The sequence below is a fragment of the Oryza sativa genome, chromosome 4 (genome assembly GCF_034140825.1).
Source record: "Oryza sativa Japonica Group chromosome 4, ASM3414082v1".
NCBI classification, from domain to species: domain Eukaryota; kingdom Viridiplantae; phylum Streptophyta; class Magnoliopsida; order Poales; family Poaceae; genus Oryza; species Oryza sativa.
In genome coordinates, this window is record NC_089038.1 from 9,846,435 (window position 1) to 9,918,060 (window position 71,626).

At 43.1% G+C, this 71,626-nt stretch overlaps 3 protein-coding genes, 3 long non-coding RNA genes and 1 pseudogene across 7 annotated transcripts; 2 read left to right on the forward strand and 5 right to left on the reverse strand.

Annotated features, from left to right (window-relative positions):
• Positions 1-14,503: 14,503 nt before the first annotated feature.
• LOC4335303 (sucrose synthase 7-like) lies at positions 14,504-19,728 on the reverse strand. Its single transcript, NM_001402346.1, has 17 exons — positions 19,528-19,728; positions 18,842-18,974; positions 18,595-18,749; positions 18,273-18,465; positions 18,067-18,185; positions 17,765-17,981; positions 17,548-17,643; positions 17,229-17,405; positions 17,022-17,138; positions 16,749-16,915; positions 16,409-16,633; positions 15,940-16,261; positions 15,445-15,689; positions 15,188-15,326; positions 14,997-15,088; positions 14,878-14,901; positions 14,504-14,754 (listed from the first exon to the last, which is right to left on the reverse strand). The coding sequence occupies exons 1-17, from the start codon at positions 19,626-19,628 to the stop codon at positions 14,709-14,711; spliced, it is 2,568 nt and encodes an 855-aa protein (NP_001389275.1). The 5' UTR covers positions 19,629-19,728; the 3' UTR covers positions 14,504-14,708.
• Positions 19,729-23,889: 4,161 nt separating this feature from the next.
• LOC4335304 (thiosulfate sulfurtransferase 16, chloroplastic) lies at positions 23,890-26,591 on the reverse strand. The gene is made up of 6 exons (XM_015778421.3): positions 26,471-26,591; positions 26,179-26,362; positions 25,635-25,708; positions 25,385-25,455; positions 25,215-25,268; positions 23,890-24,142 (listed from the first exon to the last, which is right to left on the reverse strand). Exons 2-6 carry the CDS (start codon positions 26,343-26,345, stop codon positions 24,047-24,049), a joined length of 462 nt encoding a protein of 153 aa, XP_015633907.1. The 5' UTR covers positions 26,346-26,362; positions 26,471-26,591; the 3' UTR covers positions 23,890-24,046.
• Positions 26,592-28,805: 2,214 nt separating this feature from the next.
• LOC136356019 (uncharacterized) lies at positions 28,806-31,411 on the reverse strand. The gene is made up of 2 exons (XR_010740668.1): positions 30,797-31,411; positions 28,806-29,342 (listed from the first exon to the last, which is right to left on the reverse strand). It is a non-coding gene; the product is annotated as an uncharacterized lncRNA (long non-coding RNA).
• A 5,331-nt stretch (positions 31,412-36,742) lies between these two features.
• On the forward strand, positions 36,743-37,903 carry LOC112938685 (uncharacterized). The gene is made up of 2 exons (XR_003241875.2): positions 36,743-37,218; positions 37,309-37,903. It is a non-coding gene; the product is annotated as an uncharacterized lncRNA (long non-coding RNA).
• Positions 37,904-39,730: 1,827 nt separating this feature from the next.
• On the reverse strand, positions 39,731-42,693 carry LOC107278059 (uncharacterized; annotated as a pseudogene). Its single transcript, XR_001545169.3, has one exon. The product of XR_001545169.3 is annotated as an uncharacterized protein (transcript).
• A 5,217-nt stretch (positions 42,694-47,910) lies between these two features.
• LOC4335309 (uncharacterized) lies at positions 47,911-56,378 on the forward strand. The gene is made up of 6 exons (XM_015781163.3): positions 47,911-48,251; positions 48,337-48,385; positions 48,488-48,539; positions 53,664-53,818; positions 55,139-55,252; positions 56,026-56,378. The coding sequence occupies exons 1-6, from the start codon at positions 47,944-47,946 to the stop codon at positions 56,176-56,178; spliced, it is 831 nt and encodes a 276-aa protein (XP_015636649.1). The 5' UTR covers positions 47,911-47,943; the 3' UTR covers positions 56,179-56,378.
• Positions 56,379-62,664: 6,286 nt separating this feature from the next.
• On the reverse strand, positions 62,665-63,706 carry LOC136356333 (uncharacterized). The gene is made up of 2 exons (XR_010741065.1): positions 63,386-63,706; positions 62,665-63,186 (listed from the first exon to the last, which is right to left on the reverse strand). It is a non-coding gene; the product is annotated as an uncharacterized lncRNA (long non-coding RNA).
• Between the last annotated feature and the right edge of the window lie 7,920 nt (positions 63,707-71,626).

Genomic DNA, 71,626 nt, shown 5'->3' on the forward strand with positions numbered 1-71,626 from the left:
TTCTAAATTCCAAACAAGCCGAGCCAATGTTTTAGCTCGTTAGTCATAACGAGCCAGCTCGAGCTGGCTCGCGAGCAGCTCACGAGCTAAACGAGCTCAAGTCAAAAGGCAGCCAAACAAAAAATATTTGGAGGCCCGGCCCAACTAGGCACTAGGTATATATGCATACAAACCCTAAATCCCCATCTCAGGTCCTAGCGCCGCATTCTTGCTTTCCCCATCTCGCTTCGAGCCTCCGAAGCACCCAGCGCCGTCTCGCGCTTCCCCATCTCGCCAATCTCGCGCCGCCGCCGACAGGGTCGTGGCCGGCCATGGGCTGCCTTCCGCATCTCGCTGTCACCCGTCGCCTGTCACCATCTTTCCGTCTCATCCGTAGCAGCGCCAACCACCCTAGCATAACGAATGATGTTGGCCGGTCAAACACGAGTGCAAGCTGTCCGCCAGTGCCATCAAGTTTTTAATCAAGTTGCAGTAGCGAATGGTTGAAGACCCTGTGCCTCCTATATCATCGCTGTCGTTGGCGTCAGTATTGAGATTGTCAACATGGAGTGAGCCTGTTTTTCTGGCGTTCTGTTCCTTCTTCCATTGTCTTCAATACTGAGGACTTGATTTTTTTTTTGCTTTATTGGCTTGTTACATTTTCAATTTTGCATAGTTGCTAATTGATGTTTTGGTACTTCTTTGGGTGAATCGCTGATAGGCTATGGATTGGAACATCATATGGATATGAATTTGCTTTATATGTTTCTGCCATCTTGCTCGCTGGCTTGATATGTGCTAGCTGCCTACTGAAATGCAGTGTTGCAATTTTATCGCTCTGGCTCGCGAGCTTAACGAGCCGACTCGAGCTTTCTAACGAGCCGAGCCAAGCCAGCATTTTAGCTCGTTAGGATAATGAGCCGAGCCGAGCCAGCTCGTTATCCTAACAATCTAGACCGAGCCGAGCCGAGCCGAGCTGGCTCGGTATCCAGCCCTACGTGCCGTACAGCGAGTGGGTTAGCCCAGTACTAGTAGTACCCAAGAAAGGAAGAATGACGGTAGTTGCAAACGTCAATAATGAGCTAATTCCTCAACGAACCGTCACAGGATGGAGAATGTGTATAGATTATCAGAAACTTAACAAGGCCACAAAGAAGGACAATTTTCCGTTACCCGTCATTGATGAAATGTTGGAACGGCTGGCAAATCACTCATTGTTCTGTTTCCTTGATGGGTACTCCGGGTATCATCAAATTCCCATCCATCCCAAAGACCAATGCAAAACCACATTCACATGCCCATACGGAACCTATGCGTACCGTAGAATGTCTTTTGGACTGTGCAACGCTCCCGCCTCTTTTCAGAGGTGCATGATGTCTATCTTCTCGGATATGATCGAAGCAATTATGGAAGTCTTCATGGATGACTTCTCACTCTATGGAAAGACCTTTGATCACTGCCTCCAGAATTTGGACAAGGTCTTCCAACGATGCCAAGAAAAGGACCTGGTGCTTAATTGGGAAAAGTGCCATTTCATGGTCCACGAAGGGATTGTTCTTGGTCATCGAGTTTCTGAGAGAGGTATCGAAGTTGATCGTGCAAAAATTGAAGTCATAGATCAACTTCCACCTCCCGTTAATATCAAGGGGATCCGTAACTTCCTTGGTCATGCTGGCTTTCATAGAAGGTTCATTAAGGAATTTTCTACAATCGCCAGACCACTGACTAACTTGCTAGCTAAGGATGCACCCTTTGAATTTGACGATGTGTGCCTCAAATCCTTTAAAACTCTCAAGAAGGCACTCGTTTCAGCTCTAATCATCCAACCTCCTGATGGGATGCTTCCCTTCGAAATTATGTGTGATGCCAGCGATTTCATTGTTGGTGCGGTCTTGGGCCAAACCAAAGATAAAAAGCTTCATGCAATTTGTTATGCTAGCGAAACTCTAGCCGGAGCTCAGTCGAATTATGCAACTACTGAAAAAGAGCTTCTTGCGGTTGTTTTTGCTATCGACAAATTCAGAAGATCTGACTTAGTGGGGGCCAAAGTGATTGTTTATACGGAACACGCTGCTCTGAAATATCTCCTCACTAAGAAAGATGCCAAGCCCCGTCTCTTGAGATGGATTCCCCTACTCCAAGAGTTTGACTTAGAAATTAAGGACAAGAAGGGAGTAGAGAATTCAGTAGCAGATCATTTGTCACGGTTGCAGCTCACTAACATGCAGGAACCCCCGATAAATTATTTCCTACAAGACGACATGCTGATGGCAGTACGCAACTCCGACCCATGGTATGCCAACATCGTCAATTACATGGTCTCCAAATACGTACCACAAGGAGAAAACCAAAGGAAACTGAAGTACGAGAGTCATTGCCACATCTGGGATGAGCCATATCTATACCGGGTATGCTCAAATGGACTCTTGAGGAGATGCGTACCAAAAGAGGAAGGATTTAAGATAATAGAGAGATGCCACGCAGCGCCTTATCGTGGGCACTATGGTGCATTCCGCACACAGGCCAAGATTTGGCAAAGCAGATTCTTCTGGCCAACAATGTATGAAGATTCAAAGGGATTCATCAGACATTGCCAGAGCTGCTAGAGGCAAGGAGGGATCACTGCTCGAGATGCGATGCCCCTTAAATACAACTTGCAAGTAGAGATCTTTGATGTATGCGGGATTGACTTCACGGGACCTTTCCCTAAGTCTCAAAAATGTGAGTATATCCTAGTGGTAGTCGACTACGTGTCTAAATGGGTGGAAGCAATGACATGCAGAGCTGCAGACGCCAAGCATGCGAAAAGGATGTTCACGGAAATCATATTTCCGCGATTCAGCACCCCAATGATGATTATAAGTGATGGGGGATCGCACTTTATTGACAGGACCTTCCGAGAACTCCTACGCAAGATGAACGCCAAGCACAACATCGCTACACCCTACCACCCTCAGACCAATGGCCAAGCAGAAATGTCGAATAAGCAAATCAAGAACATTCTGCAGAAAACGGTCCACGAGATGGGAACAGGATGGAAGGACAAGTTACCCGACGCTCTCTGGCATACCGAACGGCCCACAAAACACTATTGGAATGTCACCATACCAAATAGTCTACGGGAAGACATGTCGTCTTCCTGTAGAACTTGAACACCGGGCGTACTGGGCAATCCAGAATTGAAATATGGACTTTGAAGAGGCTGGAGAATGGAGAAGGATGCAACTGGCATAGCTAGAGGAGTGGAGAGATAAAGCATATCACAACTCCAAGATCTACAAGGAGAGAACTAAATGCTGGCACGACAAACGGATCAAAGTGAATAAATTCAAGCCAGGGGATAAAGTGTTGATGTTCAACTCAAGAGTAAAGCTGTTCGGGCACGGAAAATTGAAAAGCAAATGGGAAGGACCGTTCAACGTCATCGACACCTCGTCACACGGAGCAATCACACTCCGTGATGACTCAGGTAACATTTTCAAGGTAAACGGTCAACGGTTAAAAATTTTCCTTGAGCCTGATGAAATTTTAGATGAAGAGGTAGATGTTATTGAGCTAATTGACTATGAACCAAGATAACCTCACCTAAAATTTGCTTAGCCTTAGTTTTAATCGCATTTTATTTCCCTGTATAGCATATCTGAAATTTGGAGGTGACCTAGGCCCACATGGGTTCGACCAAACCGGTGCGAAGCCCGATCGCCCCCAAATTCAATCTCTCACTCTCCCCGCTTAGTAGAATGTTAAAGTCCGTTCAGCTCGAGCGTTAGCTGCACCAGATTGCATCAAGAGCCTGAAGATCATCTCCTGTCACACTGGAGTTTTCCCTTCCCTTAGGTTTCAAATCATTAATAAATGACTTCAAGAATTTGCTTTGGTTAACCAGGAGAAAACCCCAGTTAACAATGTATTTAATAATCGAAATTGTCAGGGAGAATTTTTTTACAAATTCTCTTTGCTCTAGAAAATCACTAACAGGACTTAAAGAGTAAATATCAGATCACTGGAGGCAATGTTGCTAAGTTAAAAGTGTCAGGTTAATCTCCTTCCTTCGCCTTTGGTCGTGATGCCCAATTCACTCCCCTCTCAGTCCGCGGTTTTGTTTTGCATGACGAACCGTACCCGTGTCAGTTTGCGGGACCGTTTTCTTTCCATTCCTAAAGCGGCACCGCATTGTTTTCCTTTTTGGGAAGTCCTAGTTCCCTAGTTTTCCTTTTCCCTCCCTCTCTCCCTAGCCGGCCGCGCCCTCCCCCTCCCCTCGCGCGCGCGCCCCTCTTCCCCCTGGAGTCCGACTCCCTCCCCTCCCTCCTAGTTCTACTCCTTCTAGGACTCCTCCTTTCCTAATCCTGTCCACCCCTTTAGAAGTGTTCCTCCCCTAGTTTTTTACGTTTTCCCCGAGTCCTAGCCGCGCCAGCCGCCCTAACTGCCGCCCCGTAGCTATCATCGTCCCCGCCGTCGTCACCGTCACGTCACCGGTAATCTGTTTTCCCTCTTAAATGAATTGGTTAATCCAATGTCAACTATCTCCCGTCTAACCTGGCCGTTGTGTCCTCTCTAGTACTGCCGTCGTTGTCGATCTTGCCGGACCGCCGCTGCCGTCGTTGTGTTCCCTCGCCGGTTATGCTTCCCGGTGAGAACCTCCCTCCTGTTTTAGGGTTTTGTTTCCGTTGTTAGCCGTGTCGTCGTCGTAGCCCGCGCCGCCCTAGAAGCTGCTATGCTGCCGCGTGGCCGCCGTCGTTGCCGCGCCGCTGCTCGCCGCCACGCCATTGCTGCCGCTGCTTGCTGCCGAGCCGTGCCGCCGCTTGCCGATCCGCTGTCGTGCGCGCCGCTGCTTGCCAAGCAGCTGTCGTGTGCCGCCACCGCTTACCGAGCCGATGCCGTGTGCCGCTGCTTGCTGCCGAGCCTAGCCGCCGCTTTGTGTCGCCGTGTCGCAGCCGTGTGCCACTTAAACCTACTCGAGTTGTCTAGCCGTAGGTGCAACCCTAGGTTCCTACCGGCCTATCGTTTGTCGTACCGGGGCTTTACAATGAACCGTGTCAAGCCTGCCGGTTTAGTAGCAGTCGTTGTTGAGTCGTTCGAACAAGGTGCTCCCCTGTGGTTCGTTCGTTCGTCCGTCCCGAGTCGTCCTTTGGTTTAGAGCCGTTCAGAGCCGCTAGTTCCGTTCGCCGGTTTCGGTTGATCATTTGGGTGATCCCATGTCACGTTAAATTGACTCATTGAGTCGGTATCTTGTGAGGCTTGCTTGCCAGTCAATCCGTCCTTTGATCCTATGTTCCTTTTGGGCTTAAATCCCTGTCAATTGATTAAGGTTTTTTCCGTCAATAGTAATTAACACAGAGCACCTTGTAAAATTCATAACTAAATAATCTGAGCTCCGTTTTAACCCATTCAAATTGCAGTAAATTTGTTAGAATGCCAAGAATCCATTAAAATTGGTTTCTTTTGCTGCTTCAGTAGCTTTTTAGCTTGTATTTATTGTGTGCCTTGTCTGTCGTTAGACTCCAGCAGTTCTGTCACTCCAGTTTATTTTGAAGTGGTTGCCGAGGTCCCGTCAGCCGAAGAGCAAGGCAAGTCATACAAATATCATTGATCATATTGAGCCTATTTGCAAAACCCTTGCTTTTTCTCTCAAAATTGCATTATTTGTTAATGTCATGTGAGATGGAATTTACCTGTACTCAGCCTTTGTTTACCCTGCTTCATTGATAGCCTGAGTTAATAATTTGACTAGATAATTGGTCTAGGATTGCTTAGCCATGCTTAGATCAACTAGCTCACAATGGGATTCACAATTTTATAGTCCTTATTTTTATGATGATGCTATGCCATCTTGGCATATGGTTAATTAATTAAAATATGATTTACTTGGTGGGTCCTGAGCACATGCATGATGATTTATTTGGTGGTCGTGCCCATGATAATTAAGGACCAGTTCTCAGGAATCCCTGGAAGATATACTCATACTAACCAAGCCAAATGGGCTCCATGCTGTACTCGTAGTAACCAAGCCAGATGGGCTCCAGGCTGAATCTTAAGTATAATCTTTTCTAACTAGCGCACCATTGGGAAGGGTAAGCGTGATGGAGTATGGATGGACCGGGAGGCACTCTATGCTGCTTCCGGATTTACCTAGGCACGAGTGAGGGCTGCCTGCTCCTGGATTTTGGAGTGGGGGCGAAACCAGAGGTGGGTGTGCTGGTTAGGGGTGGTTATATGGAGGGTTTTGTCACGATTTCCTCCTTTGCAGTATCGTGGCAGTTGATGTGTACTAGGGTTCCCGATCTTCCAAAAGGTTCTGATAAACAACGATTTGGACGCAGTCGCGACACAAATCGATCCGGCTTCTTGAACGCGCACGCTCTTGAGCCCCGCAATCGCAGCACCACGTCTCCTCTGGTTATCACCCGTGTCGAAACGCAGATGACCTCGCCGAGAAGGCTAATCCCTGTTTGCCAATCGAAGAACACAAACAAGAACGAGATAGAAAAACAACCAAAATTGCAGATGAATGATTAAGCTCACGAGTTGGGGTCTTACAAACCGATCTAGCGGCGAAACTGTTCTCGACAGATTAATCTAAGCAAAACCCGACTCTAAACGATGACGGCTACTGAATAAATGTGATTAGGGACATCCTAGGGTTGCCCTAGGGCACACACCCCCTTGGGCTAAGCCCACGACACAATTACAAGGCCCAAAACCCAAATTAGATTCGGACTGGATGAGGTACGTGGCTTGTTTTGCAGATTCCCGGCAGCTCGGTAGGAATTTTGACATGGGACCAAAACCATCTGAAAGTAGACTCCATAAGCTTTCCATCAAGTACTCATGGGCCCCGAAATTCCTTCTAGATCAGCGGCTAGGTCCGTTTGACGTTGATGCTGTCAGGAGGCCCGAATCTGAATCCAAAACGTGTACAACTTGATCTCTTGTCTTCTATGGGCCAAAAGTGATATGGTGAGCTAGAAGTATACTTGGAGGTCTTGGTTTGGTCCCCAATCAACTTCTTCAATCATCCATGCATTCCTTACGCTCGGTCTCTTTTCTTTCACCCAAGCAAGTACCTCTGCGAACGAAAACACACAAAACTCAATGTGTAGCAATGTTTGTTCAAATATATAACAAGTAAATCTAATATAGAACATATGCACCTTTGGTTGCTCAATACATAAGGTGGTCATGGTTATATCCGAACTAGTTGTGTCCTCATCAGCAGTACTTCGGGGCATGGTTTCATGTGTGGAATCATGTCTTGTCGGTAAAATTGTACACCTCTGATCAAAGTAAAACTATTCGAATAGCCGTGCCCGCGGTTATTGGGCGGTCAACCAGCTCACTGTGATTAGTCTCACCTTAATAATCTGCCTTAATGAACTGGTGTAGTTCAGTTGGTTTTGGGTTGGGCCTGTCGCAACGTGGTTTTGCGTTGGACAGTGATGATGATAATACTTCTTAATTATCTAATGTCTTACTACTTTCAACTTATGATTTGCAAATGTTGCTTTTACTGCAAAATATCCTATGAGCCAATCCTTTGATTATCCTTGCATCATACCTTCCCCTTGGTATGACTTGTTGAGTACGGTGGTTGTACTTAGTCTTGCTTCATTTTTCCTAATCCCCCAGAAGCAGAAGTTGGTTCAGATAGTGAGTTCTATGAAGATTAGTCTTGTGCCAGCCGACAAGAGTTTGCCTGTGGAGTTGTGGAGGAAGCTTCACTTTGCTGAGAAGATAAAGTCTAGTTCTTTAGTTTTTCCGCTGCGTTTGAGTTTTATTTTGTTATTTTTGTAAGTCGTGGAACTATATTAAATTGTCATCTATGTACTCTGGTTGATGCCTGGACAGAGGTTAAATGCACAGGTAGCCGGTGATTTGGGTTGTCGAATCCCCGGGCGCGACAAGTTGTTATCAGAGCCGACCTTGACCGTAGGACAAGCCAAACGGAAAACCCATAGAGCCCTCTGAAATTCTTTTCTTACTCCCGAAAATCTCTTCTTTCCCCTTTTTCAAGTGGTCTAGTGAGTCCAGATAAATGAGTTTGCTCTCAAGTTTCTGAGTTTCGTCAAAAAAAATATATTTTTCTTTGTGCCTCTTTGACTTTCAAAAAAAAGAAAAATTTTGTTTTCGGCATTGAAAAAAAAAAGAGTTTTGGTAAAAAAGGTGTTTTCGGGATTTCAAAAAGAAAAGGAGTTTCGGTATCATAAAAAAAGGGGGGTTTTCGGTATTAAAAAAATTTTGGCCAAAAATAGTATCGTAAAAAAAATATTTTGCTCTAGTCTTTTGGTTTTATTTAGTGTCTTTTCTTTCTTTTTGTTTCCAGTTTAATGCCAGCATCTCGTTTCTGATCGAAGTCAGTTTTTTATCCTTCTATCATTTCTTCGATGGAACAGCTTATCGTTATCATCCCAGCCGTTCAGCAGGAGGCACTACCAGTTCTTTTAGTTCAGCTTCAAGGGAGAATGGTTCTACTTTTGGTCGCATGAGGACTATGATGGGAGCGCTTGATAAGATGCACGCGGATCTTCACCGAGCCTCGAAGACGCTGAACGACAAGAAGCTCATTCAAATAGCTCGTTTGCAAGATGAGGTTGATCGTCTCAAGGTCGAGAATACAATACTCCAGGGTTGTCCAGCACCAAGCAGGGTCAGAGTCTGTGTGATGCCAAGGATGAAGAGGTGGTGATGAAGAAGACGATGCCGTCTCTGCCGTTCATAGGAGCCGTTCCGAGCATTAGACTTGTTGCCCTAGTTTCCCGTTTTGTTTAGTCGTTGCTTGGTAGATTTTTGTGTTCAAGTTTGTTTGCTTGTGGGGTTTAGCTCACGGTCGATACCATGTGCCGATGGTATGACGGTCTATTTAAGGATCTTTGAGTGTGTTTTTAAGTGTGTTTTAAGCAAGAGCAGAACAATTACAGTTGATTAATAAAAGCAAGAGTAAAGAGGTTCCTTAGTAACTGTTTTTCTCCTTCCCTATTTCTCCTCCCGTCTTCTGCTTCAGATGGTGACAACGAGGACTACCCGTTCTGGAAGCAATGTCAATTAGGAACAACCGTCAGGAAATGGTTCAGGAGATTTGCCAGAGAATGGACTTGCCATGCAATGAAAACGACATTCGGCTCTTCCAAGCATGTACTGAAATTCAAGTCAGAAATGGAAAAAAAACATTCTTTTGGAAGGACAACTGGCTCTATGGGTTTTGCTCAAAGGACATAGCACCAAACCTCTTCAAGCTGGCAAAGAGAAAGAACCGAAATGTTGGAACTGAGCTCACAAATGATGAATGGTTACACTCTCTAAGACAAATTACAAGCTTCGAAGAGATCCAGGAGCTCATTCAACTAGGAGGACTCTTGAGCCGGGTCACGTTGCTAAATGAAATAGAAGACATAGTCTTATGGAAAAGGAGCAATGTGACCACATATTCGGCAAAGAGTGCCTATCTCTTTCAATTCATCGGCTCTCAGCAAGACAAGGTTTTTCTATTGAATTGGAAGGCGTTGGCACTTCCAAAGCAAAAATTCTTAGGATGGCTCATTCTGCACCAAAAGATTCTAATAGCCGAAAACATGTTGATTCAACACTGGGAGTGCAACTGGATTTGCCCCTTATGTAGAGGAGTCTTCAAGGATACTGATCACTTATTTCGACAATGTGATTTCTTTAAAGAAACATGGAATCGTGTCTCTGCTGTACAAGGTATTCAAAATAACCAGACTTTCTCCTCTCTGAAAGATTGTATGACATACATCATGCAGAACGAAAGCAAAACGGAAGTGAGGAGAAAGGCGGGTGTTCTTGTCAAAACTTGGTGGCATATTTGGCTACAAAGGAACGCAAAGATCTTTAGAGGAGAAGAACCGGATGTGCAAAGGACTTCACACCAGATCATCCAAGATATCCAAGAAAGTAGCTTTCAATTTCAACCGCCAAGAGTGTATCCCTTCTCTTACAAAATCAAGATGTATGGTCCTGGAACGTTTCTAAGTTGTTTTTTACATTGATTCGTGTAATCCTAATCATGTAAACCATACTTTTTCCCTCCCTCTAATATATTCGGCAATGCTCTTACCGCTTTCCTTTTCAAAAAAAAAAGATTTGCCAGAGAATCCTACGCTTGCCAGGCAATAGCAAGACAGACTCAGATGATGACAGCCATGATGAATCAGATGCAACAGCAGTATCAGCAGATGATGCAGCATATGGTGCAACAACAGCAACAGAATCAACAGCAGCAAAACCAGCAGCACAATGGTCCCCCTCAGTCTAAATTGCCAGAGTTTCTACATGTTCGTCCACCGACTTTCTCAAGCACAACTAACCCAATGGAGGCTAACGATTGGTTGTACGCCATTGAGAAGAGACTTAACCTACTTCAGTGCATTGATCAGGAGAAGGTAGCGTTTGCCACACATTAGTTGCAAGGTCCAGCTTCAGCTTGGTTGGATAATTACATGGTTACCCGTCCAGCCGGAACAGAGGTTACTTGGGATGAGTTTTGTCGTGTTTTCAGGAAAGCCCAGGTTCCCAATGGAATTGTTGCATAGAAGAAGTGAGAGTTTAGGACTCTACATCAAGGAAACAGGATTGTTACTGAGTATCTGCATGAGTTTAGTCGTCTAGCACGTTATGCCCCTGAGAATGTGCGTACCGATGCCGAGAGACGGGAGAAATTCTTAGCAGGTTTGGATGACGAGTTAACTAACCAGTTAATTTCTGGAGATTATGCTGATTTTGAGAGACTTGTGGGCAAAGCCATTCGTCAGGAAGACTAGCGCAATAAGATGGATCGCAAGAGGAAAACTATACAGTTCAGGAGTCAGCAAGGTGGACAGTAGAAGCCCCGCTTCGGTCCAGAACAACGCAGTGGTCCTACAATGATGATTGTTCGACAGCACAGGCCGTATTAGCCAGGAAATTTCAGCCAAGGCAATTGTGGAAACCAGAACAACCGTAATCCCGTTCCGCGCCCGCCAATGGCACAGTCTCAAGCTTCGCAGCCCCAACAGCCAAAGAAGGAGTCAGGATGAAAGCCCCTCACATGTTTCAATTGTGGAGAACCCAGACATTTTGCAGATAAGTGTCCTAAGCCAAAGCGCAATGGACCCAAGATTGTTCAAGCTCGTGTTAATCACGTGTCTACGGAAGAAGTTCAAGCAGCACCAGAAGTGGTTTTGGGTACGTTCCCTATGAACTCAATTCCTGCTACAGTTTTATTGGATTCTAGTGCTACGCATTCATTTACATCCAAAAGATTTGTTGGGGTACACGGGTTCAGAAAAGTGGAACTGAGTACTCCCATGAAAGTTAATACACCTGGTAATATCTCAACATCAGTTAGTTTTTGTCCCTCAATGAGGATAGAGATCCAAGGGTCACCTTTTCTAGCCTATCTTATCCTTCTGGAGTGTAAAGACCTAGATGTCATACTTGGAATGGATTGGTTGACAAGACATAAAGCAGTTATTGATTGCGCAAGTGGTGGTAATTCAGTCTCCATTAACTCAGAAGAAAGGAGTAAGTTTGAATCATGTGGAAAGTGAACAACAGGATAAGGTCATGAAAGATGTTCCGAATTTGGAGGACATTCCCGTAGTCTGTGAGTAACCTGAAGTTTTTCCGGAAGAGTTAAAAGCTATGCCGCCTAAGAGAGACATCGAGTTTTGTATTGATTTTGTACCAGGTACAGCTCCCATTTTCAATGCTTCTTTTAAACAATTTTGCAATGAAAAATGTCTTGAGCATGAATTTTCTTCTCCTTGTATTCCTCAACAAAACGGTGTTGTTGAAAGAAAGAATCGGTCTTTGGTTGAGATGGCTAGAATGATGTTGGATGATTATCACACTCCTAAAAAATTTTGGGCTGAAGCGGTTAACACTGCATGCTATATTTCAAAGGGTTTTCTTGAGATCAAAACTTGGAAAAACTTCCTATGAGCTTCGATTTGGACGCCAACCCAAAGTTTCACATTTGTGTTTTTTTTTTGTTGCAAGTGCTTTGTCTTGAAATTTGGAAATTTAGATAAGTTTGAGGCACGCTCTACCGATGGAATGTTTCTTGGTTACCCCGCACATTCTCGTGGCTATCGTGTACTTGTTTTGGAAACTAACAAAATTATTGAAACTTGTGAAGTTACTTTTGATGAGGCTAGTCCAGGTACTAGACCAGAAACTGCAGGTACATTGTCACAGGTTCAAGGGGAGGATGGTCGTATTTTCGAAGATGAGAGTGACGACGAGGTCGGCTTGACCGGTCAGACCGGGCGCCAGGCCGATCAGACCACCGACACACCTCCGGTCAGATCAGCACAGGATGTCTGGTTAGACCGGCTAGGGTCGTCGGGTTACGATTCTGTTCATGCTGATCGGGATGGTCCTCCAGAGGCTACAACTTCGACCAGTGAGGGTACAAAACGTGAAACAACTTTAGAAGTCGCCACTCCTTTGCATATTCAACGACAACATCTGCTGAAAGAAATCATTGGTAATATAGGTGAGGGGACTACAAGGTCTATGGTAATGACTCATGATGTTTGTACAAATTCTGCATTTGTTGCTTCTATTGAACCCAAAGATGTTACTCATGCATTAACTGATGAATCGTGGATTAATGTCATGCATTAAGAACTTGAAAATTTTGAGAGAAACAAAGTTTGGACTTTAGTTGAACCACCTTCTAGACATAATATTATTGGAACCAAGAAGGTTTTCAAAAATAAACAAGATGAGGATGGTTTAATTGTGAGAAATAAAGCTAGACTTGTTGCTCAAGGTTTTACTCAGGTGGAAGGTTTGGATTTTAATGAAACTTTTGCTCCTGTTGATAGAATTGAGGCAATTAGACTTTTGTTAGCTTTTACTGCTTCAAAAGGTTTTAAATTGTATCAAATGGATGTGAAAAGTGCTTTTCTAAATGGTTTTATACAGGAGAAAGTTTATGTCAAACAACCACCAGGTTTTGAAAATCCTGATTTTTGTAACCATATTTTAAAATTGTCTAAAGCTTTGTATGAATTGAAACAAGCACCTAGAGCATGGTATGATAGGCTCAAGAACTTTTTACTTGTGAAAGGTTTTCAAATGGGAAAGATTTATAAAGCGCTTTTTGTTCTTAAGCATGCTGATAATCAACTTTTCGTTCAGATTTATGTGGATGATATCATCTTTGGTTGTTAAACTCACGCTTTGGTTGTGCAGTTTGCTGAGACTATGCACAGGGAATTTGAAATGAGCATGATGTGTGAGTTATCGTACTTTTTGGGATTGCAAATTAAGCAAATACCTCAATGCACATTTGTGCATCAAATGAAGTATACGAAGGATCTTTTGAGACGGTTCAAGCTGGAGAATTGCAAAGCCGATATCAACACCAATTGGTTCTATAGGTGTGTTGGATCCTGTTGAAGATGGTGAAGCTGTTGATCAAAAGGAGTACAGAAATATGATTGGATCTTTGTTGTATCTAACTGCTTCAAGGCCAGACATACAATTTGTTGTATGTTTGTGTGCACGCTTTCAAGCATCTCCTCGTGCTTCACATCGTCAAGCGATCAAGTGAATAATGAGGTATTTGAATCAAACACTTGAGTTTGGAATTTGGTATTTTACTTCATCTTCTATATGCTTGAATGGATATTCCGATGCTGATTTTGCTGGTTGTAGAATTGATAGGAAAAGTACTATTGGAACATGTTATTTTCTTGCTACATCATTGATTACATAGTCTTCTAGGAAATAGTCTAGTGTAGCTCAATCAACTCCTGAATCAGAATATGTTGTTGCTGGTAGTTGTTGTTCTTAGATTCTTTGGCTAATATCAACTTTAAAAGATTATGGTCTTACTTTTGAGAAAGTGCCTCTATTTTCTAGGAATACTAGTGCTATTAACATTGCTAAGAATCATGTACAACACTCACACACAAAGCGCATTGATATTCGCTTTCACTTTTTGAGGGATCATGTTGAGAAGAGAGATGTTAAATTAACATTTTTGATACAAAATTGCAACTTGCTGATATTTTCACCAAACAATTAGATTCTTCTCGCTTTGCTTTTCTTGAGAGTTCGGAATATTCCTCCTTTTGGCATGATTTGAGGGGGAGTTTTGTACTCTTGGTTTTATCGAGCAACATTTGATAATTAAAAAAATTGAGAAAAGAGAGCTTTGTTTAATACATATGGTATATTCTTATGCATGCTAGCAATACTATGAAAGTTTCTTTATCTCTAACATAGCTTATATGTATTCTAGTCCTTTTATGAGGCTTAATATTGCATTTATCACTCTTTCTCAAATTAGCTCTAACACAAAATAATTGAGAGAATTTTTAGATTTTATTTGAGCCTCTTTGCTCATTTTTTCCCTCAATTATTCCGGGTACGTCCATATATATATATATATATATATATATATATATATATATATATATATATATATATATATATATATATATATATATATATATATATATATATATATATATATATATATATATATATATATATATATATTATTTTTCAACCTATGTGCTTGAAAGGATGTTGCATTGTAAATCAATAAACAATCGTATGTACATATTGCCAATCAATAATAAACACACCATATATATGATTACACATTGTACACAAATCTCACGCAAGTAGTAGTTAGTATTTCATACATCGGTATCAATGGAATAAATTGAGCTGCGATGTGGGCTGGTTTCGGTGTTGTCTTGGTCGGAAGATGCTCTCTACTCAGAAACTGGAGGCTTCTGCCCGGCTAACCTGGTTAAGATCCTGAGCACACACGGAGCAGAGCATTCAAGTGGATTAGTTATTTTGTTCATTTCTTCACAGCTAATTAATTAAGTACTAAATCGATAGAGATATTGCGAAAAATAAGAAGACGCATGCATTCACCTTTGCATCCGAGTCTGCGGCTTTCTGCAGCATCCAAATTCCAAACAACAAATTAACGGGTCAGTCAGTTGCTTGCCCGGTCTTTCTTCAGTAAATTTCGTAATAGCGGGCACACTTGCCTTTCTTTGGGTCTAACTACGATCTCACTAGGCGCCACGCCTGTTGTGGTTTGCCGAGCCTGTTGATCCCCTGCTCTTGCCACAGCCTTTGCCTGTGATATTAGACATTGTACACTTGATCAGACTGACATCCTTTCGATAAAGAATATACTATACTACTCAGATTGATGCATGTATATATTCATACTAACCAGGTTCCTATACTGAACATTGTAGAATATCTGCAGGTAACGTTGTTTGGCTTGTCTTTCCTCCTTGTTTAGTGTCTTCCAGAAGGAATATGTAGATCCCATGTTTAGCACTCTAGTTGCATAAATCTTCCATGTGTAGCTGCCATCATGGATTTAGTTAGTGCCATATATATAGGAGGATTGATCTAAGTTGTGCACAAAAACAAAAACAAAAAAAAAGAACAGGACGCATGCAAGGATATAGGACCCTCACTCACCACTCGTAGATCCGCTGAAGCCCAGCAGTGGACACCTTGTTCCAGTAACTTGGGTCTTCCTTGCATTTCTGGAAGAAATCTGCAATCTTGATTCCTGCCTCCCTGCCGTTGATGGGGTTTACGTGGAAACCAGAGACACCGTCGATGATTATCTCAGCTGGTCCGCCCTGGTTCGTTGCGAAGGTTGGCAACCCGCAGTTCATCGCCTCGATGACCGTTAGCCCGAATGCTTCATACAGTGCAGGCTGCAGTCAACGAATGCAAGGTCAAGGTTAGAGTTGAGTTACTTCTGTTGATCCAATTAATTAAACTGTTACTACTTCTGTTGTGTAAGTACCAATGTTTTAAATAGCGGGCTAAGACATTTAGCGGTTAGCTTCCCAAATAGTATTAGCGGGCTAAATAAAGCTATAGCGGCTAAATTGTACATTAGAGCAAATAGCTAAAACCCTTCTCAAACAACTATAGCGGGAGATTTAAAACCCTGGTATGTACCTGAACAAATGCACCCTTTGTATCTGCAATGCAACGGTACAGCTCACCGTTGCGGACACGGTCAGTCTGTGCCTTGATCCAGCGGATCTGTCCTTTGAGCTGGTACCTGTCCATCAGGTTGTGCATCTTGTTTATCTCCTCGATCTCCTCTCGATCCTTGGACTGCGAAGCATCCAGGAGCCCCGCGACGACGACGAGATTGACGAGGTCCCTCAGCTTCTTGTTCTGGCCATACCACTCCACAAGCCCAGTTATGTTTTTTACCTTATCAAGCCTTGCCATCGAGAAGATGATTGGTTTGTTCCTGTCTGCCAGATACCCTCTGGTTTAAATTAAAAAAAGGTGAAGAGCAGCAATTAGCACTTAATTAACCAACTTAAGTTGTCTGATCTGATCTAACAGTAAAAGAGAAGTTAATTTGTAGCTAGGTACGTTTCCAAGGAGCCTGGCCGTCCGGGTAGTAGCTTACATGTGTTCATCAGTGTCATCCTTGCTGTACAGCAGTTCGTCTATCTGTGGGTGTAAATCTGTCAGCCGCTTCTGCTTCTGCGTGAAGGGGAAGTAGATGGACTGGTCTGCACCAGGCGCAGCAATGTTGAACTTTGGGTCGAATACATTAATGCCTGTGGCGTAGCGGCATAGTCCCGGCATTGTGAATGCGTAGTGGTGCTCATATTGGCCAGGCTTCTCTTTGCTGCATCAGATGTTCGATCTTGTTAATTTCTAGGCTAAGCAATTAACACTTAATAATTTGAGTGTCCTTGAAGCACTAGATTTATAGAGAGACTATTTCAGCCTTAGCTACCGACCTCCCAGCAATTTCTTGGTAAGTGCTAGTGATGATGAAGTCGCTGGTGTTCATGGAAATCATATCGGCGGTAAATTGGCAAGAGAAATGGTACTTCTGGTCCATCTCTCTCCACTTAACATCTGAATCCTCGTACTTTGTCTTCTCCAGAGCGTGTGCAATTGTTCCCTGTCATCAAGATCATGCATTTTTCATGTCATACCAAATCATGGTAACGTTGGTCCTAAAAAGGGATAACCACCGTACGTGCAGCCATTTGACAAGCCGGTTTCACCTGAGTGACACATAGTTTGTTAGACAAGAGGGATGCCACCAAGTTGCCATCGGTGTAGTTGCCAATTATCAAGTCCGGTTTGCCCTCCAAAATGTCGAGAATTTTGGCACAAGAGTTCTGAAATTACGTTGGATGGAAACTTACTATAAAGATCACAGGCCCGCGCAAAGGGTATCAGTAACTCATAGTAATTCATAGCTGACAAACCTGCGCATATCTCTCTAGATAAGGATAGATGTCAAACCGGGACACCCACTGGCGCAAATCCTTGCCATCTTCAGTCTTGAATGGCACACGTAGTATATGTGAGTATTTTGTATTTTCAACTGGTTCAAGCTCCACATTGCATTTTGTGCCTTTGGCATCTGGTATCAGTCTTGTAAGCTGCAGGAATATATATAGTGCCCACTGGTTTAGCTAATCTATTCGTCATTCATATCATCTCATTTATATATATATACCTATTCGTCATTCACTATATTTCATTGTACAGGAATATATATATCGTGAAATCAATGAAATTTACCACAAGAATCTTCGGTGTTACGTGCAGACCCTGCTGCTTGATTCTTTGAAGCAGCTCCTCTTCCATGGCTCTGACTTGATCCAATATGTAGACAACCTATATATTTCACGAAACCATTCTTTAGAGTTTTGTTAACCGATAATTAAGTTGTGACCATTTTTTTAAGAGTTATAATGATTATGCGCGAGAGATTCCAGAAAACCGGTAAGTTGGGTACCTGACCACCGGTATCCGGCAATCCAAGAACCTTTTCTTGGCCGAAGTAACCATGAATAGAGAAGATGACAATGTTGAATATGGATGGAACCCTGCTGAAGAACTTCTCCATGTTTGTAGGATCTGGTGCCTGTAGCACTTCAGACAGACAATTTAGTGTTTCTTTGCACCTCTCCGCAGTGTCACCCCATCCCTTCTCTAACCCCCACTCCTGAAATCTGCAAGAACACATAATAGAGAAAACTTAAGCATGATTACAATTTTTTTTTTGTCTATCTACAACTTCAGATTAAAGTACTTCACCTTTGTTCAAACTTCAAGTAAGGCGTGTATTTTGGCAGCCCACTAACGAAAACCTCTGCAAGTAGCAGTGCTGTCTGAAGCTTGCTCACAGTGTCGATGGTGTCATTAATCATCAACTTCTACATGATCATAAGATAAAAAGTATCATTCAGCGGTGTACGTTGGCCACCTGATAATAATGGCACAGCTGAATGATCTCGCGGTACCTCGCCACGGTAATTCAAGGTAAGTAAATAGTCCAACAGAGGCTTCATGCTTTCAGGTTTGCCACCCAGCTTTGAGGACATGAATTTGGAGACAAACTGAAGCCCATTCCCTATTGACGAGGGCAGTGTCAAATGGGGTGTTGAGAGGTCAAGGGCACCGAAATCAACTTCCAGTGAGTTGTCATCCTTGGCCCTGAAATGCACATGGTCAGATCGACCATTTTTTTTTCAAGTTTCAGGCTCCTGTTCTTCTTCAATCTATATATGGAAATGTTCGCATTAGCTACTACGTACTGGATTAGTGGATCATGGATATGCATACCATTTTTCATCGTATAAGGTCTCCTTGAACTTGAGATACTCCGACGGTGTGATTCCTTCGACAGAAAGATCATCAGAGTGAACTTTGACGTACTCCCAGATACCAGGATTCATTCTGACAGCGAATGCCACAAACGGTGGGAGTACTACTGCTTCCTGCAAACAAAATCGTTGCTTAATGTAATGAGCTCCAGTTTATCACCGTTTACTTTGTCTGAAAACAGATTATGATTTTAAAGTGAAATCACCTGTGTCGAACAAATGATGTAACCGAGAAAGCCTTCGACAAGCTTCTCGTTCTCAACTTTGTCATCTAGTGACTTTTCCAGCTCTTCCATGAGCTGCTGGTTCTTCAAGAGCCTCTTACCCTTTGATACATACCTAGAACATTTTTATCCTAGACTTGAGAATCATGTGCAAGATATTCAAACCAGTGTTTTAAAAAGGGTCTACAAGGCCATATACAAGAGGAACATGTGTACCAACCTTGTCCTGCCTATGCCGCATAAGCAGCTGATTATATCGCATAAGCGGCCGATAATGCCACATAAGCACTACAAGGTGAGGTGGCCACCCCAAACCGCTTACCGCTTTTTAAAACATCGATTCAGACTACGTTCAGGTGCTTACACTATTTGATTAGTCTCTAGCTAATTTAGATATGCTTTACATGTTTTTATGCAGCATCGTCCTAATTACAAATGTATGAATGTTCTTTCTTATTAGTTCTTATAATGGAAATGCATAAGGGCCATTAATTAAGTACCCCCTTATTAGAATATGCTGGTATGGACTGATGCATCAACCTATTTCCATTGAAAATAAAAAAGCAAGTCTCAACCACAGGAATAAAATTCCTCTGCCAGGCTTTGGCTGACACGGACAAAAAACTGAAATGCATTCCATCAAAGATTTAATTCACAATTTACGGTACCTTTGGAAGCATCTCTTCATCTGGTACCGGCTTTGTCGTAGGGCATCTGGCATTGTCTCGGCAATGCTGTCCATTCGCTTGAAACTCAGCTTGGATGCCATGGCAAAAGAGACCACCAGACTTGGAAGTAGATGGAGAAGACACAAGAACAAAGCAGGGAAAGAAAATTAGGAAAGAATGCTTGTGAAGTTGTGAATGGCTGGGTGTTGATGAACATGAATTTATAGATGAGAACATAAGCTTGCCTCCACGGACAAAGATTTCTTTTGCTGACATAGTTGGAGATGGAAAATAGAGGAGAAAGAACATTTGCCAGGGAGAAGTTATGCTTAAGAAACATGGAAGGCAAGAAAGGCATGAACACCATCATACCACTGTAAGATTCCTTTCTTCCACCCTTCGTGAACTTGCAACTTTTTTTTTCGGAAAATAATGTGACCTAGCTAGCTTGAGCTACCTGTGTTCTCTACCCTTTGAATTCCTTGAAAACTATAGCTTTTCTTTTTGCACTGGACTGGACGGAGCAAGGTCCCTGAGGACGATGTAGTATCTTTTGACTTAGTACGATTATGCGTTGTTAACAAAATTGGAAAACCAATGTAAAATTTGGATAGGACGATGGCTCTGGGGACTTGGGCGACCTCTGAGATAGCTTGAATTATAGCACGGCGAATTTTTTAATACCTTTGTTAATAAAATTTTCAGAATAAATCCTCACGAAGTTTATTCTCATACCCAGAATCAACAATCTCATTGATGTGGCAGGATTACCAAGCAAGTCAAAAGACCATGGTGTGGCAGAGATTTCGCTACTGAGGTCATGTTCGTTTAAAAGCTGCATGTAAAACGAGAAACTAGTAACGTATAGTTAATTAAGTTTCAATTACTATAAACTTAAAAATTAGATATATTTGATATTTTAAAGTAACTTTCAAATAGATTTTTCTTTTTACAACACGAGCAGCTTAAATTAGTTTCAAAAAACAAGTTAACAAAAACCGAGATAAAATGAGATAAGAACACTACCTGAGTGTTCAAATATTGTTGCCACGCCCTTAACAGTGGCAAACGGCAAAGCTCTTTAACATCTCCTAACTCAAACTTTTGAAATTTTTAAACATGTAGTATTTATTTAAAAATATTTAGGTTGGATGTATGAAAATCGTATAGGAAGATCTGTTACACAAGTTAATATTATAATATTGTTCAATATTTTATAAATAAAACAAAAAGGATGTTTTAAGATAAAAGAGAGACGCTCCGGTGATATCTACCGGTAGTATTATGCTACTAGTAGAATTAATCTGAACCGTTTATTTCTAAGGATAGATTAATAAAGTACTTAGGCCGTGTTTAGTTGCAAATTTTTTCTTCAAACTTCTAATTTTTCCATCACATCAAAACTTTTCTATACACACAAACTTCAAATTTTTCCGTCATATCGTTTCAATTTCAGCCAAACTTCCAATTTTAGTGGGAACTAAACATAGCCTTAGACAGAATAGGGGTAAATTAGACACTTAAATTTTTTTCTCATTGTGGTGAATTAGACACTTTAATTTTTTCTCATTGTGAGTCCTACGGTCAGCGTCGCTTGCTCCCTCTCTATCGAACAGCAGAGTTGCCACTTCCTCATCAATCAAAAAGGAGAGCACAGGAAAAAAAAAAGAAGAAAAGCAGATCGTGAGTCCGGCCGCCGCCGGCGCTTGTGCATCACGTTCCAAGATGTACTGTTTCTTGCTGTAGGTATTTGGTTTCCATTCAGCTTGATTCATATAAATTTTAAATACACTAGTTATATATCTGAATATATTACACACGATGGACAAATCGAAACACTCCAATCTAGTAAGGACTGATACAAGGCAATGGAAGAATAATCCGGTATGTTTTTCTTGTAGACTTTACAATTGCAATCACAACAAGTAATATACATTGAAAAAAACGATGATATACACAGATGGACACTTTCAAAACCATAAGCTGTTAATAAGCTGTAGTTCTAAAGAAAAAAAAACTGTTGATAGCTATAGTTCTGAAAAAAAACGGCTGTCTGTAACAAGCCAAAGCCATCTTGAGATAATGAATTCACAGGATTACAGAACATAGCACACTTGGAATCTCTCAAGCATTTATGACGTAGTGATCTAAGAGCAGGTACAATAATAGACTATAAGTCAGCTATAAAGATATTTTAAAGAGATAAAAAAATAGAGAGAAGAGCAGCGGGCTATAGATCTATAGCTAGCTGCAGCACAAACTCCAAAACGTAATGTGTATATGACAGGTGGGACCATGTATTAATAGTGTAGTAAGCAATTATTGTATAAATTGGCTATTATATTAACTATAAATGATTTAGAGCTAATAGTTGGCTATACTATTAAACTTGCTCTAATAGCTTGTCCACCTTGTCACGCTCAGCCATTCTGAACAAGCTCACTTGCTCCGAATTCAGTTTACTGGCCTTGAACTTGACTCCCGCTGTGATCAGGACAGATTTAGTAATAAACCTTACACAAATTACAGTCAAAATTGTAAGTGTTCTGAACTGAAAGAGGAGCCACAACCCACGAATTGATTCATGGTGTCCAAGAAATTCTTGAAGTATTCAGATCATTGAAACAGGTGATAATGATAATCAAGACCGAGAAGAAACAATTATTATACCAATGCCATCTTGAGCTACACCTCTCTTTAGCAATTGATTGGTGATCTACAAAAGGGGTAGATTTTCATGTGATCAAATTTTTAGGCAACTACAACGAACTCAGATAAGTTGTGAGCATCTGCCACCTGCAGATCTGCTGGCGAGGGTAGATTAGGTGGCCAGCAATGTACCATAAAAACTGAGCAGCAAAGAAGATGGTAATATACTGATATTGTTCTGCTAAATACCCTAGTATATGAACAGGGGTGTCTCTGGAGATTAATAAACATCCTTCAAAGGATTCACTGCTGTTTTATGTGATGCTCGCTCAAATTCAGACTCATACTTACAAAATCGCCAATATTTTCAAGCAAAAGAAAACTAATAGTCCCTTCTTCTAGGAGGAAAAATTATGACCAAGAACTGCAGAACTTAAGCAGACAAGCATAAAAACTATTCGAGAACTAGAGGCCAACAAAAAAGAAGATTAAGTACATATGTTCGAGTTCCAAACCTGCAAGCAGCAAGAAAAACAAATCAAATCTGACCTGCAAAGAAGAACAAGAGTCTTCTTGTGTCAGCTAATCCGTCGAAGAGTAGCACTATAGCCAGCAAGAGGAGTCTTGGATGATGATTCGGAGGTCGAGAGATTGGTAGCCATTGGCTTCGGAGGCTGCGGGCTCCGCTTGGGGGGCGATGGATTGGGGGCTCGCCCACGCGGCTGTGGCCTGCGGGATCAACGGCACGTGGAGATAGACGGGGCTGCAGCCAGTGGCGGAGCAAGGATAAAATTATAGTGGAGGCTCTTCAGCCTTTTAGGCCTTATAACAATTTTAGACAAAGTCTATTTTAGCCCATATGGATTTAAATTTTAGGGGGGTCTTAATGAGGCTCTAATATTTTATTTGGGGGCTCCCCTGCCCCCACGCTGCCTCCGCCACTAGCCGGAGCCAAGCGTGGGGGAGGAGGCCGACGGCGAGGAAGGGGATAGCGAGGAGGACGAGGCCTCAACGGCGACGGGTGGCGTGGTGCTGGGGTCGGAGGCGAAGATCCGAGAGGCGAACTCGCCGGAAGGTGGGCCGACGCGGGGGAGCGGCGGGAGAGGGCGGAGCTCTAGCGATCCCGGACGGAGATGCAAGGTCGTCGAGGACGGCTGAGGCGGCGAGTGCAGCGGAGGCAAGGGAGTAGGAGGCCCCGAGGGCGGTGGAGCAGATGAGGTCGTCCAAGGCAGTGATGGCGGCGGTAGGGAGGAGTCGCGAGGCAGGGCCACGGGGTTCTCTCCGCGTTGGCTCTAGATGCGCGATTTGGTGGATAGGACGAAAATACCCCTCCGCAAATAATTTTCTCTTTCTCTGAATAAAAATACACCTCCACAATTCTTAAGTGTGATGGTACTAGAAATAGATCTAAACCTTTCGATCAAACCTTTCGATCAAATGAGATTAATGGTTCAGATTTTTTTTCTACTATAGGTAAAGAACACCGGACTGGGACTCTAAGATAAAACGAGGGTATTTCAACTGTTTTCTCTTGCTATCAGATTTCTGAATTACTCAAATATCAACGTATTATCTTTAAATAGTACCCTAAAATGCAATGCATGGAACATGTCACATGGTTTTGGCTCTGAAGAAAGGTTTATTGCAGTCGATGCATGTGCTGGCTAATATTATAGAGAAAGAATTCAAACTCATAGGACTAGGAGTAGCAAGAGTCATAGTAACAATTGCTTTATATCAAACTAAATAAAATATTCTACTTGGGGAATAATATAACATTGTTTTCTTATACCTTTCCTTTCTACAAATCAAATTAACACCCAGTCATACAATAACTGAAAGTCATTATCTAAAAATACAATAACTGAAACTAGAGCTCTTCTTGCACTAGAGGTTTATTCACCGCAAGGCCATTTTCCACCCATGCCATGTAACCTCCTTCCATGTTCTTTACATTTTTGAATCCCTGTTTCCATATCAAATGTTTGAGACATAAACAAAGGAAACTAACAAGGGAATGATCGAGATACTGAATCTGAAAAAGGGGACTGTTAAATATGAAAGCTTATGTGCACCCTAATTTATTCTTTCAGAAAAAAAATGTGGATATCACAGAGAGAGTAGTGGCAGCGACCAAGAAGCAGACTTTGTGAGAACAGTATTTTTGTGCACGTGTCCTGGGCATACCTTGTAAATACACACTCAAGTTCCTCCTTTATTAATACAAGTAGGAAATTTTCTCCAAGGTATGTTTGTCATAGTACTACCTCCGGACGATATTATTTGATGCTTTGAACAAACAAAATGAATTGCGCTTAATAGGTTTTGGCTGTCGGAAACGTCATGTAATCTTGATCAGAGGGAGTACTACATAACACAAATATGTTAAATAAGCCATTTTAAAGCTGGGTGTAAAATGAACTTATTCCTTTACCAAACTGTTTAAGAGGTGCTGCTGATTATAATGGCATGGATTAAATTAACTCTTTATTATGTGAGAAACCACAATCCATCTCTCATGGCCTACGCTAACTTCGCGTGCATTTCGTTCAATTCTAATTTACTATTAACATTAGTGTTTTTATATCGATTTGATTGTACGATGGTCACAGTCACAGTATCCAAGAACCTGTACATAACAAAATAAGAACAATACCGGAATTAAAGTTTAGTTGGGAGCAAAATTCTAATATTCAGTACACAAATTGCTCAAATGTAATTTTAGGAGTAAAATTAGGATTGCATTAGGCAAATCGCCTGACATACAAATTCTATCTTTTTCATGCATATAAAACACTATTATTATCCACCAAATTCAATGCTATGTTCACCTATTCAAGTCTTTCACCCGTCAGACAATGTTTAACCTACTTAAATTGAGGGACACAGGAGAAAAAGTATCGTACTTACTTGCTCTAACAATTTCCCATTATCTAAAAAAAGTTACTACAAAATTTTATGAATATCAAAGTCCTAAGTTAAAATATATAAATCAGATTTAGAAACAACAGGAGCGCTCAAGGGGGGAGAGGTCTTACGGCTGCTATGAGATCGGCAGATGCTAGTTCAGATCTTACTCCACTTAGGCAACCCTTGAAAAAATGGACAAACGTAATCACAAACTAAATGAAGGTCCATAAATATAAAACCAGATATTTTGTCTTATATATTACTAGTTAAATATGTATAGACAAATCATAAGTAATACCACAATTATGTTGTCCTCCTTATCATAATGCAATGCCACCTGCTCTATGAACTTTGTGTTCTTTTCCTTCCCTGATGATTCAATAACAGGTTAAATCAGTAATACAATTCAGGCTAACAATGGCATATCACTCTTAAAGTGTGCAGTTTTCTTTTCCTGGAAGAAGAATTCTTGATATATCTTTTTTTCTTAGAAAATATGTATAATGAAGGGCAGGACAAAACTAGGGAAGCAAGTTAAGGAATCTTGCCTTGAGGGGTAAAGAAGAGGAATGGCACATTAAGAGAATTCTCCACATGTCCCTTCTTGAATTCCTCTTCTGTCCTGTTGAACGGCAGTTGGTTAAAAAATAAAACGGTCTAGATAGTCCTTCAATTCATAGAAATCAGTGGATATACCATTTTTTTTAAGAAAAATCGGTGGATGGGTTGAGAAGGGTAACATATTCATCATAGGCGGCAAATCGTCTGCATTCCTTACGAGATGATTAATTCTAGTGTGGTCAAATCAAGAAACTGGTTGTAATCTAGCTTGGCAGCAGATCCTATTACTGGGTTATGTCAGAATCAAGGTAACCGCAAACGAAATCCGCATGTGCAGAAGCCTGAACTGGAAATTTGGGACGAAAAAATAACAGAAGCTTATGGCGAAGGGTTCAAGATTCGCTTGGCTTGCAGGTCCATTTCGAGATTGGTGGGTCGCAATGCGCCATTAGCTAATCAATTAACTTACTTATGGACACACCGAGAATGGAATAATACTAATAATGATGCATAGAGGCATAGAGCAACAACCTGACGTCCAAGTAGCTGTGGCCACCGGAGCCGACGAGGTGGCTCGCCGCCGTCACGCCAACGGTCGGCACCGGTGTCGACGGCGGCTCCGAGCCGAGCGCTGGCAGCAGCGGAACAGCCAAGATGCAGATCACGAACATAGCAGGCAATCTCACCATCATCATCATCCCAAAGAACGGCAGGGCTGTAGCACGAGGAGGAAGGGTAGGAATTAGGAAAGGGGAACAGGTATTGATATATTGCAAGCTGAATTGAAAGCTTTCAAGATATCAAGATTTGGCAGTAGAGTTACTAGACGACTAGATTTCCTGTGAGATTAATGTCGCGGCCTCTGCTTGTGGCTGGAAGTAGCACACAGGCCGGCTACATTCCGGTTGCAGCCGCAGTCGGCAACGAAAGTTCTGTGGGTGCCTGCCTCCTCTGGAGTATGGGACTTTGGGAGTATTGATGCTGGTCTGGGATCGGCCAAAAAACCACAGCTCCCATGGTTTCAGACTTTCAGGGCGACCGTTCTATACCTGATAAGTCTGTGGGCATGCTAGCACGGGTTTATAATCTGATAGCTCAACATGTAAGCGTAGTAAATACCAGTAGGGGTGAAAACAGAGCGGATATTATCCGATCCGATCTGCTCCGAATCCATCCGATGTGAGGATATGGTAAGGGTTGTTAGATATTCGGCCGGATACGGATGCGGATATGGTATCAACGATATCCGACGGATACGGATTATCCAATTTTTTAATCGGATTATCCGATATAGTATTTGGCGGATAATCCGCAACTTTCAGGCCACACAACAACTTTCAGGCCCATCTATTCTAACCGTAGCCTAATATTTCCTCTCCTCCCCCAGATCCCTCTCTCTCTTGTCAGCCCTCAGTCGTAGGGGAGTGACGGCGCGACGGCGACCCAGCGCGGCGGCCGCTCCTCCTCGGTCTTCTGCTCTCCCCAACACGCGCCGGCCGCTCGGCTGGTGGCGCCGCCGCCGGCAGCAGGCTGCTAGCGCTACCGCCAGAAGTGTGAAGACCTGAAGGGCATGTTGGTGTGTGGCTGTGTGTGCCTGTGTGCATTGTTGACTGCTATCTGCCGTATGCCTGTATGCCTATGGAACAACTATGCTGTGTGATGTGCTCCTGTATGCCTATGGAAAAACTATGTTGTGTGTTGTGCTGTACTTCTGTATGCCTGTAGGTTGTATGCTACATGCATGTCGTACTGAGTGATGACTTACATTCTTAGGGCCTTTTCGGATTGAGGGATTTTTAGAGGATTTTCAGAGGAATACTGTAGATAGGAAATATTTCCTTTCCTTATCGTTCGGTTCATATGAATCAATCTAAAGGAAAATCAGAGGAAACATTCCTTTCCTGTGCAATCAATAGAGAAACAAAAGAAAATTTACATCCACTCCTACCTCATTTTTTCCATTTCCTGCGTTTTTCCTCTGTCTATCCGAACACATGTTTATCAATCCTATCTACAGAATTCCTGTGTTTTTCAATCCTCTGTTTTACATATGCATTCCTATCATATTTATATGATTTTTCTATTCCTACGTTTTTACAATCCTGTGATCCGAATAAGCCCTTAAATTTTAAGCAATGCAGTGACAATGACCAGTGATGGATGTATGTTGGATTATTTTTATGGATGTGTTATATTAAGCAAAATTATATTATTGATGTGTTTTGGTTGGTTTTTCCTAGAGAGCTGAGATCATGTTTAGATGTTATTTTGCCATCGTATTATGGCTAATTGTATTGGCGCCCTCTTATTATATGGACTGAATACAAACTTGCCATCCGACAACTTTATGTTTGTTTCCGAACCGAGTCCGCACCGAATCCGGCGTCCGAAATAATCCACTCCACATCCGTATCCGCACATCATCCGCACCCACTCCGCATCCATTTAAAAAAAATGGTTTAGGATATGGTATAGCTATTATCCGTCCGAATCTGATCCGTTTTCACCCCTAAATACTAGTGCATCGCAAAAATTAACATGCATGTAAAAAAGTCAGTAGAAAAGATTAACATGTATATATTCCACAAGACAAAGCACGAGGTTCCATCCAATTTTATTAGCATCTTTCAGCTTGGGTTTTATAATATATATATATATATATATATATATATATATATATATATATATATATATATATATATATATATATATATATATATATATATATATATATATATATATATATATATATATATATATATATATATATATATATATATATATATATATATATATATATATATATATATATATATCTTCTCTATCTCTACTATTATAAAAATTTAAGATGTTTTTATCGGTATTTTGGTATGTCATCCATGTATGAGTCGGTTTTTAAATTTGTTTGCTTTTGGAAATACAAATTGAAGATGTTTTCGCGGTTCGTCATTCGTGTTTGAGTTAGTTTTAATTCTATGTTTTGATTTTAATCTGTATCTCTTCTCTATCTCTATCTCTTCTCTACTATTATAAAAATTAAAAATATTTTTACCGGTATTTTGGTGCATCATCTGTGTATGAGTCGGTTTTTAAGTTCGTTTGCTTTTGAAAATACATATCCGTATTTGATTTGGTTCTAACATCGTTCACTTTTAGGAATTCAGAAGGAATCATATAAGAAATCTATTTATATTTACAAAACTCGTATGCTAACTTGAGACGATCGGACTCCTAACTGTAGCTCATGATTTTCTAAAAATATATATATCCAAGTGAACTCCCGCAGTAAATTTCATCTTAACTAAACCATATAACAATAATAGGATCAAAATAGACTTCACCCGGTGCAACGCACGGGTGTAATATATATATATATATATATATATATATATATATATATATATATATATATATATATATATATATATATATATATATATATATATATATATATATATATATATATATATATATATATATATATATATATATATATATATATATATATATATATATATTCATATTTTTACAATCATCACAATCCGTTTTGTCCGTCGTGGTGCGTCTTCTCGGTCTCGCGTGCATAACCCGCTGTTGACGCCAAAAATACACACTGGCCTGGGAGATCTGCTTAGCTCCAGTGCAGGTCCAAGACTTGATGAGATACGAGCGTGCCAATCAGTTTAATCCTGCAACTGAAAAGATATATAAATAGTAGATCAAATAACCGATCGGCTGACAAGCGATGGAGCAATCCTAGCCGATGTCGATACCAGCCGATAGCGATAGGGTTTTAAGCAATCGGCTATATGTCCAATGTAGATAATGATATAAAGGCGATCGGTTGATGATGATAAATAACAACAATATAATCCAATGGAAACCAATCGGCTAACAATGATATGAGAGAACAAATATTGATCCGAATGTTAAAGCATACATCGGCTGGAGGCATGATGTTATAAAATCCATAAGATTAGATAGATCGATGAAACCTTTGTTGCCATTGGCTAAATCCAATTTATATGTATATGCAATCCTTATAAGACGATGCAACGTCCAGATAACTTATCGGCTAGCACCCCGATAAAACATTAGCATGAACCTATCGGCTTAACAAGATTTATATTATCAACAACAATCTAGTAGGTCGAACCTAACCGATGCAGCACGAGATTGTATATGATAATCTAATACTCGATGAGCCGATAGGTCTGTCTAATGTGATGGATATAACAAATCTATTCAGAATAACATTGTGATTGTAGAGATATATCGGCTAAGATAGAGGATCAGACCTAACCGAGACAGTTCCAACTAAACCGATGCGTCTCTAAACACAATGCAATTAGAGATAGAATTGAAATATCAGGTAGGCAAATATATCAACCAAACCAGAGCGATCCAAGAGATCGGAGCGATGCAGCCTTGAACGACGCTGATGTAGACGATAAATTCACCAACCCCGGCGGAACATAGGACTTACCCATTCGCCGGAGATCAAACTAAACCGATGCAACCCCACGTCAGGTGCCAAATTCCACCGGATGATTAGTAAAAACCTCAGAAAAGAGGGTGGCGATGCCCCCAGAGTAGTTGTATTGATCAAGAGATATTTTATAATGACCCCGGGTGTATATATTTATACTAATGGGGAGATACTAGTCCTTGTAGAACAAGAAAAAGACTTTACTAAGGATAAAAGAAAAACATAAAATGCTTATCGGATACTAAACATACATTCCTAAAGATAAAAGAAAACAGACAAAGCTGCATCGTCTTTTGAATTCGGACTCATCTAAATAAATTTCCTTTAATTGATCCAACTCCACCAAGAACACAACTGCTGGCGATTTTATAACTCCCATCGGTCGATTCCAAGCCTCTGAAGGTCGATGATGATGACTTCGGGTTTACCAAATTTTTGGCGTTAACACCAGCAGCTAGCGATGGTTCCAGATTCCAGATAAAATAGATTCCAAATTTCCAAACTCGCAAAGATAAAGTAGATAGAATTACACTCTAATCTATCCTAATAAAATCAAACAGAGCGATGCACGGAAGAACTCCGGAATCGAACTCTAATCCACCAAAATAAAATCACCAGAGGGATCAACGGGGAACTCCAATCCATCCAAGATCGATTTACCTAGGCTTGCTGCTACTGGGGGACCTCAATATTGGGTTGTCTCTGGCCTTTATCTTGCTTGCTGCCGTTCACCCATCGCCAACTTCCGCCTTGCTGGCCACCCCGTGCTAGATCCATAGTTGCCATGGCCACCGTCGCCTGTGTTCTCCTCGTCTTCACCGTCGTCGTTGCGGTGTTCCCGGCATCGGTGCAGACAACAGGCACCGTGGGCGGCTAGCGCGAGGCGGGCAGAAGGTGAGGCAGTAGGCGCAAGCGACGAGGCACATGTTGGGGCAGTTGGAAGGGCAGGAGACGACGCAGGGGCGGCAGCCGGTGTTGGTGCAGGTGACCTGGTAGTCACGCTTGTGGTGGGGGCTAAAGGTGATGGTGGTCAGCTTCGTCTTCGGCGGGAGCTTCGGCTGCACGCGGGGCTTCGCATTCGGCGACACCAGCGGGCTCGACGCCGCCACGGAGACCAACGACGACGCCGTAGAGCTTGATGGAGAGGACACGCTCAGGATGGAGGATGGGAGGAGGAGTAGAGAAGACGGAAGCGGAGGCTGAGGAACGAGCCGGTGGCGACTCGCTTGGTCGGTGGAAGCGAGATTGGGATGGACGGGTGGTGCTCGGTGGCCTGGGTGGTTGGTAGCGGCTGGGAGGATAAGTCGAAGGGTTGGAGGGGATTAGGGATAAGGTTTTCTTCTTTTTTTTTTAAAGCTTCTTTCTGTTGCTCTTTTTTTTCTTGGACCTAGAAGGATTCGTCATGACTCCTACACGTATCACTGCTGCCACAACATTAGCCTTGTTTGGCTTGGTTGGATCCTACGAGCTATTAAATAGTCCTCCGGAATCTTGCTATTTAGGAGTATTAAACGTAGGTTACCGACAAAACTGATTCCATAACCCCTAAATTATTTTGCGAGACGAATCTAATGATGTATATTGATCTATGATTAGCGACTGTTTACTGTAGCATCACTGTAGCAAATCATGGATTAATATACCTCGTTAGATTCGTCTCGCAAAATAACATAGGGGTTATGGAATGGGTTTTAACAGTAATCTACGTTTAATACTCCTAAATAGCAAGATTCCGGAGGGCTATTTAATAGCCCTCCGGATTCAAACAGGGCCATTGTTTATATATAATCATAAATTGGAAATATCTTATCTTTTCAATCGTCACTACTTAAAAAAAAGTTATAACTTTTTGATCGTCACCGCATTTTCGTCCGTCAATTCCGCGCTAATTTTTCGTCCATACAAGCACGTCCGATTTTCTACTAATACAAATCGTCTGCGTTCCCACATGCACAGATAAAACAAAAATAAAATATATATATACAAAATCCAATCTGACAATCCAGGAAAAGAGAAAAGGAACCAGAAGAATAACTAAAAAACATTGCTGAGAAGCCACCGACGCTATCGTCACCGTTGGATCCGCCCGCGGGAAGGCGCCGTCGTCGCCGCTGTATACGCGGCGGCTCCATCACTGTCAGATCCGTCGTGGGAAGCCGGCGATGCTGTCATCCCCAGTGGATCGCCGGCTTCCCGCGGCGGATCCACCCGCGGGAAGTTGATAGCGTCGTCGTTGCTACCGAATCCACGGGCAGGAAGCCGCTGACGCCGCCATCGCCATCGGATCCACCATGGGAAACCGCTGACGCCGTAATCGTCGCTGGATCCGCCCGAGGGAAGTCACTGCCGCCGCCGTTGTTGGGAGGGCGGCGTCGGATCTTGAGGGGTGAGAGGGGGGCGCTTTCGCTGCTGCTACAAGCGATGGGGGAGGACACCGCCGCTTCCGCTCATGGTGTGGGAGGGCGTCATCACTACTACTCGCGGTGGGGAGAGCGCCGTCGCTCACGGTGGGGAGGGCGCCGTCGCTCACGGTGAGGGAGGGCGCCGCTCGCTTGCCGACGTTGTCGAGAGAGAGAGGAGGTGAGTGGAGTGGATAAGGATGCCCACTCCACCCCTCCCTCTCCATATCCACTCGTGAGTGGGTCGAGTAGCCCGGCTCGGCTAGGCTTGGTTCTCAGGGTTGTCGGTTTTACCTATAATATTATAGTTTTTTTTAACCAGGAATACTACCAGAGCTTTGCCCAGCAGTTTAAAATTGTATAAATAGAAATATTTACAGAGTTACAGAGGAATATACAAATAATATTATAGGTGTTGGTTTTTTAATTAACTGATACCTATTTCAAATTAAAAATTAAAGGCATCGGTACCTATTTCTTCATAAATATACCGGTTTTTACCACTGGTACCCACACGAGAGCTCACGTGGGGCCTCCACATATGTTCCTTGCGTCTCTCCTTTGTGTCGATTTGTTTACTACTACTTGTCTATGCTCAAATATGAATATAAAATCCTAATTACCCAAAGTTTAATACAATTTTAATTTTTCTTGTTTCGGCTAGGGAAGATGATGAAAAGAGTGTTACTCGTTTTTTATCCATCTTTCGTTTTTCCTGCGCGTTCAAGGAAAATGAAAATCCCTCGTTTGGGAACGCGTTTTGACGCACTCATTCAGTTGTGTTCACCATCAGAGCTCGTAGTTGCCATTTCTATCTCTATTGGTACCACATCGTTGCCAGTCGTATTCATGTTGTTCTAATTTTCTTCGTTGCCAACCTTCACCATCTATGGATGAAGACACTATTCCTTCTTGGTGTAACCTAATCTTGCTCTTGGACCACTCACATTTTTTTGGGGGAAGATAATGCTTTATTTATTACTCATCTAATTACAAAATCATTTGCTAGTGTCTTAGTTACGCAAGAGGGAGCCTGCATACGCCAAACAGCCGAATGTACGCATGACAGATTTAGCCAGTTCATGGGCTACACTCACATAATATTGAGACAATAGGAATATGAATAGAACAAAAGAATTATATTTTATGTCAATTGAAAGTTCAAGTGCCATTAATTTGGTTTTGATGATTAATGACAAATCCAATTATATGAGACTAACATTGTTATAAGCATTTCTTTGTCTACTAGTCTCATATGGATATGAAAGTGGAATATGTGAGAGGTGATTTTTGGACTTCATATGAGTTGAGAGAGAAACGTTCATTGATGGTGTACCTAAATCACAGGGATGAAATGCATGGAGATCAAGCTATATGTATCACTCTTTCTACCCGTGCACATATTGATATATATTAATGTATAATATTTTCATGTGATTACATAAGCATGTGAGACTAATGTTTTGTTTGAGCCATATCTTGTTTAGTCTCTTTACATTGAGAACATGGAGGTGATAAAGGTATGTTTTTATTTTATTGTCTATATTTGATAAATGCCTTCTATTCTTGTATAGGATAAGCTCTCAATATTTAATATCTTGTTATGCATACTCTTCCTTCACACAAATATTTTGTATGCATACATTTAGAGGGAGCAAATCCTATACTTTAGTTATGCATGTAATCGATCCAAGTTATTCACCATCATTTAATTGGGATCTTTACATTTTAACATATATTTGAGTATATGACACTTGTGGTGTTGATTAATACTCATCATTTATTCATATTCTTTTATACATGCGATCGGTTGGTCAACATGTGGAGGTTGACAACTGGATCATTGGGACTAATAATTTTATTGAGTTGAATGAAAGAAATAGGTCCCAAGGATTACAAAGGTGTTGATGCTCAAGTGATATCATTACACCTAACAATACCAAGAATGACAGTGAAGATATTGAAGATGTGTGATACAAAGTGGCTATTATGGCAAGACGGTGAAGGGCAAGCGATGCTCAGTCGCGATGGACCATGCGGCGGTGAAGGGCAAGCAAGGGGCTTGGCGCCGAAGAACCAAATCCGGTGGTGAAGGGCGAGTGATGGGTTTGTCATGATGGACCATGCGAGACCATTTGAAGCTACAAGTAACCGCATCAATCATTTGAAGAATATATGGTGAAACGGTATCGGCATTGGCGTCCCTCAAGACGATGAAAGAAAGATGAAAAAAAGGCATTCCTAATGGTATAATTCTCTTCTTATTTACATTTGAGTTTAGGAATGCCGTACTATTAAGAGGGATGCAACGTCGAGGTGTTTGTGTATGTCTCGGTGCTCAAAGGATCTATCATAGTGCTACCTTGAGAGAAACCCAAGCTTTAACCTATCCTTTGAGTGGTTTTAGACCTTTTTTTGTTGAGTTGGGTAGTCCTCTGAGTGAGCTTTCCATAGAATCCAAGTTCATAAAAAACGGGCTCCCGAGAGAAAAGTTATAGTCGTTTTACTCTGCGCTTTTCGGAAAGTCCGAAAAATTATCGGAAACTCCGAAAATTTTCGGACATTCCGAAAATGGCTGCGAATATGAGATTTGCTTCTGTAGATTTTCGGACTTGTCTGAAAATGCTTTTCGGAAAATCCGAAAATTACAGTCTTAGCCTCCAACGGCTAGTTTTTGAGAGGCTCGGGTATATAAACTCCTCTACCCCTCCTTTGAGTTGCGGCTGCTCTTGGGGAATATTAGACACATCCAAAGTCAAATAGCCATGCCTATTTCCCTACCTTTGTGGTGCCTCTTTGTGAGGGGGATTTGAGAAGGGGAGAGAGTTGGATTGAGAGAGTGAGGAGTTGAGAGCTAGTGAGCTTCACTCCATCCTTTGTGGTGCCTCTTTGTGAGAGGGATTTGAGAAGGGGAAAGAGTTAGATTGAGTGATTGAGAAGTTGAGAGCTAGTGAGCTTCACTGCATACTTTGAGCACTCGAGTTCATAGCAAGCAAATCTTCGATTGTGTTTGTTACTCTTGGGGACTAAGGTCTCCTAGACGGCTAGACGTCGCCGGTGAGCACCCAAGGTTGTGGTGTGCCACGGAAAGTTTGTGAAAGGCTTCGATTTCGCCTCCGCAAGGGAATAAATCAAGAGTGAAACCGAGGAGTGCATTTGTGCAATCTCGTGAGGAAAGGGTTGAAATAGGCCCGGCCCTTGTGGCTCCTCAACGGAGACGTAGGATCCGTGGATCCGAACTTCGGGAAACAAATCACGCGTCTCCTCTCTTGGTTTGCCCATTTGTGCATTCTCTTATATTGTGCTTGAGCTTATTTTTACCCGATCTACTTGCATGCTTAATTGATTTAGTTGGTGACCTTATATCTTGTTTAGATACCTTATTTGTCACCTTTTGATTCATATACATTTTCTTTATTTGAGCTACAAGTTCATAGCTAGTGTTTTATTCCATTATCCGCCGAATTTTTCGGTTGAGACCGGAACTTCCAATCTCATATCGGAAGTTCCTATTTGAACCGAAAGTTCTCATCATTCTAATATGCTATGAAGTTGTGATAATTTTTAGGAACGCCTATTCACTCCCCCTCTAGGCGACATTAAGGTCCTTTCACCAATGAAATAACTACATGTTCAAAATTAATGGATCGGATTTTCATCTATGAGCTAAAATAAGTTTTAAAATGTCTAGCTAATTTCAGTTGTTTTTCATTTACATTATTAATTTTAGCACTATTTGATCCATGAAAAATTGTTGTAATTACTTATAATATTGAATTATTTATAGCTGAATGAAAAAAATAGGGATTTTGTTATATTACTTTTATGATATTGAATTATAGTTCCAGTAGAATTTATTTTTGTTGTTTTATGTTGTTATTTTTATGATTATATTTTATTTAGTCCAATTGTGATATATGGTTTAGGATTTTAATTTAATTTATGTCAATGAATGTTATTTAGAATCCGTTGCAACGCACGGGTATCACTGCTAGTATATGTATGTGTCTATATACATATACGTGTGTATATATATATATATATATATATATATATGAAAATGGTACTCCCTCTCTGATCCACCGTCCATCAAACCCATTTCCGATCAATCGTCCTATCGGATCATACTACCGATCGAACCCGTTTTGTTTTTTTGAAAAAAAAACCCATAACAGTTCTTAATAATCCCATGCTTTTAGGATCTCGCAAACCATCCGCACAAATCCATTGCCATTCGACGTACTCGAGCGGCGCCGGCTCGCTTACGGCTGTCCCATACCAAATCGTCATCGCTAGGCGGGTCTCAGGCGGAGGAGGAGGCGACGGCGGCGGGTATCTCACAGCGCCAACCATATAGTCCACAGCGTCATGGTCGTCCCCAGGCGCGTCATCGGCAAGCGTACGCAGGATGCGACGGTGGCTCACAGCGCTGCCCATCATCCAGCCAGGCGGCGAAGTCATTCGCTAGCGTAAGTCGGCAGGCCGTCCCATCGATCGAAAAGCGGCCGGTGTATGTCCTGTGCATAGGCGAAGGCGACGTCACTGATCAGATTCATAGATGAGGTCATCGTCCTCCCGACGATAGCGTATGGCCAAGGAGTTTCTAATCGACGGTAAGAGCCACAAGCAGATCGAGGGGCCAACGCGCTCCTAGCTAGTTATGTCGAGAATGAGGATGCCATCGTAGGTGCCTAATCACCTTTCTAATTTATTTGCTTTGCTTGTAGACGGTAAACCGTAGAATCTCGTTCATTTTTCTAATTACATCTGCAGCTTGTAGAAGAACACGTAATCCATATGGACTGACCGAGGCGATGCATGTCCAGGCGATGGGGGCTGACCGAGGCGGCGGCGTCTCCCGGACGATGGCAGCGAATCAGCGATCCATCAATGGTGTATCCTTCTCCTTTTCCCCCTTTACTTCTTGCAGAACGGATGTTTTTTTTCCCATCTCTGTATGGCATGCAGCAGATCGAACTTGCAATCTTCTGTTTTCTATTGATTTCAGAACAGGACGCAGTCATCCATTGAATGATTAGTTAGGCCCAGATGCGATGCGAGCCCCATGGATGTACGAGTACGACTACTGCGGCCGGGTGTTTTCAAAATCGGCGACGGCATGGCAGCGTGTTAGCACATCCACCCATCGGAGAAGCGGAGATGATGGCGGCCACCATCATCGGGCGTTCCTCGTTGCCAGGCGCCGGTTCCAGCTGCTAATTACTACCGTTTCCATGCCGATGAAGACGATGCACTATTTTCTCTAGCTAGTTGGGATTGATATTTTTTTGTGCATATTGATGATATACTTAGTAGTATCATAACATATACTACTTTTGTTTTGAATAAACTATCAATTTGTCATCAAGTATACTTCTTTTGATGCTTTGGTATATACCATTCGGTGAAACAAAGTGGTATCTATCTACTCAATCAATTATTTAGTATAGTTCGTTAATTATTTAGCAAATCTACGAGGTACATGCATACATATATATACATTATATATCAATTATGGCTATACTACATACCGAATCCCATAAGAAAAGTAGTATATACTGCTTCAACAAGTGATTCAGTATACTGGATCGATATACTTGAAAAATGCAGTAAATACTACCTAACCGAGAGAATTAATATATACTGGTACTTGAAAATTCAGTACATATTCCTTAACCAATCGATTCCGTTGGAACAGGATACCCTTCTATGATACTTGTGATACCTGGTACCCGGTATCTGTGATACCTAGGACCTGATACATGTGATACTCGTGCAAGAGAACAGATAATATGTCTATCCCGTTGCAACGAGATCCCGTTTTATAGCAGTTCTCGGATGAAAAATAGTATATCGACTAATATACTGAATACTAAAAAATCCTTACATACCGGATACTTAAAAAACAGTACATACTCCAACGATGAATTTAGTATATACGGCTATAGATGAGATTTAGTATATACTGGATGAAAAATAGTATATCGACTAATATACCGAATACTAAAAAAATCCTTACATACCGGATGCTTAAAAAAACAAAACATTACATACTCCTTCAACGATGGATTTAGTATATACGGCTAGAGATGAGATTTAGTATATATATATACCGGATGAAAAATAGTATATCGACTAATATACTGAATACTAAAAAATCCTTACCTATCGAATACTTAAAAAACAGTACATACTCCTTCAACGATGATCTAGTATATACGGCTAGAGATGAGATTTAGTATATATATACCGGATGAAAAATAGTATATCGACTAATATACTGAATACTAAAAAATCCTTACCTATCGGATACTTAAAAAACAGTACATACTCCTTCAACTATGGATTTAAACTATGGATTTAGTATATACAATTAGAGAAAAGGCAGTAAATACCCGTGTAAAAAAAAAGGAGAGATACCATTCTTAAGAAATAGTATATACTTCTACAAGATAAAGAAGCATATACCATTCCCTAGCAAAGGACGTGATATTCAAAAAGTAAGTACATACTAGTACTAGTACTACTTTCTGAAGAAGAAAAATAAGTATATGGTATAATCATTTTGAACCAGAGAAGCGTGCGCTCCACCGCCTCCACGTGTTTAGATCGATCAGTTACGTGCATTTAAAATTTGAAACACATGCACTCCGTCAGATGTGTACTAAAACAAAAAACAAGGAAAATACATTCTTTAAAAAAATCTGACTCACCGTGGCCCTATCAGATGCTAATGGATAATCGAGGGGAGTATATACACCTCTCTCTCTCTCTCTCTCTATATATATATATATATATATATATATATATATATATATACACACACATACATACATACATACATACTAGACTCACTAGACTTAGGATGCGTAATAGCTAAAATGCTCCCCCTCACACCCACCCCCATACACCCCACCCCCCCTCCCGTGCACCCATCCTCCCGTCCCGCATCCCCTCCTCCCACGCTTAACGGAGTCAATTTTTTACTATCAACTCTATCTGCTAACTATGGCAATGTTTGGATCCGGAGGCTTTCGGAATCTTGCTATTTAAGAGTATTAAACGTAGATTACTGATAAAACCTATTCCATAATTTCTAGGCTATTTTACGAGACGAATCTAATATTAATCCATAATTTGCTACAGTGATGCTATAGTAATCAGCCGCTAATTATGGATTAGTTAATAGCCCGGAGCCGCTAATTATGGATTAGTTAATAGCCCGGAGTATCCAAACAAGGCCTATATTTACTCCCTCCCTCTCCCTCGTAGAAACCGTTCACCCACTTTCCCCTCCATCTCCACTTTTTACGGATCGGCAGCGACGATGAAGGCCTGCGGGTGCGACAGGCGGTTGAGCGGCGATTGCAGGTCGGCGGCGGGCGGTCGCCGGCTTGGGCCTCCTCGGTGTGCCGGGCGGCAGGCGGCGGGGTCCCTCCAGCTTCCTCCAACGACGGGCGACGGCGACGGCCTGCGCCAGCAGCGAGCGACGACGATGGCCTGCGCCAACGGCGGGCGACGGGCTCGGCGGGGCTGTCCCTCGCCCGATCCGGCGACGGCGGTCGTCCTCCGCCTGGATCCAGCGGCGGGGGTTTGAGGTAGAGCTGGCTTCGACGCCGCCGAGATGACCCTCCCCGTCCACATCGGCGTCCCCCTTGTGCCGCCACCTCCCCCGTCCACGCAGCGCCGCCACCATCGCCCCCTACTCCCGTCGCTGTCCACCCCTTTTTTTTAGGATCGGCGAATGGCGGGCGAGATCCGGGCTGGTTGTCGGCGTTGGAGGTGTGGCGGCGCGTCGTCCAGTTGTGAGTTGGCAATAGGACGGTGGCTGCCATCCAACCATCAGGCGCCACCCTTGCCCCCTTCCTGTTGCATCATCCTCCGCTCCTCATCGCCGGATGTGACGAGGACCTCGGCAGTGCCGACGCGGAGGTCTGCCTCAACAGATCGAGCGGCGGCATCGACCTCGACGGCAACGTGGATTGGGCTACATCCTCGGCGGCGGATCGAGCGCACATCAATGCAGCTCCTCTCTAAGCGATAGCGGCAACAACTGGATCAGGAGGCCTCTCCATTGTCCGCCCGGCCGTCCACCTTCGGCATCAGCTTCGTCGAACAGGAGGCGGCAGCCTAGGCGGCGGCGCGGCAGGGGGGCGACCACCTCATCGCGTGCCTGTGATCCCCCGCCGCCGGATCCAGGCGTCGCCGCCGGCATGGTCGAGGCAGCGAGGCGTTCTTGGTATCGATGGTGGTGGACTAGATCTTAATCATGTGGTCAGCTTGCACCTCCTTCCTTCCTCACATCTGAACTAATGGCCGCCTGGGAGGTTCTCGTTTTATTGATGCAGCGCCATGTCGGTTCTTGGTGGATGCCGAATCCTTCAAGATACTCCTTCCCCGTTCCATGTTCACCGAGGACAAGGTCACCTTGCTCAAGCCCTTTTTCCTCATTTTGATAACGCTTGTTGGTGCTGTGTAGTTGCTTGTGTGCAAGTTCTAGACAAACAACACCATGAGCGATTCCATTCGCCCGGCATCACCTCCAGCTTCGATATGTTCTGCTCCCTTTCTCCAGTTCTTCTTTCTTTTCTACACTTCTTTCACGCCCATGGTTTTCGCAGTGATCAAAACCATGGTTGCATGATCAGGTCTATTGATAGTGTTGTTTTCACGATGCAATCAGCACCCCCTTCTTTGCTCCCATCTGAATTTTCTTTTGATTCGTGAATTCACTTTATTATGTTCAGGAAGCTGGGAAAAGGAACAGGAGGATATATTGCATACAGTTAAGTGATCGAGGTCCTAATGGATGCCAGTGGTGATGGCGCCACAGGAATGCTGTCTTGTTCGCCGTCCTTAATCTGGCCTGAAATGCATGAACTGAACTGTAGGTGGGCGGTCTGATTCAGATGCTTTTCCAGTGGCGATGCACTCTAGTTAGTTAAAGGAACTAACAGCAATTATGTAATTAGCCTGTGCAAGGGGCTGGGCTCATATCAGTAGATTTTTTTCCATTGTCTTTTTATTTGTGATTGTCTTTTTCTAATATTTTTACTGTACGATGGTGAAATGCGCAAAATACCCTGTTGTGCCCTGTGTCACGACTCACGCCTCTCTGCAGCACCTTCTCGCCGACATGGTCGCAGCAAGGAAGCGGATACACTTGAGCACAAGGTGCGGGACAGATACGATCTACAATACCTGACGGTGACGAGAGGTACGCACCCACTTGATTTCTGCGTCCTCAGCGGAATAAAAGATGGACCGAGAATTTTCGTTCAGAGAAATTATATTCAGAGCCCTGAGTGTCATGTTCTCTCGATTTGCATGTGCAGCCCTTTTCATATTTTTTTAGTTTGATCGGCTGGACAATTTGATACTTACAGTTGTGTCAAAAGCTCTGAAACGTTACGAAAATTATGGTGCTTATAGACATCATGCTCTAAATGTCAATTAGAAATATGCCATTTGCAATTTTGCATGTGTGCAGTATTCTCAGAAATATGCTCCCATCTGAATTTTCATTTGTTCACTCATTCACGTGTCTAATGTTCGGACAACTGCCAATATCTGTTGGGATACGCGTAGGCTACGATAGCATAAATCAAAATTTTCTATCGCGTAAACCAGGAACCATGCAAGTATTAGATCATATATCGTTACCATTCGACGCGCTGTGCAGCGGAAGAAGACCCTGGGAAGTCGAAGGAACTCTCGCGAAGTAGTGCACGTCGATGTAGAGGAAGTAGTCGATCGCACCGACTCGACCTTCTCCTCCTCGTGCGTTCTCCTCGCCGTACTCCCACGCCGATCATCACCGCAAACCAGCGGCGCCTCTACCGGTGTCCACACATACAGGGACGGAACGCCACGTGCAGATGTGCTAGCACCCGCGCGCGGCTAGGGCTTTTCTTGGGGAGGGAAGTGACGGCTAGGGTTTCTCACGTGATGTAATGCCTCCGCCGGTCACACCCCTCACGAATATATAGGATCTATCACTTGGGCCTCTAAGGCCCGTAGGACTCCTATTCGGATCCCTATCCGAATTAAGCTCATATTAGATCTCTATCCAATCCCTTTATTCCGGCCCATTAAGCGTGCGACCCTGTAGGTTCATATATACTCGGCTGTAACCCGAAAACTCCTTTTCAGTCCACGCGTCAACAGCGGCCCCTAGCAGAACGTATTGACCCACCGAGCATACATAAAGATCATATCGGCTGAACCTCTAGTGTATACTTGTATGAACCCCTTTGTCTCACAATATCGATTAAGCTCAAGGTTAGATATGTGCCATCCTCTAATAGCTCAATCATTCACTCGAACCTGTTGATAGATTATATAACTTGTGATTGACTCCTCAATCACCTTTGGCATGGCCATGCACTTCTATAATCTACAACATCGAGGGGCTCAGAGATATCTCTCCATAGGAGGGGCAAATCCCATCTTGATTATTCATATCCCACTACATGTTTCATATCATACCCGAAAACTACTTTTATAACTACCCAATTACGGAGTAGCGTTTAGCAGTCCCTAAGTAAGCTACTACACATGTTGATAACCATGATAATCTCAGGTATAAGGATTCAACAGCAACACTCAATGAGATCACTGATGACAGAACATATATGGCTCTTGCAGTGTCTCATGTTGGTTGCAATTTTCTTGATTTTTTTTATCAAAATGAATATGTGTACGTCTGTCTCCTGTTTGTAATTGTTATCGCAAATTTTGCTACAGGACACTGCTATTGTGTGATTTTAGCCCTAGGACACCGCCTAAACTCACTTTTGGGGGAAAACACTCTATAAACATGATAATTTGCCGGTGGACACTGCGTCGATTAAAATAATATTTTCCGGTTGAAGAGGAGAGAGAAATCATGTGAAATGTCAAAAATGCCCTTGGGCCATATGCCAGCTCTTTCATCTCTGGTCAATCCCCATCACAACCTCTCCCCCCTTTCTGATCTCTCACGATCTCCTTCGGCCGGCTGCCACCGTCGTCCGTCTTCGCTCCGTCGTCGTCGCCGCCGCCGCTGCCACATTCGCCGTCGCCATGCTGACGCGGCCGCCATGGCCGACTGTGGCCGTCACCTGCACGCAGCGCCACTGCCGCCACTGCCGCCGCCGCCACCACTGTCGCCGCCGCACGCCAGGATCTTGATCTCGGGGCCGTCCACCGCCGCCTCCCAGTCGTAGTCCTCACCCTCCGCCACCGCCACCCCACGCGGTGAAGGCGTACTCACCGCCGCGCCGCTAGTTGCCGTAGCCACCATCGCTGCGCGTTGTCGTGGTCATCGTCGGCGTCGCCGCCCCCGCAACCGGGACCGTCACCGCCGCCACCGCTTCCGCCACTGTCGCCGCCGCACGTCTCCGAGCACTCCCGGTTGTTGCACTCCACCACCGCCGCTGCACGACTCCCGACGCTCCACTTTGTGGACAACGGCGCTCCTGGTGGAAGAGAGATGGAAGATATGACATGTGGGCCCAAGGGCTTTTTAGAACTTTCACATGATTTCTCTCTCCTCTTCAACCGAAAATTATTATTTTAATCGACACGGTCTCCACTGGCAAATTATCATGTTTATGGAGTATATAACCAGCCTACAATTTTCATGGAGTAAAATGTTTACTCACACTGTAATATTGTATTCATGCTGTGGAGGCTAATTTGGAAAAAGAAAAATACTCTTCTCATGTCATTGTCCAATAAAACATTTACTATGCGCTAATAAGCGTTCGTGAAAAAAATACTAATAGATCGATACATAGCATTAAAAATAAAAAGAACACTTGGTAGTACTACGACAAATAAGGCACCGAGCTACTGAAAATAACTTAAAAAAATAAAGATATTATTACAGGTGACTAGGTAATAAAAATATTACTAAAGTAGAAGGGTTTATTTAACTAAATAGTAAAATCATTACTAATATTAAGGAACTAATCAAATGATATATTTGCAAGTAACTGATTTTCTGACAGAGCCTCCAACGTAACTAAAATCCAATAATTCATTTACTAAATGAAGGTTGGTTGGGTGCAGAAGTAATCTGTTAATAATTTTTTTATCAATGGTTATGTGAGCGAAGCAAAACAACACGAAAGTAAACTGTTAATATATTTGTTTTATCAATGGTTATGTGAGGGAAGCAAGACAACACGAGTGCACGAGAAAAAAAAAAGAGGGAACGGAAGGAGCACGGACGGTTGAAGAAAAAAAAGGAAAAACTTGGGGGTGGGATGGGGTGGGGGGAGGAGGGTACACGAGGGGAGCGGTTAAGTTATATATATAATTGCTACATGACACCCTGCATGTCACCTAGTTAAGTAGCATCTATAATCCAGCGTGCTACTATAGTAACTTTTTTTTACTGCTATACGAGCACTATCCATTTTCCGTAAATACTGATTGGATTGGTAACCTAAACTTGTGAACAGAGCCTTGGTGTGAGTGTTTATACCGTCCATAAGCATTCGTCTGACCGTATCCTACCATTCCTCTCTTCCTTACTCAGTTTTTTCCGGATGCACAGTAGCATCAATAATCGAGGAGATTTCCGGCATAAATTGGTGAGGCTACGGGAGAAAGCGACCACAAGCTCCTCCGGCTACATGAGGGCTGGACGGCGGCGACGAGGACACTGAGAATATGCAGGTCCGACGGATATGAAGGATGGCGATGAGGGAGTGCAGTAACATTGAGAACATATATATCACGGAAGTGTAGTAACTATAGAAAATACGTTCTTACTGCAGATTTTTAGTAACATCAGGATAGAAATGGCAGTAGCAGAGAACATATGGTGGAAATAATACTGCTATTGTACTTCTGCTTATGTAGAGCTAAAATTTGAAATTTGCAATCTTAAGAGAAAACTATCATTATATATTGTTTTTCTTGACCATTCGCACCACAATGTTCGTAAAAAAAAATCTAACAAAACTAGATCTATCATGAATATATTTTAACGTCGTTACAATATTTATTAACGTCGTAGAAGTGCGGTAATATGTCATGTTACTGCAGAACATATTTTTGGCAGTAACATCATCGTGAAATCGTAATATTATTAGTAACGGTACTGCTATAAAACTAAAACTATCGTTTGTCAAGAACTAAATTTTAAAAATGGTAATCATGTACTTGTGATATTATAGTACTATTAGAGATGCATGGCCACAAATTGACACAAGTGCTAAAAGTACTTCTCTTTGCACACAAATATACATGGTAGCAAGCTAAGTAGATCCGTTTGGAATTCAAATATTTAAATAATGATATCTCTCACATCACATATTAAATTTTCGAACCATACGCACCATAATGCTTTTAAAAAAGAACTTTACAAAACTAAATTCGTTATCACTATATTCTAATGACGTTACTGCAAGGAATTGATCCTATTATTACACGATGATCATTCTGTTACTGCACGGTTCCTGTGAAGATTCCTAAGCAGTCCCCCATATGTTATATGAGCTGGGTCAATTGGTAGATGGGTCGACCCCGACCCACTCCACGTGCATGTGCATCAAGTTGGGATTTGTATATTTGGTTTTACGGTTGAGGTACGCGGACAAAACCCAACCCGTCGAAGGACACAAAGTGAACTTTTTGCTAAACGGTCGGAACTACCAGTGCCCCCGTCGTGGAATAAGTTCACTCTAGGTCCCTCAATTTGTCGCCCAATCTGATTTTTGTCCTCAGTCCGCAAAACCAGATACAAAACATCCCTCATCTTACAAAACCATGCAAATGAGATCCCTCGGCAGTATTGGTCTCTGGTTTTGACTGACGTGGCATTGACATGGCGCTTACGTGGCAATTAGATCTAGAAAAAGCTCATAGGGCCCACATGTCAGCTACGCACAACAATAATAATAAATGGTGGGGCCCATTGGCCCCATACGTCATCCTCAATATCTCTCTTTCTCCTCTCGCTGGAGTCAGAGGCTCACAGCAAAGGCAGGCGGCGACCGGAGCTGAGCGGACGGCAGCTCCGACCGCCAGAGCAAGCTACAAAGCGGAGCGGGGTGGCCGGAGCGGGCGACGGGTTGAGCGGCGGCGACCAGCGACCGCTCCCGACTCATCGCTCCCTTCCCCTTTTCGGCATGTGGGCGGCGAAGGACGGAGCGGCGGGGCTGGACAGCTGGCAGCGGAACGGGGCGTGAGGCCGAAGCAGCGGCGGCGGGCAGAGTAGGCCGGCGGTGCGGAGCGGGACGGGTGGAGCGGCGGCAACCGCTCTCTACTCCTTTGTCCTCTCTCCCTTCCCTTTTTGTCATGTGGGCGGCGGCCGACCTCGACTCCATTGCCACCTCCCTCGACAACGGCGTGCTCACCGTCCGCTTCTGGAAGTTGGCGCCCAACCAGATCAAGGGCACCCGACGCCGACGCCCTCCTCCACGGTGCCGCTTGCGCCCTGTGGCCCCGCGCGCCGCCGACGCCCTCCTTGACGCCGCCACTAGTTGCGTTGGCCCCCAAGATTGTCACGCCGGTGCCCGCGCCCAAGGCTGCCGCCACCCCGACGCTCACGCCGGTCGCCGCCACTACGACGCCCAACGCCGCTGTATCTCCTAGCCCAGGCTGCCCAGCTCTGACATGTCGTCCTCACTTGCCGCCGAGCCCCCAGCCATGACGGCCTGACTGGGTAGGAGGAAGGTGGAGGTGGGGAGGATGCGGGAGAGGGAGGTGATGATGGGGCGGCGGAGGATTGGAGCCAGGGGTCGAGCGGCTGGTAGGTGACCGGCGACGACGAGGACCTGTGACGACGTTGCTTGCCGCCTTGATGAGTCACTGCATGACGGGGACCTCGCCGATGGGGATTGACCACCGGAGGAACGCGGCGGCTTGAAGGTGGAGTGCGACGGTGGCGCGCGAGGTCGCCGAGGGCGCCTCCTCGCTCGCCTGCGGGAAGCCGGGAAGGGAAGTTGAAGAAAAGGGAGAGGGAAGAAGAGAGAGGAAAGAGAGAGGGGATAGGGAAGAAGGGAGGTGAGGCTGACATATGGGGCCCACGTGAGCCCCACCATTTTTAATTATTTTGTGTTTGTTGCTGATATGTGGGGCCACGGGTTTATTATTTTTGGATTCAAATTGCCACATAAGCTCCACGTCAAATGCCACGTGGGACAAAGACTAAGTTAAACTAGCCACGTTGGCGCCACGTCAGCCAAAACCGCCTTCCAAACCGCCAATGGACCTGGTTTGCACTGGTTTTGATAGTTGAGGGACCTGTTGTATCTGGTTTTTCGGTAGAAGGACGAAAGTCGGATTTGTTGACAAGTTGAGGGACCTCGGATGAACTTATTTCCCCCGTCGTAGGCCTTCTACCAAGTAGATAAGCCCACTACCAACCCGTCCAAAACCGCAGAAAATCAGCAGTCCTCACCACCCTACCCTATGGCGTCCGCCGCCGTTGCCGCCGCGGCCGCGCCGCTGCGGCGTTCGCTCCTTCCCTCCCTCAACCCGAGCTGTCTCTTCTCCTCCCTCGCGTCCTCCTCGCACCGCCTATCTCTACCGCGCGCCCTCCGCCCCGCGGGCCCTTTGCCCTCCGATGTCGAAGACTCGGACGATTCGAATGCCGGAGACGGCGCCGGCGAGGCCCTCAGGAAGAGCCGCAACGACCTGAAGCGGGAGGCTCGTCGCGCCGTGCAGTGGGGTATGGACCTCGCTAAGTTCTCCCCTCTCCAGATCAAGCGCATCCTCAGGTGCCTATCCAGCCTACCTTCACATCCGATTCTTGGTAGTACTTCTTCGTTGGAGGGCACCTAGTATGTGATTCTTGTTTCTCAGGGCTGCGTCGCTAGATCGCGAGGTGTTCGACGCTCTCATGCTCGTGAAGGTACATCCTTTGTTCTGGTAATAGCTTGTATATCCGTTGTTCTTGTAATAGCTTGTATATTTGATTGCAAATCACGTTTTTGTCTGTTTTCTTGTTTTGTAGAGATTTGGATCAGATGTGCGGGAAGGAAAAAGGAGGCAGTTCAACTATATCGGTATCTTTACTTACTGGGTTAATTGGATCCATGCCACTGCAAATATGTCAATTCAAAAAAATGTCACTACTATTCAGTATATCGGCTACGTGGCACTGAAAATTGTGGAAATTGGATCCATGCCACTCCATCACGTTTTCCGTCAAAAATCTTTATTAGCCCCCAGCTGCACGTGGGCCCCCACCTCCCTTCCCTCTCTTCTCTTTCCTCTTCCTCTCTCTCCACCACCGTAGATGCGGCAGGAGGTGTCGTCTCCGTCGTCTCCATCGTTGTCTCAGAGAGGTCGGGCCAGGCTGCGCCTGCGTTGTCGTTGTTGTCGAGCACCTCGTCTCGGAGCTGGTGAGCCACGCGGTCTCTGTCACCGTTCAAGGGAGGAGGAGGTGGTGGTGGAGGAGGCATCACCGACGACTGAGTACCCATCCTCGCCACCGTTGCCGAGGACCTCCATGATGCGCGGCTAAGGCAGCGGCAGCTAGAGGGGTGCGCTATCAGCAAGGACCCTCTCCTCAATTAATCCATCGCTAGTACGCTGCTCTGATGGCTCGCTTCGCCGTCGTCGCCATCATCGTCACCCTCCTCGCCGTCACGGCCGCTGTGCAGGCCCCGGGAGCGGCCCCCATCCCGGCACCCAAGATGGCCCCGCTGCCTGCTCCCCCGACGAGGTCCCCGGCCACCGCTTCCTCCATCCCGGCAAAGGACAAGAGTCCATGGTGCAACAGTCACAACAATGGCAGAGCAAGCAACAGTAGTCGCGGCACGAGCAATTTCGGTGGCGGTGGCAAAAGCTCATCGTGATAGTGGCGAGGTCTCAGTCCATCGTCATTTTTGGCTTGATGGGACAAGCAACACTGCATCAGTCGGCATGGTGGACAAGCAGCCGTCACAATAACGATCGGGGACCTCGTCGGCATGGTGGGCTAAACTAAGCCCTTTGGTTTGAGAAAAACCGATCCTTGTTTCACCGAGGAAAAGAGAGAAATTCTGTATAAATTGACAATGCTGACTTGAATTGACTAATTCAGTTCCAACTATTCCACATTAATGGGAGTACATTTATGTTTCTGCTTCACGAATATGATATTTTTTGGGCATTTCTAATAATAGCAAGCCTTATTCCTATTTTAGCATTTTGGATTTCAGCACTTTTAAGCTCCGGTTTGTGAAGGACCAGAGAAGCTTTCTAGTTATGAATCGGGTATAGAACCCATGGGGGGGGGGGGCTTGGTTACAATTCCGAATACGCTATTACATGTTTGCGCTAGTTTTTGTTGTTTTTGATGTGGAAACGGTCTTTCTCTACCCTTGGGCAATGAGTTTCGACGTATTGGGTATATCCGTTTTTATCGAAGCTTTCATTTTCGTGCTTATCCTAGTTGTTGGTTTAGTTTATGCATGGCGAAAAGGAGCCTTGGAATGGTCTTAACTGAATATTCAGACAAAAAAAAAAAAGGATTGCTTCTCTTCCAGGGAAGTTTCATTTTCCCAGAATGTATCCTAATTTTTGGCCTAATTCTGATGATCGATTTAACCTCTGATCAAAAAGATAGACCTTGGTTCTATTTCATCTCTTCAACAAGTTTAGTAATAAGCATAACGGCCCTATTGTTCCAATGGAGAGAAGAACCTATAATTAGCTTTTCGGGAAATTTCCAAACGAACAATTTCAACGAAATCTTTCAATTTCTTATTTTATTATGTTCAACTTTATGTATTCCTCTATCAGTAGAGTACATTGAATGTACAGAAATGGCAGCAGTCTCCTCCGACTCCGCCCACTGATGCCCCAGACACCAATGCTCCCTCCGCCCTTGCCTCGTCTGCGGTCACCCCCACCGCCTCTGCAGTCTGCACCGACCGGCGCTCCCACCGGCGCCCCCGCGAGCTCCTCTGCATTCACCACCACCGGTGCTCCCATCTCGGGGATGAAGGAAGAGATGGGGAAGAAAGAAGAGGAATAATGGAGGAAGATAGAACTGACATGTGGGTCCCACGTCCAGGAGGGTGACGGAAAACGTGATGGAGTGGCACGGTTCAAAATTTTCAAATTTCTAGTGGCGATAAGGGATCGCCCAGGATCGGGTGGAAGGTCGGAGAAGCCAGTCTTCAGGTCCATATTTTTGGAAAAACTGTGATGTCTGGAGTTGGTAATGATATAGGTCCTAGAAATTTGGCTGGCTACGTTACTTATAACCGCAGAACGAGCAATGAATCCCCAACGACAAACGAACGTGCAACAATTCCTGCACCCGCAACTCCATCCTGCAAGTTCAGTGCTCCATCAGTGTTCAGTTTCATCCATCCCAAAGCAGGTCGAGCCCACTTCTGAACCACAGCCGATGGCCTGAACGACACCTTCTGCAGACTCTACTGGTGGTATTCCCCGAGGCGACCTATATCCCCACCAATGTGATCTCCATTACAGATGGACAAATCTGTTTGGAAACAGAGCTCTTTTATCGCGGAATTAGACCTGCTATTAACGTTGGCTTATCCGTCAGTCGCGTCGGGTCTGCCGCTCAGTTGAAAGCTATGAAACAAGTCTGCGGTAGTTCAAAACTGGGTACCTCAAGTTTATAGTTCTAAGCTGAAGAAATAGCCTGAGTCAACTTATCTTCTTTACAACCTCCAAACAAACAGAAAGACTAACGCCGAAAGATATGTTTTGAAGAGAGCTCCATCGGGTTGAAGCCGAATTGCAGAGAATCAAGATCTTCTACCTTTGTGGAGGGACTTGAATTATTACTTCTATTTACTTGATTTGCTGGGGAAGAAAATCATTAAAAAACCACTAAGGCCGGGCAAGTGCAAGTCCCGATAACGGGAAGAAATGCCTACCAAGTGAAAGAAAGAGATCGCAATGGTCTAAGATATAGTCAGTGAACAATAACTCAGGGTAGCCGATATGCTGAATAGTAGTGGTATTTTTTCTAATTGTCATATTTGCAGTGGCATAGATCCAATTAACCCTTACTTCTTTCGTTGATGCTACAGTTATTCCCATCCATTCTTTTAGTTGCCAACTAGACATTGTTATCTTTTTTAAATGAATTATTTATGAGATTTTGTCATCTTGTAATACATATGTAATGTCTTCTGGTAGTGTAAGTTGGAAAAATTAGTGGCATATATGAGAATGGACATTCGTTAGTGGCAAAACCAAACTTTCCCCTAATATGTCCGAAGTCTAAAAGGGATCAAATTTATTTGATGGTTTGTTTCAGATCTCAAGTGCTTTTGTACACTGCTTGATCTATATTTGCTGTGTACTGCATTAATGTCCTATGATATTAGGGAGTGATTTCTTTAGTGCTTTTGCAACAGTACTGACTTGGACACCGGGTGTTGCAACAGAAAACAAATTGAATTTATAGCTTATTTAATCAATTAATAAGCATTTATTTAGTTCTAGTAATTTTTCTTATTGAACGAGTAGGTGATTTTTAAAATTTGGGGGAGCCAATAGTGAAATGGAGGACATGTTGAAAAGTGGTGTAAATAGTATAAATTGTGGGCCCCCAGATGTCAGTAGTAGGGGTGGTGTGGGGATGGACACTGCGACTACTAACATCATTATTTTAGAAAGATTGTTAAAAATATAACTAAAAATATATGTGCTCAGACTGTTGCCAAATAACCAGCCTTTTACACATGCTCAGGTTTTGGCATAAGGACATGCACACATTCTTTGGTCAAATTATACTTATCCTGAGTTTCTGAATACACAAGAACTTATTCTTGAATAGGACTTCCTTTTTTTTTTAAATATCCTTGCTGATATTATCATCCTAGCATTGGAAGTTGTCATGACCAGGCTGCACATATGAGCTTTTTCTCTGACTGCTCTCAAGTTCAGCTCCTGCTATTCACAGCAATCAACCAACAAATTAAATAGCAAGTCTTACAAAAAACTCCCACCAAAACAACCAAGCTGGTCTCTTATAAACTGAAGGAAAATCAAGAAAATAAGCACCACTCTTGATTCCAGGAAGCCAAAAACCAGAAATTTCCTCAAGAATAAGCACCACTCTTGATTCCAGGAAGGTGACTTGCCGATGTCCTCCAAAACAACCAAGCTAGTCTTTTATAGGGCTTGTTTGGTACAGTCCAACTCCTACATTTAGCTCCATGAGTTGGGTCTGGAGTGGAGTTGTGGAGCTACCTAAACCCAGCTCCACAACTGTAGTTTATTTTGTGAGAGAGCCCCACCCAGCTCCACTCCCATTTTTAGTGGAGTTGAAACTATTTGGCTGAGCTCCAGCTCTAGGAGGGGTGGAGCTGGAGCTGGAGTTGTGCCAAACAGGCCCGTAGTCTGCATGGTCTTTTTGGCAGCTGCTAAAAGGTGTTCTGTGTTATGTTAGTTCCAAACCATGGTGTTTAAATTAAAAGTCCACTAAACCTGGTTCTTGTTATTGCATTAGCCCCTAAAAATGGTGCTTCTGCTTTCTGAAATTTCAACATGTCAAATTGTACCTAAGCAAAGGGATTTCATTGAACTTGATATTGATTTGCCTACAAATAATATGATTTTTACGATATAAGGTTGTCGTCGAAAAGAAACAACGGGATAGGTTCTAGCATCATCATATCATTCAGACTGCCACACTATATTTGGGTTAGTGATGATATAATATCCTATTGATCGGCTTTTGCATTTTTCTAGCGTCACTGATTGCCTAGAAGGCCACGTCTTCCCTGCTCTAGTGCTTAGGCTGAAACCTTTATTCTATGGCAGCACTTGTGTCATTTGGACTACTAGCGATCCATCTAAGCTTGAGCAATTGAAGGAAATTGCTGTTGGTGCATTGTTTGTAATGTCTAAGTCAAGAGTTTACTATTGATCTCAATATGTGCCATCCAAGCTTGATGTTGCAGATTTCATCACCAAAGCTTGGGCTTGAGAACATCTCTTCAATTACTCTAACTCAATGCCTTAGGTCTTCCTATCTCCAAACTCACATGCATGTAGGCCCATAGTAATAAGCTCCAGACTTCTTCAAAAAGGGAAACTCTGTAAAGAACCAACCTTTTCTGAATGTTATGTTTTTGCATTCATGTATTCACCTAGATCAAGTAACCCTTGGATTCATATATTTGATATTTATTTTATGTTATTATTTCTTTCAGGAAGACTTCTGCGTGGTGCACAACCCGAATTGATGGACACTCTAATCCAGTATTCGAAGGATGGCGATGATAACAGGTTACTTGCATTAATGAGTGAAAATACATTCTTGATGGAAGATGAGGAAATAGAGGACTTGCCTTGCAATGAAGAAGAGGTGCATCTTATTTCTTGTCCCTCAACTTTAGACCTGTTTATTTTTGTGCCTCAGTTCCAAAACCAGCTAAATTTCGTCCCTCAAATCTGAAAACCAAGAAAAACATGTCCGTCTAACCAATAAACCTTGTTTTGTATCACATGAGTCCACCTTGGATCCTACTTATATGGTTAACCTAACTCACTGTTTCTTGCTCGTTCCTCTTTCTTGCTCTTGCTATCTTCAGCAAGCATCCTGTTCTTCCTTGCCCAAGTGACCAGTTAGGACGCCCAGATCTAGCCATGGCAGGCCCAGATTGTGTGGTCCCACTATGTCCAGGCAAGCTCACTCTAGGAAGTTGGACAGGACTTCAACAATCTCCTCATTCTTTGTGATGCGCATTTCACATCGTTTCAGCTGAACCGGACCCAAAATAAAATCCATACAATACTGATGCGACCATGCCACCCTGACACCGATAGGATGGATTCCATAGGAAACCTGATAATTTGATGGCACTGTGCAGTAGGAGGATCTCCAAGCGGTTTTGGTTTGCCTTGTATGCAGCATTGCACAGCAGTTCTGCTCTATCTGTGCCACCTGATCTTGTAGGTTCTCCAATTGCAGGGAAGTGATCGTCACTTTAGAGCAGCATCGCGTCCTATTGTGGTTAAGGCATGTGACAAGTGTCACAGGTCTTGCTTCTATCAGCTGTATGAATTGAGTAGCAGGGCACATCTCCTTGGTATGGATGATGTCCCTTTTAGTGGCGTATTGGCCAACTAGATTAAGAACAGCAGAAAGAACACTGAGAAGGAAAAGGAGGCTGACTGATAGGATTCCATTGCTGTCCTGGAAACACAAGAGCATAGTTAGATACTCCCTCAGTCCCATTTTAAGCGCAGCTGTGGGTTTTTGTATTCAACATTTGACCGTCCGTTTTATTTGAAATTATTTTATGATTAGTAATTTTATTGTTATTAGATGATAAAGCATGAATAGTACTTTATGTAGGACTTTTTTTTAAAAAAAAGTTCATAAAATTTTCAAATAAAATAGATGATCAAACGTTGGACACTTGGATACATAAACTCATGACTGCACTTAAAATGGGACAAAAATGGGACAGAGGGAGTACTAGTAGATGCCTAATTGGTTAAAACCAAGTGAGTTTTTTTGAGGAAGCAGGGACATTCTCTTTGGTTTTGGTATTGGGATGAGTTTTATCCTTTTTTATAGTTCTGGTCAAAAAACAAGACCACTTCGAAAGTGGAGCGACTAGAAATAGACTTCTTTGCTATAGTTTAATATTACATGCTAACGATTTGAAATTTTGAACAGGGTGACAAAGAGCATATTGAAATTGCAGATAGATGGTTTGAGGGCCTCCTTTCCAAAGACATTTCAGTTACTAATGAAATTTATGCGATACATAATGTTGAGTTTGATCGTCAGGTATTCTCTACACTTGTTTAAACTTTTCATTGTACTATTTTACTCGACATATAAGATATTTGCTTAGTCAACAGTTAGATAAGATGGTGATGATCCGTTTGGCATCACATAATACTCTTGTATAATCACCTTAATAGTGTTTTTTTTAGAATACATGCATAATTGGTGTTTTCTAAATAAACTAAAATTTTGCCTGTAATATCTAGAAAAGCTTCACTGGAATGTAGCAAGTTGGAACCCCATTGTAGGGCAGCCATAGGTCTGCTAGTTAGTGGAAGGCAATTGCATAGTTGTAAAGGAGATCAGTAAACTGAATTAGTACCAACACAAACTGACTAAAATAAAAGAGATCAGGCCATCCTTTTTGTTTTCTTTTTCTGAATTGCCTAATTGATAATTTTTCAGTGCCTGCTAATAATAAGCCACTGCATCTTAGATTTCTCTTCAGTACATATTAAACCTTAAGAGCAATCAAGGAGCAGGTGGTTATATATGTAATGTTTCACGGCTGTGTTAATAAGCCCTATTGCATTCATGTTAAACATTGAATGCTCAACCTTATATATGTACCATCCACACTATATACTCTATCTGTCCCAAAATATAAGGGATTCTAGATGGATGTGACACATTCTAACACTACAAATCTGTACAGCGAACCTGTCCAGATTCATAGTACTAGGATATGTCACATCAACCCAAAATCTCTTATATTTTGGAGAATGGAGGGAGTATATATTAGTTGAAGAAATTAACTGATGTTATGTTAACAGGAACTGCGGAAGCTCGTGAGGACAGTCCACATGGTCCAAGATAATATAGAAAATGAACATGAAGAGGAATCTACCATGAAGCTTTTGGGAGCAAAGAAACAACTTTTGTGCTTCCTTCGCTCCATTGCTAAGGAGGCATACGTCAAATCATAGATTTACTCACTTCTCTTCTAGATGGTTCTAAAATGCTTTGTTATTCAGTTGTAGAAATATTGGCCCAAATGGCCCTGCTTTTTTTTAGACTCATGTACTTTATTTAAAGTAAGGGCGCACTGTGTATGTCAGAGGGGAAGTTAACATGAAGAATTACCATATTGCAGAAAAGCACCTAAGAAATGGGCAAATTAACCTTACAACGCTGTAGAGATTATTGATATCCCATACCCACACGGCATGTATATCCGACTGGGTATGGGGTTGGGGTGAAAATGGTATGGAAAGTTCCCGACTGTACCGATACCGTTTCCGCAAAACTAATATAATAATAATATTTTTTTACCGATGTTACCGTTTTCAAAATGTAGTTTTTTTTTTAATTTCTGTTAGCGTTGCATTGAAGTTGGCACTAAATAGATAAATTCCTAAATATGGAAATTTCCTTACCGTTTCCGTTCGTTTTCAAAAAAAAAATAAAATACTGTACCGTTTCCGACCATTTCCGACCGTTTTCATCCCTAGGGTTCCATATATGGATAGAATATATTTAGTAAAGGAATCAGTTGTTATATTAACTTATATACCAAGGAAATATCCGGAAGTCCTAGTCGGTTGCGATTGTAATTTATCTCTACATACCTAGTCCGTAAGGAACATGGATTGTATCTTGTAATCCCGGCTCCTTCCCCTATATAAGGAGGGGTCCGAGTGACATGGATTGTATCTTGTAATCCCGGCTCCTTCCCCTATATAAGGAGGGGTCCGGGTGCCTCTAGGGGAATAACTTTTCATCTAGATCATACAGGAGTAGGGTATTACTTCTCATCGAGAAGGCCTGAACTTGTATAAACCTTATGTCTCCTAACCCATCCACTTTTCCTGCTTGATAGCCACCCTCTTTTTTTTGATCGGGTAGCCACCCTCTTTTAGTATTGCCGAAATATTGTTTCGACAGTTGGCACGCCAGGCACGCCAGGTAGGGGTTGCGTCAAGCTTTTCATCGACAAGCGCGATGGGATCCGTTTCAGGCATCGATGACTTCGCCTTCCCTCCCGGGCAGGCATACCGATTCGGTAGCCTCAACTTCATCACCGACAACTTCGGCAAGATTTCTCTTCTCGACTTGGATTTAAACTAGTCGGGAGTAGATGCCATCTCCACCCCGTTCGGCCTCCCGGACTCGGCCGAGATCTACTCCAAGACTATCTTGTCCGAGTTGGATTCAAACCACTCGGACGAGATCTCATCTACTTCTTCACAACCAGATCAAGACAAGGCGACTTATCCATCGATCCTAATGAAGCTGCCCGACGATTTGGCTGCTGTCTTTACTACAAGAGCGTCTTCTCCCCATAGGTCCAGATTGAATCCGACCTCGACCTCAATTCAATCTGGCTCTAGGGAAGTCGGCGTGATACTTCAACCACTTGGGACAGTTTCCACGGAAGAATTAGATGGCTACCTCAGCTCTCTCGGTGTCGACTCTCGTCAACCCACCGAGATCCTCGACTACGACTACTTCGGCTACTACTATGACTTCAACAACCTCGACGATTTCGACGACCTTGATGAAGACTATGAAGACAACTGCACTCCTCTCTTTTTCGGTGTTTTTATGGCCGATAACGAGAAGCTGCTGAGCAGCGTGCACGACAGGAAGCCGAGCGCCTTCGGCTGGAGCAAGAGCGACAAGCCCAAGAGCAAGCCCGACTGCAGCGTGAGCAGCAGGAGCGCGAGCGATTGGCACGGGAAGCTGAGGAGCGACGACAGTGCGCCTTGGCATCAGGACGTCGAGCACGAGATCTAATTGGACAGCAAGATGTTGAAGCCACGTCAGTTTTTCGCACTCCACAACAAAACGCAGTTGCGGCGATCACACTCTTGGATATCCTCCTCATAGAAGATCCACCCAACCATGTTCTTAACATAATCAACCAGACAAAGACAATGATTGCAGCGTCAGTTCCTGTCAACTCGGAGAGCATCCGGACGCCAACTGGCAGCTGAGTTCCACCTCTCCGATCTCAAGATTATCACCAACCGAGCCTTAGCATAGCGGGATCAAGATCTAATCGCGAGGGCAGGGATCATGAAGAACGCATGAACAGAGAGCGCCGCGCTGAACAGCCTCGATCGCCACGTCACCGACAGCCCGTCGACCTACGTGACACAATCAATCACCGCCGAGCAGAAAGAGGCAATCAATGACACCGTACACTGGACCGCTACGACGATGATGAAGATGGAGTGGCAGCTTTCACAAGCGACCTGCGTCGAGTGGATTGGCCGGCCGGCTTTAAACCGACTGGTATCGAGAAGTATGACGGAAAGACAAACCCCGAATCGTTGCTCACCGTCTACGGTCTCGCAATTCACGCAGCAGGACTAAGGCTAGTACTCTGAAACCTATCCAGCACATCTACAGCAATTTTCTCCGCAGTTTTCTAGGCATCATTAATCAGATAAAGTGCATCTTCTTCACTTGTCCTTGCTGCAAAGCCGTCAATGGCGTCAACATCAATTTTGGGGTACAGAGACTTGGTCATAGCCAATGCCATGCTTGCTCCCATATTCCTAGCCTCTTTGATATTCTTGAAGTACACATCTGGAGCAGTTCTTAACTTATTAAAGATTTCTACTACATCTAAGGAGCTCGTACCACTACTGCTCAGATACATGGCTTGAATAATTGGGGTTGTAGTGTTGGCGACTTCGTCTCTAGCTTTTTCAGCAACTTCGACTTTGTTGATCAAGAAGTTGAACTGTGCCTTTGTTTTCCCCTTATGATCTGCGTACAGTACAAGTCAAGGAATTTAGCTGCAACGAAATTGGCTGAACTCCATTTATGATTAGTCAGAAGAGCTACCTTCAAATTCTTTGACTGCCAAATCTCTCTCCTTGGATAAAGCGGCTTTGTCATTTTCTAAGACTTTGATTCGCCTTTCCAGCTCGGAGATTTTGGCAGCTTGAACTGCAGTGCACACAAAGCTTATACCGTCACTGAGATTAAGACTGAACAAGTTGAGCAAGAATAATGTTTACCTTTCGAGGAAACACTGAATTCAAAGTTGGCATCCTGGAGCTCGGCAATCTGATCCCTGAGCGTATGTTCTGTTCTTCTGGCCTCTTCTTTGGTTGCATGCAGTTTAGCTCTAGTTTCCTCCAGAGTATCAAGATGAGGAACCAGTCTCTCAAGGGTAGCGGTTTTTGCTTCATTCCGATGATGAATTCTCTGCACAATATTATAATTCACCTCAACAAGTTCAATGAATGATCAAGTGTGACTAAGGTGGAGTACTTACATTTACAAGACGAGTGGCCTGGTTGAGAGTTTTTGTCAGTAAAGCCACTTCTTCGTATTCTTTCTTCTTGTTAATTACAATGCCCTGCGGCTGCATCTCGTCGTCCCACCATTTAACTAAAATAGGTGCCTGAGAATCTTCAGTTGACTTAATTCGAAGAATTTCTTCTTCGTCGCCAATCATTGGGCCTTCATTTATATGAAAAGCAATGAAACAGCAAGAGGAGTTTATCTTGATATAAATTTACTAGGAAGGGCATTACCTGTGATAATTTTTGGTGGTGGCCACGCAGGTCCTTCTACTTTGTCAAAAGTGCTGGCTTCAGGTCCAGCATCTATATTTTGATTCAAAGGAGGACTGCTTGCATGCTCCTCTGTCTCAGGGATATCTTTATCCTCATCCCAATGTGGCTGCTGAGGGTCCTCCGTACCTTCACCCGGCTGGTTTCCAGTCAGGGGCTCTTGGTTTGTGCTTGTCTCGGCAGATGCCGACTGGTTTCCAGTTGGGGGCTCGTTGTCAGCATCAGCTTCACCAGTAGCCGACTGACTGCCAGTCGGAGGTTTTTCCTTGGAGGTATCAGCCTCGGTAGCATCAGTAGAGCCAGTCTTTTCTTCCCCAGCCGTTTCTGAATTAGCAGCTGGGTCAGTGCCCTTACCGGTCGGATCAATGTCCGATGGTTTCCAGATGTACAAGATGATATTATTAATTGATTTCAGTAAACATGATTATGAATATTATGACAAGTTTATACCTGAAAGACCTTTGGATCTTCGGCATTGGGCGCTGGATGTCTTCTTCTTCTTCGCGGGAGCAGCCCTTTTAGGTTGTTTGCCGGCTGACTCATGGTCACTGTCATCATCATCGCTTAAGATCATCTTCCTCTTTCGAGAACCTGTTTGACCAGTCGGGCCGGCAGTGCTTCCTCGGGCATCGAGCTGGATTTTTGGGCCCCCGGTAGCCTGGCTTTGTTGTCGCCAAGGAGAACGACGTTGAGCAGTCGGAGGATCGGATTTCATCAAAGCATTTTCCTAAGGAACAACAATTTTGAGTTTATTTCCAGGAACAACAAACATGACAAAGAATCAAGCATTCAGCTGCTTACCGCTGGGGGAGGATTAAAGGCGTTGTATGGCACGACTAGAAGAAGATGTGAGAAGCTGAGCACAATACCATATGAGAAGACTTTATACATCCTCTCCTTCATGATCTTGTATTCGATGGAGTCGGGGTCTTCTCGGTTCGGGTCATTCTTTCCATCATATTCAAAGGCCGTGCGAGACCACTCTTTAATAAGAGCCAGTCGGCATTTTATAAAATGCTGAGTGATTTGCTCTCCCTGAAGACCTTGTTCCTTCAACTTCAGTAGTCTATCCAGTAATTCAAGGGCTTGAGCAGATTCCTCGCCCATAGGAAGGGAATTCCATATATCTTGGTATTTGTGTGGGCAACATGAATATTCAGGTAAGGCAGGATCTAGGTTCTGGATGTAAAACCAGCTAGCATGCCAGCCCTTGTTGGAGGTTTTAAAAGGAAGAGTAAAATACTTCTGGCATAGGGTGCCACGAAGCTGAAAGCTAGATCCCCCAACGATGCAAGGCTTATTTTTGTTAGGTTGGGGCTTCAAGAAGAAGATTCGGCGAATCAAGGCGAAGTGTGGCCGAATGCCTAGAAAAGCTTCAAAAAGATGAACAAAATTTGCAATGTGAACAATGGAGTTGGGGTTGAGATGATAAATATTAATCCCGTAAAATTCAAGGATTCCCCTAAAGAACTTAGTGGTTGGAAGAGCAAAGTCGCCGTAGAAGAAATGGGTGAAAACCACAATCTCATGAGTATACCCCATGCGCTAGCATCTCCTTGAGTGTTTCCTCTGTGACATCGGATGACGCCCATTGGCTCTGGAAATTTTCTCTTTCTTCCACCATGGATGAAAATGGTCCGGGGAGATTTAGGGTGTGGGTTGCGAGAATGGACGGGGAAATTAGGAGCGGAGGTTGTGTGGAGGATTTGTGGTCGAAGGGAGATAATCTGGAGGAGGCGAATTGTGGCGCAGCTGCGAACCCTAGTTTTTTGGCAGTGCAAGTTTGTTACTATAGCACAAAATGGGGAATGAAGCAACTGTTACGGCGAAGAAGACGAAGGGATTCCTTCGGCGCGATTTTATCGTCGGGTATCGGAAAATGCTAATGGGCCTGGGCCTGTACGGTATTTTCAGCCCAAGTACACTTTCGGTGTGGCTGATTGTGGTATCATAGGACTTACTCGTATTTTTGCTTAGGCAAAATTGTCCACAATAGATAAAGCCCGATACCATTAAAATCCTTTTTATTCTGTTAGCAAATTCCTTGGAATTACTACGATGCGTACAAAAAGGTGCCCAGCAGTCAAAAACGTCATGTTATTTTTGTTGATCCTTTTTATAAGGTCACAAGGCTGTTAGGTTAAATCTGGACGACTGGTTTATAAAGCTGTTGTTCCTTTTGAGCATTATATGCTGTATTTTTTAATAACAGACTAAAGTTACAGCTTAGGCTGGTTAAACTTATTAGTCGTTATTTATTTAGCAGTTGATAAATCCTTTATGAGTTTTTACTCGGGTGTTTTATCAAAAATTTTGTGTTTAGCTCTAGAATAGATGATGGATCCTAAGAGTGCTTTTATTACTCGGATCTTTATATATCCTCTATATTTCATAGTGAGCTTAATAATTTATCTAAAAGCAGTAGGCTAAATCTTCGGACAGAAGTCGCATATGCTTTAATATTTAATTACTTCGGTAATATTATTCATAAAACCACTCAGCTGGTTACTTATTTTGACCTTGACTATATGTTTAGTTTGGCTTAACTAATCACATAGTCGGGGGCTACACCTAATTAGGTGCATCTAGTTGATGCACCTAATTTTTTATTTTTTAGCCCTTCACAGCCTAATGATTCAAGTACACGGGAGACCAAGGCAGAGATAATCGAAGCACTCGGGATTTTCGTGTAAAGGCTCAAGAGAAGATTATTTCGTCGACTATGAAGGTCTCAGGGGCTACTGTGGAGATTATGTGGAGATTATGGATACCTCATACCCACACGGCATGTATATCCGACTGGGTATGGGGGTACCATATATGGATAGAATATCTTTAGTAATGGACTTGGTTGTTATATTAACTTGTATACCAAGGAAATACCTAGAAGTCCTAGTCGGTTACAATTGTAATTTATCTCTACATACCTGGTCTGTAAGGAACATGGATTGTATCTTGTAATCCCGACTTCTTCCCCTATATAAGGAGGGGCCCGGGTGACTCTAGGGGCATAACTTTTCACCCAGATCATACGAGCAATAACACACTCAGCGGATCAATGCCCGGACAGGAGTAGGTTATTATTTCTCATCGAGAAGGCTTGAACCTGTATAAACCTTGTGTCTCCTAACCCATCCACTTTTCCTGCTTGATAGCCACCCTCTTTTAGTATTGCCGAAATATTGTTTCGACAAACGCAAAGTATGCACAAGAGGACCTAAAAAGAAGCTTAAAAAGCAATCGGGTCCTTCTGCTTCTTCCATTGGAACGGCAAGCCATCTTGTGCCGACGATGGTGGGGAGGATGATTCCATGGCTAGTTGCAAGTCAGGGCCTTCGTAGTGGAGGTTGAAGCTACCTTGGCCAAACAAGTAAACCATAGCTTTCCCTAGAAGACTTGAACCTGAAGACCAAGGAAAAGAACACCATTCTTCTGAATGTAGTTGCCCAAGAAGAGTTGGACAAGCCGGCACAACCTCTTCGCATGCAAATTTGGAGAATTGGAAGCTGAACACACTAAAGAGTAGGGCGTCTAGTACTTTCCCGATGAGTACCGGTGGAATAGGGAGTACTGAAACTTGAGTAGGGTGTCTAGTACTTACCCGATGAGTACTGGTGGAATAGGGAGTACTGAAACAGGTTTCAGCAACTCCATCCATGGCTAAGCACCTCTAGGACAAAGGAGCATGACACAACTTCTTCTACTGAATTGCACAAACTGTGGGTAAAACTTGACAGTGGGACAAGCCCGACCGCTCGTCGGACCCCCATCCCCTAACTGGTGATGGTGACTCCAGAGACGGAGAGGACAAAGGGTCCGATGAGCAAAGGAAAGAAAGAACTGGAGAGCTCTCTTGCACTGTTCAAGCAAGGAGAGAGAAAGAAAGGATCTTTCATCCTTGTGTTGACGTGTAGAATCAAATGTCCTTGCTTGCAGTTTATTTTCTAGCATATACGCCATAGGTCATAGCCAACGCCACGAAGTGCACGCTGCGCCAACTGATGCTTGATTGTAGTGGTTAGGACTGCGGGGGATGGGATTAAAAGGCTATCTGAATTATAATGACATTTGATTTGGATATATCTGAATTCGGTTTGAAGTTATCCATCTGGATGGTTTTTTCTTCTCTACTCATTTCCATATTTGTAACCATGGCAAAAAGCATAGGTGCTAATTTTGCAAAGACCTTTCGTTATAAATGAACTGGAATAATTGTTATTTTCTAGCGTACACGCCATAGGCCATAGCCAACGTCACGGAGTGCATGTTGGTCCATCTGATGCCAGATGCCATCTGGACTGTTCTTTCTTCGCTACTCGTTTCCATATTTGTAACCAACATAAAAATCATCCTTCTAATTTTGCATAAACCTTTTCTCGTAAATGAACTAGAATCATAGTTATTTTCTAGCTTATACGCTGTAGGCCATAGCCAACACCACGGCCCATCTGTTGCGCCAACTGATGTCTGATGGTGGTGGGTAGGACCGTGTGTGGATGGGATTAAAAGGCTATCTGAATTATAACATCTGATTTGGATATATCTCAATTCGGTTTGAAGTTTTTCATCTGGATGGTTCTTTCTTAGCTACTCGTTTCCATATTTATAACCAACATAAAAAGCATATGTACTAATTTTGTATAGACCTCTTGTCATAAATGAACTGGAATCACTGTTGTGAGGCAGCAAATGCCAACTTTGAATTTGAATAATGGAATTTCAGTCGAATTTAAATCTTGAGTATCTTAATCTAGCTTGGCAAAGAATGGTGGCGAAAAACCTCCTGAAATTCATCCTTAAATGAGAGAACCAAGCAGGATTATTTTTATACATATATTCCCTCCGTACTATAATAGCCATCTTTAGCTGTGAAAAAATAAACATCTTGTATTATTGTCTGTTCTATATGAATCTGAACTGAGCCGTAGCGAGTGAATATACTCACTGACAGGGTTATGGATACCACATACCTAATAGTAGTTGACTAAGCTCGGCAGGGCCCACCATATACCATGTCTTATATGGAATCATACCTCGTATATAGAAGGAGTTCCAGGTAAGGAAGGACAAATAGAGTTCCATATGGAAACGACAAGGACTACCCGGATTGTATCCATATTGGTCTCCCTAGTTCTACTTGGACAAGGGGGCATCTATGGGTATAAATACAAGCCCCCCTAGGAGGAGAGGGGACATACCAACAAGCCACAAGACATACTGATCAATATAAGCCAACACACGCCAAGACAAGCCGCCGGATATCGATATCAGAGATAAGCCTAGACAAACCAAATATGATGTCTGTGGAGGCCAACAAGAGGGATCTAGTGCTATCTCTGATCTCGCCTAGTGCGGATTCAAGGAGGAAGACTACCCTTTTGTCGACTACGAGTTGGTTATCCATGCCGCCAAGTCGACGACAACTAGATAAGTTATTCCAATTATTGTACTGGTGTGATTATGATGAATAAGAGCAACACCGGCTTCGGCCAACAGGAGTAGGGCTATTACCTATCAGTTAAGGGGCCCGAACCTATATAAAAATCCTTATCTCCATCTCTTTTACCTCAATCTCACGTATACCCTAGTACCAATGATCCCATACTATGCAAAATACCGTAGTCATGATCTCAAACGTCGACAGTGGCGCACCAACTAGAGGAGTTTTGGTGCTTCAAGGTTTCGACGAGATGGGTTTAAGAGATGGATTCTCCAACAACAAGCTACTCGACGACTTCGGCTGTGGGGAGTCTACCTCGACCGGAATATGTCTTCCGACGAGATCGGAACCATCGTCGTCAACAATTTGATCTATCAAGATCATCCAAGCCTCAAGATACGGGGCGTACCTACATATGTCAGATTATATGATATCAAACGAGTACGCAACAAGGTAATTGGCAGATTGGTTTTTTAAATTAATCTACTAATTTCATAGATACATCCAGCATGTATTTACAAAGATACGCAATATTCTATATACAATTTACTGTACCTATTGTTCAGATTTATACAATATTGTCAGATCCATAATTTATTATCTTTACCTAGAGCATGTTTTTTATACAATATCTATTGTGCGAGTGTGCCTGATGTTTGGCCGACTATGGTTTAATGCTGGTTTAATGCTGGGCGCTCGCTCTATTTTCTTCTATATAAATCATGCTTGTTTACAATTTACATGATGTCTGATATTTAGTCTGCTCGTTATATCCTTATAATACTAGATGATTCACGCAGTATTTTGAGTACATACTCGATATTCTCTGCTGTATATATCTTGTCTTCTAGATAACGTTTTTCAGGGACAATTTAGCACTCGAGTAGGTTGTGGTCGAGTACACCCATTATCGAGAATGTTATCGACAAATGCAGAGTTGTCGCACCCAACCTGCCAACGAAGCTCGACGACCTACCTCATGTATAGCGACGGCCACGGCTCGACTATTTGAGAATAGGGTTTTAACAGATAATTCCTCGCAAACTTTCTCAACTTGATCACCCGATATGATTGTGAACAGACATCCGGATATGCTATAAGTTGGGTATGTGAGTCATGCTGGCCACATGAGATGCACATGTAATAACGAACTCTAGCACCCCTATAGGTAATTAAGAGATGCCTAGTGTCACGCCCAGAAATTCACTAGTAATTTCCGAACATATTTGTGCATAAAATCCTCGTCCAGGAATTAGCCGAGGTACACAAACTGACAATTTAATATACAGATTCATCAAAATAACTAAAGCAATTAACACTTACTGAAGAGGCACTTAGTCCTCACAACGAAGAAAACTGCAACGGAAAATAAAATCTAGCGAAGCTCCGGCTCCACTCCCACAGGCAGCTCAACTGGCGTATAAGCCAAACGTCTTCTCCTTCTGGATCCTTTTTCTTCAACTGAGGTTTGATTGATTATTGCAAGGTGGGTATATGGAATACTCCGCAAGCCACACATCAAATATGCAAGTGCACAAGGATACCAAAAGATGGCATAATATAGGCTCATTTGCAAAAGTAGCATTTAGCAAACATTTAAGAGTAGTAAAACAATAGAGTAATTAATCATCAATTTTAATCAACACTGCACAACACCCCAATGCTGCACAGGCCCAACCATCCTGAACAATCATACCCAGCTATACAGATTTAACTCCAAACCAGGAGCTAAGAAAATTATTACCAATTACAGCATCAATAATTATTGTGAGAGGTGTGAGACTAATCACAAAAAACATTGCTCAACCCGCCCATGACCGCTGGCACGGCTATTCGAATAGTTTTACTCTGGCCAGAGGTGTACCACTGTACCCACAAGACACAGCCTCAACATCATGTCTACCATGCGTCACGATACTGGAAAGTACCCGAATAGAGGCTGTAACAATACCCTCTGCACAACACAACTCACCACAGTGCACCGTTCCTGGATCATAATCACCCCCTTAATAACTAGAGGCATGGACTCCCCAGCGACCCCTATGGACTTCTCGCCGCTTCTCAGTCTGGCACCCCGTAATAAACCATGTTGTACAGAAGATATAGCCGTTGCCCACGCTGGCTTGTGGTTGGCACGGTTAATGTCTCACAACAGTAGCTCGCGAACCGGTCCTTAATTGTCACTAGTGAACGTGCACGTGCAAGGCACGTTATCGTAATATGTATTATTGCAAATAAAAAAATATCAATTATTAAGTGATAGTTACAAAATAACTTATCCCTTCTATAAAAAAAATGCAATTGTAGAACAATGTTGTCGCCTTAGCATTCTGCAACCAACAAATTAATGTTTCATGACTCTATTGGATACATGTGAGATCCCTAGCCCCTAGCTAGATATGTGAAGTAAAAGCATGTAGGGTTTCTTTCATAAACAACACAAGGGAAAAGAAATCAGATTTGATCTTTATGAGCTTTCATCTTGTCAAATTCAGTGTCCTATACTCTCATTTGATCATACAAGATTATGTAAGATTTCTTTCATAAAAAACAAAAGGAAAACAAAATCAGATTTGATCCTTATGGGCTTTCACCTTGTTAAATTCAGTGTCCTATACTTCAAAATGGTATCTTTTTGCTGCCTAAAGCAAATCCTGATGCACATTCCAGTTCTTGAAAATGTCGCAAATATATGTAACTTATGATTTTTTTTTCAAAAGGGAAAAAGTCAGTATCAACATTTGCTTTAGACTTACGATGCTATTGTCATTATGATCATCATGATTCCTGGTGTTTTTAGGAAAAATAAACACAGTATAATGATCTAGATTTACCTACAAAATATCAGCATCCATATAGAAAAATAAATGTATAGTTGGATCATGTCATCCTGCAGTTATAGAACCAATTGGGCAATTTATCAAACTTGGGAAGCACGAATAAGAGAGCATATTTATATGCTTTTTAGTGCATGTACAATTCATACAACAGAAGTTAAACAGCATTATATTTGCCAATATATTCTTGAGAAGTTAAATACATTTCCTTTGTAGCTAGAAGTGCTAATCTCGTCCCTTTCCTATGTGGTCTTTCTCATAAAGACTCACCAGAGATGGTTGCAGCAGTGATTATTCTAAACTTATGTCATCTTACCAGGATTCCGATCCAGCAAGCTCATTTTTGCCACATAATTCCTCATATTTGAGCTCCCTTTGGTGCATCTGCTTGTTGCCCTCCAAACCTATGGCTAGAGGAGCCACCATCCCGAGGGTCCTAGCTAGTTAGATTTTCGTTCTGTGAAACAAAAATTACCAGAGAGCATCATCATATGCTGAATTTGATAGTAGTTCGCAGCCCATCCATGATTAACAATGTATATCAGCATCGAAGGGATTCACCCAAAACTGGCCAAGATGAAAAGAACAAAAAGCTTGCATTACCATCTTCCGAGGACGCGAAGGCAGCAGTCATCATCCTCGTGGTGGTGGCGATTGCGCGACGGCAAGGTAATTGTAAGGTAGCTGCTGCTCCTCGCTGGAGTAGCCCTTATACCCCGAAGGAGAATGGTTTGGCAACAAGAACCTGAATCAATCAGGGAGTCAGGCAAAATTTCAACAACATTTCTGCACTGTCAGATGTGCTTCCAAATCGGTTCAGCTGACGCCACCTCACTGGCCCGGTCGCCTCATTACATGGAGGATCACCGCAGTAGGGGATGTCTTGCGTGAGGAGGATCAGCGCTGCCTGGGTAGCCTTGTCATGGGTAGGATAGTCGCTACCAGGATCACCATGTATATAACAATCGAAAAGTTACCTCGATATTGGCCTTTGTTACAGTGTCCTCTTCTCTCCTCCAAAAAAAAAATCAAGTATATCGAAAGTAATGAAAAAAATGCATAAAGATTTTGTTCATTTAAATTAACTAATAGAATGTGCATTCAAGGGAAAACCTATTTTCTAAATATCATGCCAACCTAAGCCATCAACCTTTTAGAGGATCCATCAATTTATAATAAAGGTTTACCGTCCAAAACATGGAATATTTCATAGTCTAGAATTTAATTCAACAAAATATGAACTATGTATAAATTTAATTACCGAGCAGTGGCATCATAACTGGCAACTGCAACAACTAAACATAATAATTCCGTTAAAAAGGTGAATATGACACGTAAGTGCAACAACTAAACATAACTACCATTCTACAAAGGGTCTATAACAGTGCATGCTAACCTCTACTGATTAAACAAAAGAATTTAACCACAAGCACCCCCATTATTTGCAACAGAGAATACTGCAATAAGTAGGTGTGCATTTGTACCTCAGATTAAGAGCATTGCTGATCTGCTGATCTTCACTAAAATGAATGTCACAAATCATACTCTTTAAACACCTCTCAATTGCTGTCAAAAACTTAACATCAGAATTCAGAAGTAGGTTGTCTTGAATACAAATCTACCTTCTACATATATTCATGATGGAACAGACTGGAGTTGCAAAATAAAAAATAGAGTTTTCATCATTAGAATTGGCTATCTAATAGAAACGTAAGACAAAAACAATCATGCAATGCTTGACTTTATGTTCAGATATATCTAGGATGTGCATTGAAGAAAAATGGAAGAAGAGATGGTCCATGAAAATGTTACACTTGCACATATGATGTATTGTTCTCTAACTCTCTGTACAGAGCAAATGAAATGATCCCTGTTTGTGGAATTATTAAAAAGCTGAAATCGACTACTACCTGAAGGAACAATGCACTGGAGTAAATAAACTATGAGTTACTTTGATCTTCTAATAAGTACACGGTGGGTCACATTGCAGAATCAGGGTTATGAAACACTTACGTAAACTTGGAAACAACCTTAGTACGATAAACATGAAGATATCAATATAATGAAAAACATATAGAAAATTTGCATCATAAAGATATATATGTTGTAATGTTGATGGACATAAGCACTATAACAAAATTACTGACTCCTAGCCAATTATATATGCTTGCTCTCCAAATCAACATCTGACCTATCCAGAAAATATTTTGATTGCATATAATTAGCCACGATCAACATCTGACCTATGAAGAAAATATTATGTGTTGCATATAATGGGTGTTCCTACCAAAATATGCACAATGATTAAAATAACAGATGGAACAAATTGTTTGAAGGCATATTCACAAACACATGGTAAGCATGTCCTGGAACTGATGCTCACAAGTACATGTTCTTTGATGAAGCTGCTGATATGGAGCACGATCTGCATTGTCATCCATCACATAAGGAAAATCAGGTTGCAGTGGAGGAGCATGACAACAGGCGGTAGAGACAGAGTGATGGGTAATGGGTACGGCGAGGCATGACTGCACAGTGGGCAGCCGCGCAGCAGCAGTGCTCTAATCGGTCCTCCACGCCCGGAGCGATGCCCAAATCAAACCACCCGATGAGCATGACATGGCAAGGGAGGCAACCAAAGCCCTGCAAGAGAGGCTTCTATCCATCATTGTCCGACAACGGTGGTTCTAGTGGCGGCGGAGTTGCTGCCGGACCCGGCGGCTGAGGAGGAGGGCTCCGACGTGATGAAGACCGGGAGACGCGACGGATCGACGATGCGGCGGTGTGATTTGTCGAGGGATCGGGGTCGAGAGGTGTCGACGCAGGTTTTCTTCCAGTATCCGATCGGCGGAGCTCCGGCGTGGATGACGGCGGCGGCGTGGATGTGTGCGCTGGCAGTGGAGGCGGCAAGGAGCAGATCGGCTCGGACCTAGCGATGGGAGGGCTTCTGGCGGCGGGGATCGGTGGAGGGCGAGCCGACGTGATGGAGACAGGGAGGCGATGGGCGACGAACAGCGGCGATGAGGGCGAGCAGGAGCGGCGGTCGGCGGCGATGCACCGCGACAAAGAAGAGGGGGCGCGGTGATGGGGCGGCGGGGCGGCGCGGTGTGGGACGAGAGGAGGCGGATCGCGGGCGTGGTTTCTTCGTGGCGGATGACAGGTGGGTCCCACGCGAAAATTGGATCCGGCGCTAATTGCAATCGCGGTGTTAATTACAGTAAACAACGCTTTTTATATTAGTCTAGATTGATGAGCACGACCTTCAAAACCATCTGCTCACAACACACCATCGTCAAATTTTAGTTGGCAAATAGTTAATTAACCAATCACGATTGACCATCGTGAACTACCACTAATAAATATAACCATAAATAATAATGTAGTATGATTCATCCCATTAATGTTTCTAAGTATGGCTAAACAATTATATGTATATAGCATTTAGCTGAACCAAACCAATATATAAGGTTCAAGCTAATCAGTTTATTACCCGAGGTATCAAGGAATAGAGTATTCAATGCAAATTGGCCATAACAAATGAATATGTTCACACGATCCGGTGACA

Excerpts from the sequence above, each read along its gene's own strand:
- LOC4335303 (NM_001402346.1), bottom strand. The coding sequence starts at position 19,628 with ATGGCATCCAAGCTGAGTTTCAAGCGAATGGACAGCATTGCCGAGACA. Across the intron at positions 17,139-17,228 it reads ATCTAGAGAGATATGCGCAG|AACTCTTGTGCCAAAATTCT; the intron begins GTTTGTCAGCTA and ends ACGTAATTTCAG. Across the intron at positions 16,916-17,021 it reads ACAAACTATGTGTCACTCAG|GGAACAATTGCACACGCTCT; the intron begins GTGAAACCGGCT and ends TCTTGATGACAG.
- LOC4335304 (XM_015778421.3), bottom strand. The coding sequence starts at position 26,345 with ATGATGATGATGGTGAGATTGCCTGCTATGTTCGTGATCTGCATCTTG. Across the intron at positions 25,456-25,634 it reads CCTCTTCTTTACCCCTCAAG|GGAAGGAAAAGAACACAAAG; the intron begins GCAAGATTCCTT and ends TTGAATCATCAG. Across the intron at positions 24,143-25,214 it reads CTGCCGATCTCATAGCAGCC|GGATTCAAAAATGTAAAGAA; the intron begins GTAAGACCTCTC and ends ATATGGAAACAG.
- LOC4335309 (XM_015781163.3), top strand. The coding sequence starts at position 47,944 with ATGGCGTCCGCCGCCGTTGCCGCCGCGGCCGCGCCGCTGCGGCGTTCG. Across the intron at positions 48,386-48,487 it reads ACGCTCTCATGCTCGTGAAG|AGATTTGGATCAGATGTGCG; the intron begins GTACATCCTTTG and ends CTTGTTTTGTAG. Across the intron at positions 53,819-55,138 it reads TGCCTTGCAATGAAGAAGAG|GGTGACAAAGAGCATATTGA; the intron begins GTGCATCTTATT and ends AATTTTGAACAG.